The 72,089-nt window shown below is 33.8% G+C and overlaps 3 protein-coding genes across 7 annotated transcripts; 1 reads left to right on the top strand and 2 right to left on the bottom strand.

Moving 5' to 3' along the window:
• Window positions 1-42,613: 42,613 nt before the first annotated feature.
• On the bottom strand, window positions 42,614-49,006 carry LOC141664887 (F-box/FBD/LRR-repeat protein At1g13570-like). Its single transcript, XM_074470845.1, has 4 exons — window positions 48,299-49,006; window positions 48,002-48,157; window positions 43,456-43,542; window positions 42,614-42,874 (listed from the first exon to the last, which is right to left on the bottom strand). Exons 1-4 carry the CDS (start codon window positions 49,004-49,006, stop codon window positions 42,614-42,616), a joined length of 1,212 nt encoding a protein of 403 aa, XP_074326946.1.
• Window positions 49,007-50,312: 1,306 nt separating this feature from the next.
• Window positions 50,313-52,274, top strand: LOC141663845 (pentatricopeptide repeat-containing protein At2g33760). The gene has a single exon (XM_074469683.1). The coding sequence runs from the start codon at window positions 50,387-50,389 to the stop codon at window positions 52,136-52,138; it is 1,752 nt and encodes a 583-aa protein (XP_074325784.1). The 5' UTR covers window positions 50,313-50,386; the 3' UTR covers window positions 52,139-52,274.
• A 288-nt stretch (window positions 52,275-52,562) lies between these two features.
• On the bottom strand, window positions 52,563-57,599 carry LOC141663783 (F-box/FBD/LRR-repeat protein At1g13570-like). Of its 5 annotated transcripts, XM_074469600.1 has the most exons (8): window positions 57,448-57,599; window positions 57,143-57,322; window positions 56,568-56,726; window positions 55,544-55,663; window positions 55,281-55,400; window positions 53,572-54,290; window positions 53,257-53,412; window positions 52,563-53,136 (listed from the first exon to the last, which is right to left on the bottom strand). In XM_074469600.1, the coding sequence occupies exons 4-8, from the start codon at window positions 55,596-55,598 to the stop codon at window positions 52,837-52,839; spliced, it is 1,350 nt and encodes a 449-aa protein (XP_074325701.1). In that variant the 5' UTR covers window positions 55,599-55,663; window positions 56,568-56,726; window positions 57,143-57,322; window positions 57,448-57,599; the 3' UTR covers window positions 52,563-52,836. The 5 variants fall into 5 exon arrangements, with proteins under 5 accessions (XP_074325701.1, XP_074325700.1, XP_074325703.1 ...); XM_074469599.1 differs by having other exon boundaries at window positions 57,143-57,572; XM_074469602.1 differs by having other exon boundaries at window positions 55,281-55,445; window positions 55,525-55,663; window positions 57,143-57,569.
• Window positions 57,600-72,089: the final 14,490 nt, after the last annotated feature.

Genomic DNA, 72,089 nt, shown 5'->3' with positions numbered 1-72,089 from the left:
CCACTAGTAGAAATGTTATCATCAATAACTCTGCTTAAATGAAAAGAATCACCACTGCTAATGCCTATATAAAACATTAAAAGTAACAAACCACTAACACGATATTTGATATAGATGCAAATTACTAACACATCACCAAAGACTAAGAGTGATTAAATTAAATTTTAACTAGCTTAAAAAATATATAAATTGAAAACATCAATCAAATTTTACTAGATTCAAAAAGCATCACTAAAAAATCAAGTGTAGTTCAATATAAAAAATCTGAATAAAAACAATATGTTTACTCTAAAACAAAAAAAAAATGAATCTAAAGAACATTAATAAAAAAGACTGATTCTATTTAAATTTTACAAAAACCAACAAAAACACAAAAAGATTAACAAACTGAATTAAGCTTTAAAAAATAATTACTATAAACACGAATCAACATCTTTGATGATAACGCAAAAGTTGAAATTTACCCTTTTTAAGGCTCATTCGTAACAAACCCTCAGTAATCATGATGATTTTAACAACAAATTCCTGACAAATAGATTCGAAGATGAACAAATTATTCAAAAAAGTAGACAACAGTAATATATGAGAATGATCAGAGAGAGATGATTGATACAGAACGATAGAGACCGAGAGAGGGGGAGAGAGATGATGAGTAAGAGAGAGGGAGACAGGTAGATAGAGAGAGACAGAGATGCTGAGTAGTTACAGTTAAAATTAATTATACATATTTTTGTCCTAATCAGTATATTTATACAAGGAACAAAACCAGCGGTCCATAAAAAACTATAATATACAGAATGGATGGGTGTGATTAATTCTCATTTCTCATAATAAGGGGGTCTCATTTGAGCACTTACCTATATATATATATGAGAACTTACACATATATATATATATGAGTAAAGTTCTATGGAGTCCACCTTTTAATTAGAGTCCTCGGAGTCCATTTATGTTCTGCAAATAAAATATCTTCTAAAATGTGTTATCTTGCAAAACATGTTTCACAAATATCATTACTTCAATAAAATCATGCAAATCTCATATATTTGCAAGTATAATATGTATGTTTTGCAACATGAACATTTATGTTCTACAAACTAAGCATGTTTTGTAGAACAATATGTTTTGCAACGTTCTACTTGTAAAATCTATGCAATCTGCAAGATTTTCAATAAAGTTGTGATATTTTTAGAATATCATTCGAAAAATAATACGTTTTGCAACAATTTAAGCTATATTTTACTTGCAGAACATATACGGACTCCAAGGACTCCAATGAAAAGGGGACTCCATAGAACCTAACAGTTAGGTTCTATGAAGTCCCCTATTTTATTGGAGTCCTTAGAGTCCGTATATGTTCTGCAAGTAATATATAGCTTAAATTGTTGCAAAACGTATTATTTTTCGAATGATATTCTATAAATATCACAATTTTATTGAAAATCTTGCAGATTGCATAAATTTTACAAGTAGAACGTTGCAAAATATATTATTTTACAAAACATGCTTAGTTTGCAGAACATAAATGTTCATGTTGCAGAACATACATATTTTACTTGTAAATATATGAGATTTGTATGATTTTATTGAAGTAATGATATTTGTGAAATATGTTTTGCAAGATAATACGTTTTAGAAGATATTTTATTTGCACAACATAGATGGACTCTGAGGACTCTAATTAAAAAGTGGACTCCATAAAACTTTACTCTATATATATTTTTCTCCATATTTTTAATATATTTCGAACATGTGATTAATTTTTCGTTTTTCTTACACCCACCTCCTCGACTAATCAGGAAGAGAGCTAGTACCAAATCCCAGTCGTGACCATCTATTCAAATTTGTGCAATCACTTAAATCAAACCTAGGACATTGGATATGTTTGACTCCCTGAGGAGTTCCTGCATTGTCATTCCCATATATGTATATACTAAGGAGTACATGACGGGGGAATATTTTAAGGTCCTGATTGCATTCCGAGATTACATGGGATATTTACATCCTAAATTATGCCTAATTATATACAACGAATATATACAATATTACACTCTAACACATCCCTACAGTTGGAGTGGGAGGAGATGGGACGGTCAGACTGGAATGAAATTGAGCAAAGAGGGGTTGAGGAAGTCCTTTAGTAACAATATCAACGTATTGATAAGATGAAGGCACATGCGGAACATGAATGTGACCAAAAGCCCACTTTTTCACGTACAAATTGAATGTCCATTCCGACATATTTAGTGTGTTGATGTTGCAGGGGATTACATGATAAGTACATTGCGTTTATGTAATCACAGTATATGATAGCTGCTTGTCTCAAAGGAGAAGCAAGTTATGAAGCTAACATGACTCTGCTACAACATTAGCAACACCACAGTACTCAGCCTCAGCGCTGGATCGTGACAAAGTCAGTTGTTGCATAGAAGACCATGAGATAAGATTATCTCCAAGAAATACATAGTAGGCAGAGGTAAATTGATGAGTATCTGGGCAACCACCCCAATCAGCATCCCCATAAGACACAAGACTGCCCCGGAGAAGAAGATGATATATACATTCCAAGATCAAGAGTACCCTTCAAATATCTCAATATGCATTTTAAAGCATGTAGGGGATGTTCGCGAGGATCATACATAAGTAGGCATATTTCTTAAACCACATATGATATATCTGGTCGGGTGAATGTAAAATACTGAAGAGCCCCAACAAGCTGCCGATATAATGTAGGATCAACCAATTTGAAAAATATATCGCACTTAACTTAGATTGGGTATCTACTAGGGTACCTGATGAATTGCAGGATGTCTATTGGCACGTGCTAGTATCTCCCAAGCATATTTTGTTAATTCACGTGTTTATGATGATAAGAGTTCTTAGCAACAGAATGAAGACATCAGATTGGAATCATCCGAGATCACAGCAATGTTTATCAGAATGCATCTTGTTCAGTTTTTCTGGGAGTCTATCCCGCAGGTTTAGTATTAGGTTGTTAGGGTTTGTGTAAATCTTGTTTATCTGGATAAACCTTATCTCAAACAAACCCACCCTATCTTATAAATCAAGTTTAAATCTCTCAAGCCTTATCTTTACTTGATTTATCCTTTTTCAAATTACTAACAGATTAGTTTCAAAGTCTTATTCAAATATTTTCAAACAAACTTATCTTCAAATCTTATCTATCTTTTGTTTGAAAAAAAATAATTCTGTTAGAAATTTTCCTATAAATACAACTTATTATTTCAGATTTATGGCTAACGTTTTCACGTCAATCTTTCATTATCTGAAAACTCTTTCTTGTTCTATACCAGAAATACATATCCAGTAAACAAGAAACTTAGTTTGAGTTGTAAACTTTCATATTATATTCTTGTATCTGAAAGGCGTATTATATCACTTGTCCCGGGTTGTGGGAGTTTGATTACAACAGGAAGGCCAAGTAGCTTTGTGCTAGGTAGCTGTGTGCTAGGGAAAGGTTTCTTTCAAGTGGGCCAAGTTTGTAATCAAGAAAAGTTTGTAAGTACTTTGTTTTAAGTGGATATAATACATTCTCTATGCTAGTTGGCATGGGGACTTGGATGTAGGCCATAGACTAGGTGTAGGGGCCGAACCAAGTGAAAAACTTCTGGTGTTTTTACTTTTCAGTTTTCAGCATTCTGCATTTTAATTACTGTTATTTACATTCTACAGTTAATTGAGACTCTCTCATTCATTGTCTCATTTGTAAAGGGACTGTCCCATTTGCATAAGAGACTGTCCCATTTGCCTTGACAGTTAGGATATTATATTATCTATCGAGCCATCAAATTTCAATTGATATCAGAGCAGGTGCATTTAATTCTTTTTTTAGTGTTTATTTTTCTAGCGATCCATGGCTCAACCAGAAAGGTATTCAAATAATTATCCACCACTGCTTCATGGTGCTGAAAACTACAATGACTGGAAGTTTCGGATGAAAATCTTTCTCCAGCGTGATGCATTCGAATGGGATGCTGTAGCAAATGGTTTTACAATTCCTATGAAAGAAGGGAAGCCAAAATCTCTCAAGGATCGTTCTCCTGAAGAAGTGAATGCAATGAACTCCAATGCTAAAGCTATGAACTCACTTCTCAATGGCATGGTAGCTACAGAATTAAGAAAAGTATCAGCATGTACTACTGCCAAGAAGATCTGGGATACGATCAAAGTCAGCCATGAAGGCACGTCTAAGGTACGTGAAGTAAAATTAAGTATGCTAATGAGTGACTATGAAGGTTTCAGGTTGGAAAAAGATGAAAGCGTGCGAGATGCTCAAGGGAGGTTTCTGACATTGATGAACTCTATCTAACTTCTAGAAAGGATCATTCCTCAATCTGAGATCAATAGGAAAATCCTCAGAGCAATGCCAAAGAAGTTTGCTCCAAAGGTTACCATTCTGCAGGATTCAACACTGAAAGGAATATGTCCTAAGTCCAATCATGTATTAGGATTTAGGAATAACTTTTATGTAATCTATTTTGATTTCATTGATATTAATAAAGACTTATTTTGTTTTTATTACGGACTTTATCTATTTAAGTGTTTAAATAAGATATACCATAGTTTAGAGTAAAACTTTTTATGGATTATGATGAGATCATAATAGTGAGACCTAAAAAGATGATAACTCTAAACTTAAATAGTTCCTGGTCATATGATTACTAACTGGTAATTAATAATCTGCAAAGATCGGTACATACTATGCTTGCTTCATTATGAAGGATGTCTGTTCTCATAGACATTTGTGTGGTGACACTATAGCTAGTATGTAGGTGCTTATTATGGAATAAGTTCACTGAACATGACTCGCACAGCTGAACAACTGATGGAGTTCACTCACGTATCAGCAGTTGTTCACATAGTGTTAGTTGTACAAGTATCCTTAGACTTGAGGTCATCATAGTCATCTTGTGTACACTGAACTATGCTTTGGTTTAGTTCTTAGTCTCCAGGGACAATTATTAGGGCTCTTCTGGGTATAGGAATTTGTACACGAAGATAGTGTATGATCAATAAAGGATCTACCCCTTCCAGTGAAGGAAGCGAATGTTCAAGGCTGATCCACTTATGCTAGTTCAGGAATCTCTGGCCAGAGTGAATGAAATTAGAAAGGAGTTTCTAATTTGCATAGAACTACGCATAGTAAATGGTAAGCAAGTGATTGAATTAGATAGGCTTGACACGAGATCCATGCCTTGTATTTAATCGGAACATTGTAGGGTCGAAGGAGTTTATTGTACGGTAACTATTCACTGAATAGGTTCTTGTTATTCTAAGCAGTGAATTCATATTATCCGGATAGTCGCGATATGCTGAGAAGTATCCCTCACGATGTAGAATAAATGTGATTAATTAATTAATCATATTTAATAAATTAGAGAATTTATATAAATAATGATAAAATAGTTTTATTATTATTTATTTCTACTACCGGCTTAATATTGAACCTACAGGGTCACACCATAAAAAGAGAATGATTTAATGGTGGAGGAATTAATTAATAATGGCTAATAATTATTTATTTGTGAAATAAATAATTAATTGGCAAATTTAATAATTGATTAAATGAGATTTAATTGATTATAAATTAATTAAGAAAAGTTCTTAATATTATTAATTAAGGATTTAATTTTTGGAAATTAAATCAAGAGAGAGAATTATTTCTAAAGTGTTTAGAAAAAGGATTAATAATTAAAAGGTGTTTTAATTATTAATGAGAATAATAAATGGGATAATAATAATATTATTTATGGGAAAATTTCAGCTGAAAATTTTGCCTATAAATACACTATTATAGACCCTAATTTTATTCTAACCCACATCAAACACAAAACCCAAAAAGTTTGGAAAACCCAATTCTCTCCACCTCCTTCCTCCTCCTTAACATCGTTTTCTTGGTGGATACCGGTGGAGTGCTTCACACTTGAGGAGCAACTGCTAATGATCTCTGATCGTTGTCTCCGAATTATTTTAAAAGGTTAGATTCGATCCCTCGAATTTTAATTCACGATTTATATGCTTTTATTTGGATTTTGTATGTGTAAAAGTGTTTTACCATGACCCCGCTGCGTTAAAAATCCAACAATGGTATCAGAGCATAGGTTGTATGCATATAGATCTGTGGTAAAAGTTTCAGAATTTTATGTGCTTGTATGAATTAATTATGATTTTTACAAGTTATATCATGGATTAATTTTGTCTGATAAGAAATCGTTTCTCAGAATAATTTTGAATGTTGATCTAGGTTCTACAAGTGTTGTAGATCGTCTGGGTATTTTTTTCATAATTTTATGATTTATAGATTTTTTATTATAAATTTTTGAAGTTGTTTCAATTAAAATTCGTATTAAATAATCATATATATATATAATTGTAAGTATGTATATATATCTGTACTCCATCTGCTGTGTCTGTGTTGTACTGTTGTTGTTTGCTGCTGCACCGAGACAGACGAGACAAGGGACAGGGCTACAGGTCTGCGGCACGGAATTCCATAGGCGGCGGCGGCTGCTGCAGAAAAGAAAAAAAAATAGGGGTGTAACACATTCCGGGAATGCGTTACACACCTGTGGCGCATTCGCGGAATGCGTTACACCCTTTAATGGCTGAAAAGGGGTGTAACGCATCACCGAAATGCGTTACAGGTCCTGTAACGCGTTCCTGTAATGCGTTACAGCCCTTCTGTTGATTTTAAAATTGATTTTCTGGGAGTTTCGTAACTCCGTTTTAGGCGTGCAATATACCGTTGGATTCATTTTTCCGAGACGGGTCTAATGGAATGATCAATTTTAGTTTATATAAAAGTTTTGAACTGTTTATATTTCCATGAAGTGTTTTAAAGCTGTTTTTGACTGTTTTTAATTGCTTTTAAATGCTTCATGTGATACATAGAGATGTATAATGCTTAGACTAATGTGCTAGATGATATAATATGCCTACCTTGATGTTTATTCATGTTGATATTTGTGATATATGCTTAGTTTATCATGTGATGATAGATTTAGGTGAACTTAAATGAACATAAGGCGTTTGTTAGACAACCTAGTATAGTGAAATTGTTTCATAACCTTAATAACAATATTATGAATACAATCATGAGATTCTTGTGTTTGTGAAACATGTAATTGAATATGAATTTTCGATATGAGAGAAAGGATGATTCTGTCAATAACAGATTTCTATCTGTAAGAAAGGGTTATTAAGTGACGCCTCTTGACAATGCTCCACCCGATCTGGGAATCATCTGATTATTGATTATTGATTTGAAATATTTAATTTAAAAGGAAGAATTTCTTTATAATATGATTATGATTGTAACGTAATATAATCCCTCTAAAATTAAATAATATCAAGTAGTAATTGGCCAATGACACAACGGGCTTGTGTCGGTCATAGCCTTCCAACATGATAGAAAAGTAGTTATTATTTTTGAATCATTGTCGGTTCGTGCTACAGCCGAGGGCTTTGATTTCGAAATAAGAAATACTTGTCTATTACATAGAGATGTGTACATTGAATAAGAATCTAAAGGTCGGTACGTGCTACAGCCGTGGGCCTTTGGGGACTGATTCAACTGTACGGAATGTTGGGTTAGACTTGACTTAGAATATTGAGTTTGCCGTGCTACAGCCGAGACTCAATTATTCAAGAGGCTAAAGTTTGATTAGGGAATAACATGAGATGTAATTGACAAGAGTTGTCTGCCTATTGAACATTGCATGGCGGTTCGTGCTACAGCCGGGGTTGTGTAATGGAATGTAGGATCCCTATTCCCACTAGCATTATGAATGCTTAATTTTTCACGTAGGGGGTTGAATAAATTAGGAAAACTAGTGGGAGCCACTTATGAATAAAGACCCGATTCATATAGTGTTTTGAAATGAAATCGAATATTTGCTAAGTGTTGTTATGTGTTTATCATTTACAGATTTACTTTGTACGTTATGTCTTCTGCACTATCACTTAGGAACATACTAGATGCTCACAAATTGACTGGTCCTAATTATGCTGACTGGCTTCGAAACTTGAGAATTGTTCTCAGGATTGAGAAGTTGGAATACATGATTGACTCACCTAAGCCTACTGAACCTGCTAGTGATGCACATAATGATGAACATGTTGTGTATCGTAAGTGGATAGATGATGCAAATATTGCTCAATGCATCATGCTAGCTTCCATGAACATTGAGCTACAGAAGCAACATGAGCATATGGATGCTCACACTATCCTCATGCATCTACAAGAGTTGTATGATGTGGCAGGGAGAACAGCTCGATATGAGATATCGAAGGAGCTGTTCGGTTGTAGGATGTCTGAGGGATCATCTGTGAATGACCATGTACTTAAGATGATCAATTTGATTGAACGTCTTGGACAACTTGGTTTTGCCATGGATGGGGAGCTGAGCCAAGACTTGGTCTTGCAATCACTTCCGAGTTCGTTCTCGCAGTTTGTTGTGAACTTTCACATGAATAAGTTGGATGTCAGCCTGCCTGAACTCCACAACATGTTGAAGACTGCGGAATTGAATTTTCCCCCTAAGAAGAGTTCTGTTCTTCTAATTGGTGAAGGTTCCAATCCTAAGAAAAGGAAGAGGAACTCTTCCAAGAAGAAGAAAGTAGGTGAAGAAAAGCCGGTTCCACCAAAAGCTGAAGACCCCAAGAGCAAAGTTGTTTGCTTTCACTGTAACAAGGTGGGCACTGGAAGAGGAACTGCAAGGTTTACCTTGCAGAATTGAAGAAGAAGAAGGGTAGTGAGACTACCGCTTCTGATTCAGGTATGTTCATGATAGAAGTGAATATGTCATTAAATCAAATTTCTACTTGGGTATTAGATACCGCCTGTGGTTCTCAAATCTGCAATTTGTTGCAGGGACCAAGGAGAAGTAGGACTCTTGAGGAAGAGGAGGTGATTCTACTGATGGAAATGGAGCAAGAGTTGCTGCTGAAGATGTAGAATCATTTCACTTACATATGCCTACGGGCAAGACTATTGTTTTAAATAATTGTTATTTTGTTCGCTCGATTGTGAGGAATATTATTCCCATGTTAGACTTGGCTGGATTTTCATTTATTATTGAGAATAATGAATGTTCTATTCTTAGAGATAATATTCTTTATGGACGTGATGCTTTAAATAATGGTCTGTATATATATGTGACATAATTTGCTTCAGATTGAACAAACTAATAAAAGAAAAGGGATGATGAAAATCTCACTTTATAGTGGCACTGCAGTCTCCATTTAGTAGACATTGAGAGAGGGTTGCAAATTTGCTAGGAATGGTACACATAGATGTATGTGGACTGATGTCTACGCAAGCCATGGGTGGATTTTCATACTTCATTACTTTCATAGATGATAGATCTAGATTCGGATATGTGTTTGATGAAACACAAGTCTAAAGCCTTTGAAAAGTTCAAAGAGTATAAGTATGAAGTGGAGAAACAACCAAACATAGTATTATAATTCTTCGATTAGATCGAGGTGGTGAATACTTGAATGGAGAGTTTCTGGATTATCTCAAAGTAAATGGTATAGTCTCCCAGTGGACTCCTCCAGATTAGTATCTGAAAGGAGATATCGAACTTTGTTAAACATAGTTCGGTCCATGATGAGCTATGCAAATCTTCCAGTATTCCTATGGGGTTATTCATTGGAAATCTCAGCATATTTACTGAATAAGGTGCCTTCCAAATCTGTTCCTCAAACTTCGTATGAGATATGGAAAAAAAGGAAACCGAGTCTTAAACACGTTAAGATTTGGGGATGTCCAGCTCATGTCAAGTAAGTTGACCCAGATAAGCTGGAATATCGATCCGTAAAATGTAGTTTTGTGGGATATCCTAAAGAGACTTTAGGGTATTACTTTTACACCGATCATCGGGTGTTTGTCTCCAGACATGCTAACTTCTTGGAAAAGGAGTTTATCCTAGAAGGAAACAATGGGAGCAAAATTGAACTTGATGAAGTTCAAGAAGCACAAACTACTACGGATCAAGTGGAAACACCTGTTCTGACTGAACAACCTTTTGTGGAACAGCCCATTCATAGATCAGGGAGAGTGTCTCGCCAACCTGAGAGGTATTATGGCCTTGTCATTGAGAATGACAATGAGTTGTCGATCATTGATGATGACGACCCTGTGACCTATAATGAGGCTATGAGTAGTGTTGACTCAGAGAAATGACATAGTGCCATGAAATCCGGAAAGAAATCTATGTATACGGGATACAAAAGAATGATTAGAGCAGATGGCCAGGTGGAGACCTTTAAGGCCAGGCTTGTGGCAAAAGAATTCAAACAAAGGCAATGGATTGACTTTGATGAAACCTTTTACCTGTAGCCCTGTTAAAATCAGTTCAGATTTTGCTTGCGAATGCTGCTTACTACGACTATGAGATCTGGCAATTAGCCAGATGGTTTTCTTTCCAAGAGAAATGAAAACCTAGTGTGTAAGCTGCTGCGAACTATATGTGGTTTAAAGCAAGCTTCTCGAAAGATGGAACATTTGTTTTGATGAGACAATCAAAGAGTTTGATTTTATCATAAACGAAGATGAACCATGCATCTACAAAAGGGTTAGTGGGAGCGTGATAACATTTCTTGTATTGTATTGAAATAGAGTTGACACACATAACAACATAGCAGCCCCACTCACAAAGCTACTTTATGAAAGTCACTTTGATCGTCATAAAGACAAGATGGGTATTAGATACCAGAGTGATTAGCTTTAGTACAAGTAGGAGATTGAAAGGAATATGTCCTAAGTCCAATCATGTATTAGGATTTAGGAATAACTTTTATGTAATCTGTTTTGATTTCATTGATATTAATAAAGACTTGTTTTGTTTTTATCACGGGCTTTATCTATTTAACTGTTTAAATAAGATATACCATAGTTTAGAGTAAAGCTTTTTATGGATTATGATGAGATCATAATAGTGAGACCTAAAAAGATGATAACTCTAAACTTAAATAGTTCCTGGTCATAGGATTACTAACTGGTAATTAATAATCCGCAAAGATCGGTACATACTATGCTTGCTTCATTATGAAGGATGTCTGTTCTCATAGACATTTGTGTGGTGACACTATAGCTAGTATGTAGGTGCTTATTATGGAATAAGTTCACTGAACATGACTCGCACAGCTGAACAACTGATGGAGTTCACTCACGTGTCAGCAGTTGTTCACATAGTGTTAGTTGTACAAGTATCCTTAGACTTGAGGTCATCATAGTCATCTTATGTACACTGAACTATGCTTTGGTTTAGTTCTTAGTCTCCAGGGACAATTATTAGGGCTCTTCTGGGTATAGGAATTTGTACACGAAGATAGTGTATGATCAATAAAGGATCTACCCCTTCCAGTGAAGGAAGCGAATGTTCAAGGCTGATCCACTTATGCTAGTTCAGGAATCTCTGGCCAGAGTGAATGAAATTAGAAAGGAGTTTCTAATTTACATAGAACTACGCATAGTAAATGGTAAGCAAGTGATTGAATTAGATAGGCTTGACACGAGATCCATGCCTTGTATTTAATCGGGACATTGTAGGATAGAAGGAGTTTATTGTACGGTAACTATTCACTGAATAGGTTCTTGATATTCTAAGCAGTGAATTCATATTATCCGGATAGTCGCGATATGCTGAGAAGTATCCCTCACGATGTAGAATAAATGTGATTAATTAATTAATCATATTTAATAAATTAGAGAATTTATATAAATAATGATAAAATAGTTTTATTATTATTTATTTCTACTACCGGCTTAATATTGAACCTACAGGGTCACACCATAAAAAGAGAATGATTTAATGGTGGAGGAATTAATTAATAATGGCTAATAATTATTTATTTGTGAAATAAATAATTAATTGGCAAATTTAATAATTGATTAAATGAGATTTAATTGATTATAAATTAATTAAGAAAAGTTCTTAATATTATTAATTAAGGATTTAATTTTTGGAAATTAAATCAAGAGAGAGAATTATTTCTAAAGTGTTTAGAAAAAGAATTAATAATTAAAAGGTGTTTTAATTATTAATGAGAATAATAAATGGGATAATAATAATATTATTTATGGGAAAATTTCAGCTGAAAATTTTGCCTATAAATACACTATTATAGACCCTAATTTTATTCTAACCCACATCAAACACAAAACCCAAAAAGTTTGGAAAACCCAATTCTCTCCACCTCCTTCCTCCTCCTTAACATCGTTTTCTTGGTGGATACCGGTGGAGTGCTTCACACTTGAGGAGCAACTGCTAAGAATCTCTGATCGTTGTCTCCGAATTATTTTAAAAGGTTAGATTCGATCCCTCGAATTTTTATTCACAATTTATATGCTTTTATTTGGATTTTGTATGTGTTAAAGTGTTTTACCATGACCCCGCTGCGTTAAAAATCCAACAAACACTACTTTCGACTATGGGCACTCTAACACTGTTCAGTGAATTGGAAGAATTCAAAAATCAGCTACGCAGATATGATGAAGAAGATGAAGCTCCTCGTAAGAAAACTCTTGCACTTAATGCAGATGCAGACGAGTCTCCTGATGATTCTGATGAAGAGATTGCTCTTCTAACAAAGAAGTTTCATAAATTTCTTGCCAAACGGAATGCTTCCAAACGACCTATGAAGTCACAGTTTCCAAAGAAGGACTTCAAATCTAATCCGAGCAAGGAGAGTAAAACAAATCAAAGTAAGGATACCTGTTTTGAGTGTGGAGAGAAAGGGCACTTCAAAAAGGACTGCTACAAGCTGAAGAACAAAAAGAAGGCATTAATTACTTGGAGTGATGATGAATCTGACATGGAGATCGATTCAGACGATGAAGTTGCTCAACTTTGCTTTGCTGGACTAGAGGACAACTCCAGTGACAATGATGAGGTATAGAATATTAAGTATAATTCAAATATATCTTCATCTATTTTAAATTTGCAGGTCCAGGTTAAGAAGTTAAAAGAAAAGAATGCTTATTTAAAGCAAGCATTAAGTGAAGTTCTTAGTGAAATGGATGACCCCATGAAGGAAGAAGCCCTGGTTGCAGAGAACAAATCCTTGCTTGAAAGGGTTTCAAAACTTACTGAAGAAAATCAATATCTCAAAAATGAGATTGAGATGAAGGTTGTATGCCTTGAAGCCTTGAAGAAAGAGTCGATATCTGTTGATCTAGAAACCGTTAAAGAAGACAGTGCTCCTGATCCCCTGGTTCCTGAATTAAAGCAGACAGTCGAACAGCTTGAAAAGGATTTAGCTAAATGTTTCCATGGAGAAGGAACTTTGAATGCTCTTCTTGGAGAACAAAAATATTCTCTTGATAAAGGAGGTTTAGGATGTGAATCAATCAAGAAACGTGCATTTCAAGGAGGGTATAAGTGAGCTCCTATGAGATATAAGATGCCTTATGAGAAATGTCGAGATTGTGGCAAAGCTGGTCACCCTACAGCTGAATCTAGATTATGTGGTATCAAGGGCCACTCCTTTAACTCATCTTATAAATCGTCTACTAGATATAAATCTGCTAATACTTCTGTTAATATTGTTCAGATGTGGATTAAGAAATCAGATAGACATTTATATAAGATTTGTGATACTAACCAACCAGGACCCAAGGTTAAGTGGGTACCTAAGAGATAAAGCAATTCTTGCAGGTCTGTTTGAAGGTCCATATTCCGCGAAATAAATGGATCATCGACAGTGGTTGTTCACATCACATGACAGGTGATAAATCCAAGTTTCTATCTCTAGTTGCCAAGGAAGGTGGCTTAGTTACTCTTGGAGATTCAAACACCGTCAGAATTATTGGAAAATGCACCATTGGTAATGACAGGTTTGCTATTTCTAATGTTCGTTTAGTTGATGGTTTGAAATATAATCTTATTAGTGTACGTCAACTTACTGATGCTGGTCATAAGGTTAAGTTCAATAAGGATGTATGTTATATTGGTACTAAGACTAACGAGTTTACTTTAGTTGCCAAAAGAAAAGGAAATATTTTCATGTTAGATTTTGATGAACAGCAGGAGGAAGTTTGTCTTGCTACTGTTCAAGATCAGCAGTATCTTTGGCATCGACGTCTAGGCCATGTTCACATGGATCTTCTTCGGAAGATATCTTCTCATGATCTGGTTCGAGGTCTACCAAAGCTGGAGTACAAGAAAATAGAACCTTGTTCAGCTTGCCAACTTGGAAAACAGGTGAAAACTTCCTTTACTGCTAAGAATAAAGTATCAACTTCTGTTCCTTTGCAGCTCCTTCATCTAGATCTTTTTGGTCCAGAAAGGTATGTAAGTTTGGGAGGTAAGAATTATGCTTTTGTTATAGTTGATGAATAGGACTTTACAAGAAACTGCCAGAACTCTACTGCATGAGAGTAAGCTTTCAAGAAAATTTTGGGCTGAAGCGGTACACACTTCCTGTTATGTTTTAAATAGAGTACTTATTCGTCCTATTTTGCTTAAAACTCCGTATGAATTGCTTAAGAAAAGGACTCCTAACATTAGTTATTTTTGAGTATTTGGTTCCAAGTGTTTTATTTTAGATACTCAAAATAATCGAGGCAAGTTCGATGCGAAATCTACGGAAGGAATTTTCTTGGGATATTCTACCACAAGCAAAGCTTATCGTGTTTATAATTCTGTCAAGAACAAAGTAGAAGAATCCATCAATATTGCGTTCAATGAATCCTCAAGGAATATATCTCAAGTTGATGAAAACACTGCGGATCTATCGTCTCATTCCCAAATGAGACAGTCTCATTCTGAAAATAGTCAATCTCATTCTGACAAGTCGAACAGTCAAGACTCTCCAGGTCCTTCGCGGTCTTCCGACAATTCTTCAGGATCTACTCAAGCTTCAGATGAATCTTCTGGCTCTCCAAAGACTCCTGATAGTATTTCAAATGTGAATTCTGTTACTCCTCCGGATAAATCTTCACAAGCGGAAATGAGGCAGTCTCTTTTGAATGAGACAACTCCTATTCATTTCCAGGCAGATAATTCTAATGAGGAAGAGATGAGTAATATTCAACTTCCTAAGTCTTCTAGGACTGTGAAGAATCATCCACCAGATAATCTTCTCACTGATTTAGATCAAGGGATTTCTACTCGAAGCAGATTTCACAATTTATGTGCATTATGTGCTTTTGTTGCTGAATTCGAACCAAAGAATGCTCAAAAGCTGTTGCAGACGAACACTGGTCTGTTGCCATGCAAGAGGAATTGAACCAGTTCGCGCGTTGTGATGTTTGGGAACTCGTCCCACCTCCTCAGGATGCCAAGATCATTGGTACTCGTTGGGTTTTCAAGAATAAGAAAGATGAAGATGGAAATATCATTCGAAATAAAGCTCGTTTGGTAGCTCAGGGATACAACCAGCAGGAAGGAATTGATTACGACGATACATATGCTCCAGTAGCTCGTTTAGAAGCTATTCGAATCTTAATGGCTTTTGTAGCTCACAAGAAGTTCAAACTCTATCAGATGGACGTCAAAAGCGCATTTCTAAATGGCTACCTCAAGGAAGAAGTCTACGTAAAGCAGCCTCCAGGTTTTATTCATGAGAAGTACCCTAACTATGTTTACAAGCTCAAGAAATATGTCTATGGATTGAGACAGTCCCCTCGTTATTGGTACGAGCGTCTCAGTCAGTTTCTTGTGAACAATGGTTTCATTCGTGGTACACTCGATCCAACTCTCTTTATTTTTCATAAACGTGATAACTTTCTTTTAGTACAAGTTTATGTTGATGATATAGTATTTGGATCTTCTAATGAATCTTTATGTCAGTGGTTTTCTGATTGCATGCATAAGGAATTCGATATGAGTTTGATGGGTGAATTACAATACTTCCTAGGTTTGCAAATTAATCAGTCTAATGCAGGAATATTTATTCATCAAGGCAAGTACATAAAGGATTTACTCAAAAGGTTTGCACTTGATCATGTCACACCTAAATCAACTCCGATGAGTACTTCAGTTAAGCTTACAAAGGATGAACAAGGTACACCTGTAGATGTCACTAAATTTCGAGGTATGATTGGTTCATTGTTATATTTAACTGCCTCACGACCTGACATTATGTATATGTATGCTTGTGTGCTCGTTTTCAATCTCAACCTAAAGAATCTCATTTGAATGCCGTTAAACGTATTTTTAAATATTTGAAAGGTACGAGTGACTTGGGATTATTTTATCCAAGCTCCTCTTCCTTTGACTTAATCGGTTTTTCAGATGCTGACTATGCAGGGTCATAGGTTGATAGAAAAAGCACAAGTGGTGCTTGTGAATTTTTAGGAGATTGTTTAGTTGCATGGCATAGTAAAAAGCAAACTTCAGTAGCTCTTTCTACCGCTGAAGGAGAGTACATTGCAGCTGGAAGTTGCTGTGCTCAAATTTTGTGGATACAACAAATATTGCAGGATTTTGGTATTTCTTACTCAAATATTCCTATTTTTTGTGATAATACTTCTGCAATTAATATATCTAAAAATCCTGTCATGCATTCTCGTACTAAGCATATTGATGTTCGTCACCATTTTCTACGAGATAATGTTTCTAAAGGTAATATTGAACTTATTTATATTTCTACTGAGAAACAGCGTGCAGATATCTTCACTAAGCCTTTAGCTGAAGATAGATTTTGTACAATGCGTCGTGAATTAGGTATGTGTTCTCTGTAATCTATTGCGTGATTTTATGTAATTTATGTGATTAACTGTGAATTATGTCATAATACTTAAATATATGTTGTGTATTCATTATTTGAGTAATTAGGTTCCATGTTAATTATACCTTGTACTCCTGTTTATGAATTTGTGTTTCATATTTTTTATTATTTTATTTGTCCGCGTGTTTATGCGTGTAAATAGTATTATATTTTGTGTATCTTTGATTAGACTTCTCATATCCTTGGAACTCGTGCATGTATTACTCTTTCAGTACATCACTTCTGTCTTGCATCTGTTCGACTTCTTTTCCATCTCTAACTCTTCAATTCTCACTTTTATTTAAACCCATCTTCTTAACCCTTTCAGTTTCTTATTCACCTACTTTCTCTTAAACATAATCAAACACCTTGTTCATCTCTTTTCTACTTTCTCATCTATATCCATGGCACGCAAATCGACACCTTTCACCCGTTCTCGATCCGCCGCCCAACGAACCCCAACCGATGCAGATTCAGGCTCTAAGAGTCAATAACGGGTCGGTAATTTCGAAACGGAAGTATCTAGCGGAACGACCGATAGTTCTTTTGAGCGACATGCAAAGGACACTACTTCGACGAAAGTGATGTCAAAGTTGATTTCGAATGAACGCCTTTGTGATCTGGATCTTCTCAAGAAAGTCGGTATTGTGGACCTATTTGATTCAGTCGGTTGTTCGTCATTGTTGTCGCCCTTAGAGATTATATATCCAGAGTAAGTGAAAGAATTTTACGCCAAGCTTCGTATTTTGGACGGAAATATTGTGTTCTCAGAAGTCCAAGGGAATCCTATTTGTTTTAAGGCTGATCTTCTGGCACGGCTTACTGGTGTTTCTGACAAGGGAGTTTGTCCGTCGACAACTCATCAAGCGTTTCAAGATATTCCTGGTCTTCAGTACGAGGAACAACTCAAGGTCATTCTTGGTGACAATTTTGTTTCGGTTTCAGTCAAACCTTCGATAAATGATTTAACCCCAGTTTTTCTTGTCTTGTTTCGTTTATTTCATACGAATGTTCTGCCTCGTAAATCTGGTCGTGATAGAGTCACTTTCCAAGATTGTGTTCTTATGTCTGTTTTTGTTAAAAAGATTCAGTGCAATGTTGCTTCCTTGATTATATCTAATATGAGTCACTGTGCCAAGCATGGTTCTATGCACTTACCATACCCTGGTCTTTTGTCTCGAGTATTTGAATATTTTTGTGCTTTGACCCCTGCTTCTGTGTCTGACAAAATTTCAGTTGTATTTGATTTGTCAGTATCAACCTTAAATGGTTTAATTGTTTCTGAGTCAAATGAGTTAGTTTTTGATGATTCTTCTAGGAATGTTGGTGGTATTCCTAAGTCTCCAAACTATGCATCAGACCCCTTTGATCAGCCTACCAATACTCTTCTTAATTCTTTGTTGATTAAATTAAATGAAAATTTTGCTGCTATGGCTAATCTTAATCAACATTTTGCTTCTGTCAAAACTCTTGGGTCACTAACTTCTGAAGTTAGTATTTTAAATGCTTCTTTTGAGATGTTTAGGAAGTATGTTTGTTCATCTTTGGATGCTATCAATGCAAAAATTTATGTGTTGCATACTTCTGATGTTAAGTTAGCCAAGACAATAGATTTTGAGTTTGGGACTCTACAAGAAGGAATGGTTTCCTCTGCTAAGGCATGGGAAAAGGAGTTTGTTAAGTTGTTTTTCAAGCTTGGGTCCGAGACGAAGTTTGTGTCACAGCAACTGTCCGCTATGCAGGATAAGAGCAAGATGTACTGGCACAAGAAAAGAGACTGGATTGGCGATTGTACTTTAAAAGAAATCACTGATCCTCTGCCACTTCCTGCTATCCCTCCACCTTCGGTCTTCGGCATGACGAGAGAAGAATACAAAGCGAAGATTTTTGATTGGCTAAGGGAACGGGACGGAAAGGCACCAGCTCAAGATGCTTTTGACAAGCTCTTTTCAGAGTGTGGCTCAGCTCCGGTGTTTCCTTCATCCCAGAACAAGGCTTCTGGTTCAGGCAAGGGCAAAGCTCCAGTTAACATTGATGATGATTCCGATTGAGGACCCTTTTATGATGAAGGGGGAGAAATTTTATGTGTTTTTAAGACGATGTTTCTTTTGGGTTTTTAAGACTATGTTTATGTTGTTGGTGTGTTGGTTTTTGAACTTTGTTTCTGGATGTGCTTTATGTGTTTAACCGATATTTTGGATTCGTTTATGTGATTAGATAACAACTGGACATCCTGTTTTATGGATGGGTTGTTATGTTTTGAGTGTTTAATGTTTGAGACTGTCTCTTTTATGCATTGATCTAGTGTCTCATTCATTCTTTAGTTGTCTCATTCTCATATTGATTGCATATAAAATAAACTGCAATATATTCTGTTATATTTAACTCTATTTTACAGGCCTTTAGTGTTTTTGATAGGGGGAGCATTTATGCTTTCTTTGTCATCATCATAAAAGGGGGAGAATGTTAATTCACGTGTTTATGATGATAAGAGTTCTTAGCAACAGAATGAAGACATCAGATTGGACTCATCCGAGATCACAGCAATATTTATCAGAATGCAGCTTGTTCAGTTTTTCTGGGAGTCTATCCCGCAGGTTTAGTATTAGGTTGTTAGGGTTTGTGTAAATCTTGTTTATCTGGATAAACCTTATCTCAAACAAACCCACCCTATCTTATAAATCAAGTTTAAATCTCTCAAGCCTTATCTTTACTTGATTTATCCTTTTTCAAATTACTAACAGATTAGTTTCAAAGTCTTATTCAAATATTTTCAAACAAACTTATCTTCAAATCTTATCTATCTTTTGTTTAAAAAAAAATAATTCTGTTACAACTTTGCCTATAAATACAACTTATTATTTCAGATTTATGGCTAACGTTTTCACGTCAATCTTTCATTATCTGAAAACTCTTTATTGTTCTATACCAGAAATACATATCCAGTAAACAAGAAACTTAGTTTGAGTTGTAAACTTTCATATTATATTCTTGTATCTGAAAGGCGTATTATATCACTTGTCCCGGGTTGTGGGAGTTTGATTACAACAGGAAGGCCAAGTAGCTTTGTGCTAGGTAGTTGTGTGCTAGGGAAAGGTTTATTTCAAGTGGGCCAAGTTTGTAATCAAGGAAAGTTTGTAAGTACTTTGTTTTAAGTGGATATAATATATTCTCTATGCTAGTTGGCATGGGGACTTGGATGTAGGCCATAGACTAGGTGTAGGGGTCGAACCAAGTGAAAAACTTCTGGTGTTTTTACTTTTCAGTTTTCAGCATTCTGCATTTTAATTACTGTTATTTACATTCTGCAGTTAATTGAGACTCTCCCATTCATTGTCTCATTTGTAAATGGACTGTCCTGTTTGCATAAGAGACTGTCCCATTTGCCTTGACAGTTAGGATATTATATTATCTATCGAGCCATCGAATTTCATATTTTGTTTGGTTCAAGAAGAGCTTCCCATCTTTGCGAGTGACAGAAGTACCCAAAAAATATGATTAAGGACCAAGATCAGTCATAGCAAACTCAGACCTTAAGAGAGAAATTATTTGTTCCCGTAGGCTATCACTAGAGGCTGTCAAAATAATAAATCCATGTATAGCAAAATAATGCCATATATTTACCTTTTCGATAAATGAAAATGGACTGATCACTCACACTTTTTCACAAAACCAAGAGACCGAATATATGTGGCAAATTGTTAATACCATGCGCGAGGGGCTTGTTTGAGCTCGTATAATGCTTTGCGAAGAAGAAAAACATGATGGGGAGCTGATGGATTTACAAATCCAGGTGGCTGATGCATGTAGACCGTTTCTGTAAGATTCCTGTGAAGATATGCGTTCTTCACATCAAGCTAGTGAATAGACCATTTTTGAGACATAGAAAAGTAAAGAACAGTCCGTATTGTTGATGGTTTAACAACAGGACAAAATGTCTTACCACAATCAGTGGCGGATGCAGGATTTTAAATCTGGTGTGTCACTCACTTGTCTAATATAACTAACAATTTTTAAAATATAATTTATAAAAAATCATTATGACATTTGCGCAAACACTGAGTAATCTATGTGTGTTTTTTGGCAAGTTATCACTTCTGAGAAATGTAATAAATGCTAATGACATGGAGAATTTTGGAATATAATTTTGAAGGGGAGAATTGGATGGTTTAGAGTAAAAAAATACAAAAGGCAACGGAGAAGTCACTGGAGGTAGTCAGGCAGAGCACAGCGGAAAATTGGAAACAAAAGCTTGTTAATACATACGCAGAGACATAACACACAAAGCAGTATTAGTTTGTAAATACATAAAAAAAAATTAAAAATATAAAATAATGGTGTGTCACTTGACACACCATGCTCAAGCATAAATCCGCCACTGACCACAATCAACTCCGACTTGTTGAGACCTGCCATTTCACTATAATCTGACTTTGTGTCGTTCAAGAGGTTATATTTTAATTTATGTTTATAATGCCACATACGGCGATTAATATTAACACCATAGGGTTCGTGGCAAGTCCCGAGTTCTATTTTTAATTAAGGCGTTATAGTCATCATTCAAGGCTGATTTCCAAATCTCGATTTCCAAATCTCTTCTATATATAATAGAAGAACAATGGTATAATAATTTTATGAGATTAAAAAGTATGAGATTAAAAAATCTCATTAAAATAACTAAATTACCCATGTTTTATAATGCCACATACGACGATTAATATTAACACCATAGGGGTCGTGGCACCAAGTCACGAGTTTTATTTTTAATTAAGGCGTTATACTCATCATTCAAGGCTGATTTCCAAATCTCTTCTATATATAATAGGAGAATAAGGGTATAATAATTTTATGAGATTAAAAAGTATGAGATTAAAAAGACTAAATTACCCATGTTTTTAAAATTTATATAAAAGATGTGCTTTGTGGGAGTCGAACTCAAGTTATTCCATTCAACTATACAACCTCTTACAACTACACCATATTTTCACATGTATTTTTTATGATACACATAATCTGTAACTGTACTAAATGAATATTTTATTTAACTTTAAAGATATTTACTTGAATTCCGCAAAAAAAAAGATAGTTAGTTGAATATTTGTACAGTTAATTATAAAGAATTGAATTCCAGATATAAAATTAGGCATAATACATAAATGGATTATTATCTTATTTATTAATCATATTTTAGTTTGAAAATATATCTCATATATTTTTAACATATTTTTTATTATAAAAAGTAATTAAAATGTACATATATAATTTTTAAAAAAAATATTGAAAATAGAATCGCTTATATATAAATAATCTATATTGGTATTACATATTTAGATAATATTTAGATAGTCAATGCATTTTAGAACTTGGCCCATTGTTCAAAAAATACTCGAAATTTGATTACATGACCCGGCCGAAAAATATCGTCACATTCTACATTTAGTAAATTTAAATTACAAACTTGGCAAGAATATCTTACCAATAATGTGAAATTTTTTAATATCTTATGTTAATATAAATTAACTTGTTTGAGATCTTTATAGAATCAAGTCAATTGATTATTTATATTAAAATTACAAACTTCACTAGCAATGCATTATTATTTTTGGGATTTGTTCCAAATTTAAGAATATTTGAAATTTGAAATGAGATCTCACTAGATTTGTTAAAACTACGATGATATATTAAATCGATTTATTTTTCATTTTTCACTTTAAAAAAACTAACTTTTTAAAAAGAATTCTTTTAGATCAGCAATATTCATTGATCAAGATAATATTGTACAAATATTTTGAATTATTCAAATAAAAGTTATATCTATACTATATTGTAGCATTTGATTCAATAAATTTTATATTATTTAAGGAAAAAACATATACTGTTCAATAATTTGAAGGAATTAACCAGTTCAACTGATATTTATTAAACTTTATCGAACTGAGAATTTTTAATATTAGAATAATAGTATAAAATGTTATCAAATTATTATATGAAGAAATAGCCATAATGAAAGAAACTTAAAAACGGTTTAAATAACGATACAAATACAATTTTTCTTTCGAATTCTTGAAAAAAATCATGAATATCAATTAAGTCTTAAAAATATATAATTCATTTTTCTGTTACAACCATGATTGATACCCGGTTGCGTAAAAAATAGATATGGATTGTTTATCAGTGATAATGTGAATACCATATATAAATTATAGAAATTTATTTATTACATAATTTTAATTTTTGAATAATTATAAATGCATGTTATTTAAGTAATCAATTATCTCACTAGATGTTAATAATGATTATACATGTACATAAATCAGATATTTAACATATAAATAATTGAAACCATCATAATTTAGATGTAACATACAATAATTTACATGCTAATACACACACATACATATAACTTAATTTTACTTTATTAACAGTGGTGTAAATAAAAAAACTAACATTTTCTCATACATGCATACATTGAATTTTAAAAACTAATATTTTTCATTAAAACCGACTTTAATATTAATAATAATATAAATTTTATATTATTGTATATTATGATTGCAAGTCATTCTGATTTCAGTTATGCATTTTTATCTTTTTAAATTGAGTAAGTTAATTGTAAGTTAGTAGTGAACTCAGTAATAATATAGTGCAGTACATATAGTTTATTAAAATAAAATTCAAGATTTTGATCAACTCTGTATTCAACATATATGTTAATTTGTAGCTTTTATTTGTAAACATACTAACGGCATTCTACAGATTAAGTTTAATCGTTTCGTTTTAAACTTACACTTACTACCCTGTTTATATTCATTCATTAAATATAAAATAACAAGTAAGAAGAATATAATATAATAATAGTTGTGGGGATATTCACTCCTAAAAGTGAGGAAGCATTCGAAACTTGTAATGTTATGGAGGGGACATGGAGGTTGTTGGAGATAAATTTTATCTCCATTTCTTCAAAATTTGACTCAACGGCCTATATAAGGATATTGTTGGAGTTGCTCTACAAATATTATAATTGCATGATGTATAAAAAAAACTCTAGAAAATGACCCGTGCCATGCACGGGTTATTATGCTAGTTTTATCCAGAAGGGCAGCATGAGGAGAGCGAAGCAAGGGAGATATAGTGGATGGATCTTTTGTTATGTTAAAAGAAAATGGGACCTTTTATTTAAAAATATCATCCATGCTACGGGTCCTCATAGTGTGAGTAGGTACTGGATGACGATAGGTGGTGATTGTAGGTGATGTATGGGATGGTGCATCTGCTATATGTTCTGGTATAGAGGAGGGATTCCAGAAGGTGTATGCCGGTCCCCGCCTACCCCGGATTATCCCCAAAATTTTAATCTAAAATTTTAAATTAAAATTTTAAAATTTACTAAGAGTTTTTCTTTCGGTCCCCCAACAAAAAATTGAAACCCGAGAATTAGCTAAACAAATTTTATTAATTTTATTAAATATTTTATCTGAAACAATATGGGTTAGATGAAAATTAGTGATGCTTTAAGTGCTATTAAAATATTGATGATGTCTTATGAATTTGTATTTATTTTACACGTGGTCAAGAAGATAATGGTTATTACTGATCTACTTTGTCGAGCATTACAACAATAGTCTCAGGATATTTTAAATGTTATGCATCTGGTTTCCACTACAAAGTTGATGATTCAAAATTGATGTGCTTAAATCTATTCGCCGACAAGGAAAATAAAAGCAAATGGTGACAACGGAACATCATTACAAAGTAGAAATCTTTATAGCTGCCATATATCAACAATTGCAAGAGTTAAACGATAGGTTCAACAACCGAGCTTCTTATTTTAAGTGTATCACTAAATCCTATGAGTGGTTACAAGTCTTTCAATATAGAGAACATTTGCAAGCCAGCTGAATTTTTTTATCCAATAGAGTTTTGGGGAGATGAAAAAATCCATTTAAGGTGTGAACTACAACATTATAGCTTAGATGTTCTTGTTCATCCAGATTTGAAGAATTTATCTACTCTTGGTTTATTATGCCATGAATTGGTAAACACGGAAAAAACTGACATGTACCCATTAGTTGATAGACTATTAAGGCCTGTCTTGACTCTTCTTACATCTACTGCAACATCTGAACGAGCTTTTTCAGCTATGAAAATTGTGAAAAGATACCTTCAAAATTGAATGGAAGATGAGTTTCTCAGAGATTATTTGTTATTATATATTGAAAAGAAGATTGCGGAGACAATTTCTATTGACGAGATCATTGGTTATTTTATTTAATCAAAAAAGGCGCGTGCATCTCAAATAAACTGGTATATTTTCTACTTTTATCAATTTGGTTCTCTCATGTTAAATTCTTGATTCCTCCCCCGATAGACGAGTTATGTATATGTTGTGCGAGAATGTGAGGAAATTCACCGCTGCATAAAAAACCATAGTGCGAAAAGGGACTGATGTTTGACTAGTGGAGAAGGGAAAAATACTCTCATCGAAGGGTAACATGGCGAGACACGATAACTTTTCGAGTTGATAAGTCCATACACCTATATCCCCTATGATTAGAAGAAAATCCCAAAAGTATACAAGGTGTGTAGAACAGAAACTTGATTTATTTTTAGAAGTAGAAGATAGATTAGGATAACACAAACATCCAAATACCCTTATAGTATGATCATATATTGGAACCCTATTGTGCAAAATATGAGTATGTGTTTTATTCTGAAGAAGCTGTGAAGGGGCTCCGTTTGATTTCTGGGCCAGTTGAACACAAGTTTTGTGAAACTAGCCCAGCTGAACATAAACTTGCAAAAATAGGCCACTACGCCACTTCAAGTGGCATTGGACCAAACTATGCCACTTGAAGTGGCGTAGTCTCTTTTTTATTTTGTTTTTCCTTTTTCCTTATTTCCCTATTGGCCAATTAATAACATTCAACAAGATTTTTGGGAGCATTAGAAAGCATGACATAGTCTTATAATTTTAATTTTTTTTGCTTAATGTTGTAGTAAAAGTATACTACTTTTATTTGATAAAAAAAAATAGGAAAAAAAATTAAAAAAGCTATATTTATATATACCCGAACATGCTTCCTTAGAAGGAAATGTGAACTATTATAAGGAAGAATGATTTTTATATTTTTAGTAAATATAGTTATTTACTCCCAATTTAAATTTTATAACTTTATATAGTAATATTTGTACCCTACTTTGACAAAAAAAATTGAAACTAAGAAAAAAAAATTTGAATAAAAGGTTTTTAACCACCCGAAAATGGTACGAAAGCATAAGGAAAATATTTGGATGGAGTGGGTAATTTATAATATAATTGAAAAAATATAAATATATGAATTTCCTACAAATTGGTTGATGAGACATACATATGTAATTCAAACGATTGTGTTTCCGAAAGGCATTTTCATGGATGTATAAGTATTTTCACAATTAATACATGGTAATTCAAGAAGACTTGCAAATCTGAATACTATATCAGATTTCATGAAGGGTAGCTTAATAACATTATCATAATTAGTACAAAAGTTTTTGTAATATTGTAGACAAATAAATGTGATGATGAGTGCATTTTTCATTAAAATGTGGAACAAAGTACAATTCTAGGGAACATCAAATAAGTAAACATAGAATGAGAAAAATATATTGCAACTGAAAATAAGAAAATGAGAGAAACTCTCAAATGTTTTAGTCATCCGCAAGATTAACTACGTATTGATCAAACTCTGTGTCCTCATTTTTGTTAGTAATCTCATCATCTACATCCTCATCTTCTTGTATCTGAGGGGAGGTATGTATATAACCTCCCTCCCCATGTCCGTGGGTTGAGGTGTACGTACTCGCTCGTGTATGACGCGATGGCCAGGGGTCGGGGCCCTTTGTGCTATGACAGATGGTTGTAGCCATACCGGTATCATCGTGGCCTTGAGAAAAATCCCCAAGTTTGACAATATATTTCGCATATTTTATATCCCACTGCTAGTCCTCTTCACATATTCTTTCAGACCTACAGCTTGCGATTGCATCCTCGTACTCCCTTTTCCTTATCTCAAGCTCGTCCTCCATGAAGTGGTAGTGTTTGCATATTTGCTTTAACTCATAGTCATGTTCCTCCTTTGAAATATGTCCAATGTTGAAACTCTTGTTTATGTTTTCTTCATACTCGATGGAGGATCTCATAAACTTCAAGTGCATTTCCCCATAGCCAACAAACTCTTTATTATCACGGACGATATACCCTTGTGCGGCCCGTATACCTCGCATTCTTCCCCGTTTTAGAATCTTTCCTTCTCTTCCCACGTTCAACGGATTCAGCAAAACTTAGCTGACGCATACCTCTCTTATCATGTGTAGGTGTTGCTTGCCTTTTACCCTTATCTATTTTATTTTTAATATGATGTAAACACTTTGCACATATGGTTTCAACTTAGAAAGGATGAGGTATTTATAGGGCAAAATGGCCCATATTATCAACATGTTATCATTTTCACGTTGATTTGAATAAACTGCTTCCACTATTTATAGGTCATTGTGCATTCTTACAATAAAGTAAAAGGTTGAGTAGTCGAATCAGTTTGAACGAACTATACACAGAAGGTAATACATAATTTGACCACGACAACATAACAATATTTACCTTTGACAATATTACGCTGATCACATTATTTGCGAATAATGAAACTAAACACAAACTTTACAACCTGAAACACTAAACTCATTGTTGAAGGAAATTTTATTAACTTATGGTTGTATTTCTCTTACTCATCGTCGGACAATGAACAATCAGAAACAGAATCAGGACCTACAGCAAAATGATGATACATCATTGCAGTATGTAGGTCGCCGTCTTCAGCATACTCCTTACTTCTTGTTTGTAGCTCTTTACGATTTAAGCGCATCCTCATTCGATTTTCTTCCTCTCTAGCATGGAACAACGCTATTTCCAACTTCTGAGGGGTGTCTCGCTGCATGTGTATGGCGCGTTGTTTTGGTATTCTTACTCCTTCCTCAACACATTTCCCTATACAACTTTGGAGGCATCCAACACGCCATTCCCACTCCTTATGCATCGTGCTTAATGAACTTCTTGCGTAACGTTCACTCGGATCCATTGAGTACCTAAAGTCGTCATCACAAAACCATTTCCTACCAATTGCTCGGTTAATATCACCAGGTGTGTAACTCATTATTCTTCAATTAGTACATTATGCCAATGATGATAACACGCTATATTTATAACATAAAAAAACTTGATAATTACTTTATTTGACAATATTTTAAATTATCAAATAACCATTACTTTCTGAATCATACATTGCTGACTTGCACGTTATTTGTTCGGCACGATTATATTACATGTAAACATTATGTCATCTATAAAAGTTCACATGATATGACAATAATGACATAAATGCTGAATATGACAAAAATATGACATGTCCAATCATACGGTAATGTAGGTCATTTATTGCATATCTTTATTTCATGTCAACTGCATTTTCCACCATTTTCTTGCAGGTTATCCACTTGATCTTATCTTCAAAATTTTCGCATAGTTCTCAACACTATTACGCTTACAAAATTCACCCCATAAAGTTTCCTATATAATATATTAATCCATATGCTACAACGGCTCATAACATTACTACAATGTCATATAACATAAATCACAACTTCTTACTAATAGAAAGAGATGGTGATTATGTTGATCTTAGGGTTAGTGATCCAAGGGAGTACTTCAATTGTGTACGTCGCGAATGGACTTATCGACGTAGAGAATCCGACCAGCTGAGAGATGACCTAATTACTATGGGTCTAAAGGTTCTGGTTTGTCAATCCCTTACAATGTATTCTAAAGCCGGGGAAAGTCCTACTTTGTCAAAATTTAGGAGAAAAGTGATTAACGTTGTGGCACGTATAAGGAAGGAAAATAATCGAATGTTGTTGCGTAGGAGTCGTCACTGAAAGAGATATGTCCTAAGTCCAATCATGTATGAGGATTTAGGAATAACTTTTATGTAATCTGTTTTGATTTCATTGATATTAATAAAAGGCTTGTTTTGTTTTTATTGCGAGCTCTATCTATTTAAATGTTTAAATAAGATATACCACAATTTAGAGTAAAGCTTTTTATGGATTGTGATGAGATCATAATAATGAGACCTAAAAGATGATAACTCTAAACTTAAATAGTTCCTGGTCGTAGGATTACTAACTGGTAATTAATAATCCGCAAAGATCAGTACATACTATGCTTGCTTCATTATGAAGGATGTCTGTTCTCATAGACATTTGTGTGGTGACACTATAGCTAGTATGTAGGTGCTTATTATAGAATAAGTTCACTGAACATGACTCACACAGCTGAACAACTGATGGAGTTCACTCACGTGTCAGCAGTTGTTCACATAGTGATAGTTGTACAAGTATCCTTAGACTTGAGGTCATTATAGTCATCTTGTGTACACTGAACTATGCTTTGGTTTAGTTCTTAGTCTCAAGGGAAAATTATAAGTGCTCTACTGGGTATAGGAATTTATACACGAAGATAGTGTATGATCAATAAAGGATCTACCCCTTCCAGTGTAGGAAGAGAATGTTCAATGCTGATCCACTTATGTTAGTTCATGAATCTCTGGCCAGAGTGAATGATATTAGAAATGAGTTTCTAATTTACATTAAATAGAACTAAGCATAGTGAATGGGAAAGCAAGTGATTAAATAAGATAGGCTTGACACAAGTTCCATGCCTTGTATTTAATCGTGACATTGCAGGGTAGAAGGAATTAATTGTACGGTAACTACTCACTGAATAGGTTCTTGGTATTCTAAGCAGTGAATTCGTATTATCCGGATAGTCGCGATATGCTGAGAAGTATCCCTCACGATGTAGAATAAATATGATTAATTAATTAATCATATTTAATGAATTAGAAAATTTATATAAATAATGATAAAATAGTTTTATTATTATTTATTTCTACTACCGGCTTAATATTGAACCTACAGGGTCACACCATAAAAGAGAATGATTTAATGGTGGAGGAATTAATTAATAATGGCTGATAATTATTTATTTATGAAATAAATAATTAATTGGCAAAATTAATAATTGATTAAATGAGATTTAATTGATTATAAATTAATTAAGAAAAGGTTCTTAATAATATTAATTAAGAATTTATTTTTTGGAAATTAAATCAAGTGAGAGAATTATTTCTAAAGAGTTTAAAAAAAAGATTAATAATTAAAAGGTGTTTTAATTATTAGTGAGAATAATAAAGGGTTAATAATAATAATATTTTATGGCAAAATTTTCAGCTGAAAATTTTGCCTATAAATATACTATTATACACCCTATTTTTCCCTCAACCAAAAGGATTTACAAAACCCTAATTCTCTCCATCACCTCCTCCTTCATTACATCATTTTCTTTGTGGATACGGGTGGAGTGCTTCACACTTGAGGAACAGCTGCTAAGGATCTCCGTTCATCGTTCTTGGATCGCTATTAAATACCTCCATTTTTCCATTAACGTAAAGCTTCTTAAGGTAAACACTTGAGCAGCGGCGTTTTCGCTGCGTTTTTACCTTAAGATTAAATAGTATGTTTACCTTAAGAAGCTTTACGTTAATGGAAAGATGGAGGTCTTTAATGGCGATCCAAAAATGATGAACGGAGATCCTTAGCAGCTGCTCCTCAAGTGTGAAGCACTCCACCGGTATCCACCGAGAAAACGATGTAATGAAGGAGGAGGAGATGGAGAGAATTAGGGTTTTGTAAATCCTTTTGGTTGAGGCAAAAATAGGGTTTATAATAGTATATTTATAGGCAAAATTTTCAGCTGAAAATTTTCCCATAAAATATTATTATTATTAACCCTTTATTATTCTCACTAATAATTAAAACACCTTTTAATTATTAATCCTTTTTCTAAACTCTTTAGAAATAATTCTCTCACTTGATTTAATTTCTAAAAATTAAATTCTTAATTAATAATATTAAGAACCTTTTCTTAATTAATTTATAATCAATTAAATCTTATTTAATCAATTATTAAATTTTCCAATTAATTATTTATTTCATAAATAAATAATTATCAGGCATTATTAATTAATTCCTCCACCATTAAATCATTCTCTTTTATGGTGTGACCCTGTAGGTTCAATATTAAGCCGGTAGTAGAAATAAATAATAATAAAACTATTTTATCATTATTTATATAAATTTTCTAATTCATTAAATATGATTAATTACTTAATCATATTCATTCTACATCGTGAGGGATACTTCTCAGCATATTGCGACTATCCGGATAATACGAATTCACTGCTTAGAATCACAAGAACCTATTCAGTGAGTAGTTACCGTACAATTAATTCCTTCTACCCTGCAATGTCACGATTAAATACAAGGCATGGAACTTGTGTCAAGCCTATCTTATTTAATCAATTGCTTTCCCATTCACTATGCTTAGTTCTATTTAATGTAAATTAGAAACTCATTTCTAATTTCACTCACTCTAGCCAGAGATTCCTGAACTAACATAAGTGGATCAGCATTGAACATTCTCTTCCTACACTGGAAGGGGTAGATCCTTTATTGATCATACACTATCTTATAATTGTCCCTTGAGACTAAGAATTAAACCAAAGCATAGTTCAGTGTACATAAGATGACCTCAAGTCTAAGGATACTTGTACAACTATCACTATGTGAACAACTGCTAACACGTGAGTGAACTCCATCAGTTGTTCAGCTGTGTGAGTCATGTTCAGTGAACTTATTCTATAATAAGCACCTACATACTAGCTATAGTGTCACCACACAAATGTCTATGAGAACAGACATCCTTCATAATGAAGCAAGCATAGTATGTACCGATCTTTGCGGATTATTAATTACCAGTTAGTAATCCTACAACCAGGAACTATTTAAGTTTAGAGTTATCATCTTTTAGGTCTCATTATTATGATCTCATCACAATCCATAAAAAGCTTTACTCTAAACTATGGTATATCTTATTTAAACATTTAAATAGATAGAGCCCGCAATAAAAACAAAACAAGTCTTTTGTTAATATCAATGAAATCAAAAACAGATTACATAAAAGTTATTCCTAAATCTTCATACATGATTGGACTTAGGACATATCTCTTTCAATCTCCCACTTGTACTAAAGCCAATCACTCTGGTATCTAATACCCATCTTATCTTTATGACGATCAAAGTGACTCTGAGAAAGTGGCTTTGTGAGTGGGTCTGCTATGTTGTTAGACTGTTTGGAACTCTTCCAACTAATTGCACCACCATTCAGAGTAAACACGTACCCTGACATGGATTTGCTATCACTTTCTGATTGAAAACTAGAGTCAGTATAACCCTCTATTTCAACTCAGATTCACCACCAAAAACAAGAAAAATGTCCTGAGTCCTTCGCAAGTACTTAAAGATGTTTTTCACTGCTTTCTAGTGGTCTTCACCTGGATTGGACTGATATCTGCTCGTCACACTAATTGAATAAGCAACATCAGGCCTTGTACATAACATAGCATACATGATAGATCCTATTGCTGAAGTATAAGGAATCTTACTCATACGCTCTCTTTCCTCAGGTGTCTTAGGAGATATTTTTTCGGAAAGGGACACTCCATGGCTCATCGGTATGAGACCTCTTTTGGAGTTTTCCATGCTAAACCTTTTAAGCACTTTCTGGATGTATGTACCCTGGGTAAGACCTATCATTCTTCTAGATCTATCTCTATAGATCTTCATACCGAGAATGTATGATGCTTCTCCCAAATCCTTTATGGTGAAGTTCTTTGATAGCCATACTTTGACTGATTGTAGCATCGATATATCATTTCCTATAAGAAGTATGTCATCCACATACAATACAAGAAATGTTACCGCGCTCCCACTAACCTTCTTGTAGACACATGGTTCATCTATGTTTTTTATAAAACCAAACTCTTTGATTGTCTCATCAAAACGGATGTTCCATCTACGAGAAGCTTGCCTTAAACCATATATGGTTCGCAGCAGCTTACATACTAGGTGTTCATTTCCCTTGAAAAGAAAACCCTTTGGCTGTGTCATATACACTTCTTCCTCAAGTTCCCCATTGAGGAAGGCCGTTTTCACGTCCATTTTCCAGATCTCATAGTCGTAGTAAGCAGCAATCGCAAGCAAAATCCGAATTGATTTTAACAGGGCTACAGGCGAAAAAGTTTCATCAAAGTCAATCCCTTGCCTTTGTTTGAATCCTTTTGCCACGAGCCTGGCCTTATAGGTCTCCACCTGGCCATCTGCTCCAATCTTTCTTTTGTATAGCCACTTGCACCCAATAGGCTTAACACCTTCAGGCGCCTCAACCAGAGTCCATACTTGGTTGGTATACATAGATTCCATTTCGGATTTTATGGCACTATACCATTTCTCTGAGTCAACAATACTCATAGCCTCATTATAGGTCACAGGGTCGTCATCATCAATGATTGACAACTCATTGTCATTCTTAATGACAAGGCCATAATACCTCTCAGGTTGGCGAGACACTCTCCCTGTCCTACGAATGGGCTGTTCCACAGAAGGTTGTTCAGTCTGAACAGGTGTTTCCACTTGATCCGTAGTAGTTTGTGCTTCTTGAACTTCATCAAGTTTAATTTTGCTCCCACTTTTTTCTTCAAGGATAAACTCCTTTTCCAAGAAGGTAGCATGTCTGGAGACAAACACCCGATGATCGGTGTAAAAGTAATACCCCAAAGTCTCTTTAGGATATCCCACAAAATTACATTTTACGGATCGAGATTCCAGCTTATCTGGGTCAACTTTCTTGACATAAGCTGGACATCCCCAAATCTTAACGTGTTTAAGACTCGGTTTCCTTTCTTTCCATATCTCATATGGTGTTTGAGGAACAGATTTGGAAGGCACCTTATTCAGTAAATATGCTGAGGTTTCCAATGCATAACCCCATAAGAATACTGGAAGATTCGCATAGCTCATCATGGACCGAACCATGTCTAAAAAAGTTTGATTTCTCCTTTCAGATACCCCATTTAACTGTGGAGTATATGGAGGAGTCCACTGGGAGACTATACCATTTTCTTTGAGATAATCTAGAAACTCTCCATTCAAGTATTCACCACCTCGATCTGATCGAAGAGTTATAATATTGTGTTTAGTTTGTTTCTCCACTTCATGTTTATATTCTTTGAACTTTTCAAAGGCTTCAGACTTGTGTTTCATCAAATACACATATCTGAATCTAGGTCTATCATCTATGAAAGTAATGAAGTACGAAAATGCACCCATGGCTTGCGTAGACATTGGTCCACATACATCTGTGTGTACCAATCCTAGCAAATCTGCAGCCCTCTCTCCATGTCCACTAAATGGAGATTTGGTCATTTTACCCAATAGACAAGACTCGCATGTAGGATATGATTCAAAATCAAAGGGGTCAAGTAACCCTTCCTTATGTAATATCCGCAGTCTATTTTCACTAATATGACCTAGCCTACAGTGCCATAAATAGGTCAGATTTTCATCATCTCGTTTTCTTTTATTAGTTTATTCAATCTGAAGTAAATCATGCTCTACGTCACATACATACAGACCATTATTTAAAATGCCACGTCCAAAAAGAACATTATCTCTAAGGATAGAACATTCATTATTCTTAATAATAAATGAAAAACCATCCACATCCAACATAGGAATATAAACAATATTCCTCACAATAGAGGGAACGTAATAATAATTATTCAAAATAATAGTCTTTCCCGTAGGCATATGTAAACTAAATGATCCTACAGATATGGCCGCAACCCTTGCTCCATTGCCCATACGTAGAATCACCTCATCTTTTTCAAGAGTCCTACTTCCCTTTAGTCCTTGCAACGAATTGCAAATATAAGAACCACAGGCGGTATCTAATACCCAAGTAGAAATTTGACCTAGTGACATATTAACTTCTATCATGAACATGCCTGAATCAGAAGCGGTAGTCTTACTACCCTTCTTCTTCTTCTTCTTCAATTCTGCAAGGTAAACCTTGCAGTTCCTCTTCTAGTGCCCCAACTTGTTACAGTAAAAACAAACAGCTAAATTAGGACCAGTCAACTTGTGAGCATCTAGTATGCTCCGGAGTGATAGTGCAGAAGACATGACGAATATAGTAAATCTGTAAATGATAAACACATAAGAACACTTAGCAAATATTCAATTTCATTTCAAAATACTATATGAATCGGGTCTTTATTCATAAGTGTCTCCCACTGGTTTATCTAATTTTTTCAACCCCCTAAGTGAAAATTAAGCATTCATAATGCTAGCGGGAATAGGGATCCTACATTCCATCACACAACCTCGGTTGTGGCATGAAACGTCATGTGATGTTCAATAGGCAGACAACTCTTGTCAATTACATCTTATGTTATTCCCTAATATAAGTTTAGCCTCTTGAATAATTGAGTCACGGCTGTGGCACGACAAACTCAATATTCTAAGTCAAGTCTAACCCAACATTTCGTACAATTAAATCAGTCTCCAACGGCCCACGGCTATAGCACGTACCGACCTTTAGATTCTAATTCAATGTACACATCTCTATGTAATAGACAAGTATTTCTTATTTCGAAATCAAAGCCCTCGGCTGTAGCACGAAACGACAATGATTTAAAAATAAGAACCACTTTTTACCATGTTGGAAGGCTATGACCGACACAAGCTCGTTGTGTCATTGGCCAATTACTACTTGATATTATTTAATTTTAGAGGGATTATATTACGTTACAATCATAATCATATTATAAAGAGATTCTTCCTTTTAAATTAAATATTTCAAATCAATAATCGATAATCAGATGATTCCCAGATCGGGTGGAGCATTGTCAAGAGGCGTCACTTAATAACCCTTTCTTACAGATAGAAATCTGTTGTTGACAGAATCATCCTTTCTCTCAATATTGAAAATTCATATTCAATTACGTGTTTCATAAACACAAGAATCTCATGATCGTATTCATAATATTTATTGTTAAGGCAAGAAACGATTCCTATTCTAGATTTTCTAGAGCACGCCTTATATTGATTTAAGTTCACCTAAATCTATCATCGCATGGTAAACATAGGCGTATATCTCATATATAAAATTAAATAAACAAGTAAATGTAAGGTGCAATAAAGTAAATGTGTTTGGTTATGGCCCCATCCTATGTGATCTTTATCAAGCTCATGATAAAGATCAATGTCAATCTAATATGGTGATGGAAATAAATATAACTACTTATTACATAAGTCTTCTTCTTTGTATAGACTTCTTGTATGCCTCGTCTTCTTCTTTGTATCACCTCCATTGGATAGCCTTCTTGAGTCTTGAATTACATCACATGATTGAAAGTAAAACTAATCTAATGAACTTACAAGAATAGCTCGAGTTACATTCGAGATTTATGATTACAAAGATTGACGACATGCAAGTCGTATTTAAAACCAAAACCAAAACCATTACACAAAGGTCAAAGGCCATAACCATCCACCATGCTCATACAACACATTAAAACATGTTAAAACACATAATATGATCTTAATATATCATATTATCCATGATCTAATCATAAAAAGAAAATATGACAAAAATCAGAAAAATCATAATCAAATCAGAATAACAAGAATCACTGTTTACGGGAAGTAAACGACGTCAAACGCCTTACAGATGAGTCGTTGATAGCTTTAGCTATCAGTTTTGTTCAGACGCTCGTTTACCTATGGAATAGGGTATTCGTTTGCGTAAATCGGACACCAGACCCAGATTTCAGCAAATCTGCAGCAGCCAATTCAGAATCCGTATCTAATATGGTTCTCATAATTAGAACAAACATAAATCATGTATATATCAATATATATAAAGATTACATAATCATCTTATGATTATACAACTCACATGAATATCATATATTCAAAACCATACATATATAAGCATATTATATCAACATCAAATCATGGCGAATCACGTACATGCTCATATATCGAAAACAGTTAAACACATAAACGAATTAAAAACTTTTCGCAAGTAGCTCTGATGCCATTGAAGAGTTTTTAGCACATAAACGCAGCGAAAACGTAAATTTAATCTTAAAAAAACCGAAACCCTCCGCAGGATTCATGCGAAAAATAATATTTAATTCGTAGTTCAGTATGTTTACCTTAAGAAGCTTTACGTTAATGGAAAGATGGAGGTCTTTAATGGCGATCCAAAAATGATGAACGGAGATCCTTAGCAGCTGCTCCTCAAGTGTGAAGCACTCCACAGGTATCCACCAAGAAAACGATGTAATGAAGGAGGAGGAGATGGAGAGAATTAGGGTTTTGTAAATCTTTTTGGTTGAGGCAAAAATAGGGTTTATAATAGTATATTTATAGGCAAAATTTTCAGCTGAAAATTTTCCCATAAAATATTATTATTATTAACCCTTTATTATTCTCACTAATAATTAAAACACCTTTTAATTATTAATCATTTTTCTAAACACTTTAGAAATAATTCTCTCACTTGATTTAATTTCCAAAAATTAAATTCTTAATTAATAATATTAAGAACTTTTTCTTAATTAATTTATAAATAATTAAATCTCATTTAATCAATTATTAAATTTGCCAATTAATTATTTATTTCATAAATAAATAATTATTAGCCATTATTAATTAATTCCACCACCATTAAATCATTCTCTTTTATGGTGTGACCCTGTAGGTTCAATATTAAGCCGGTAGTAGAAATAAATAATAATAAAATTAATTTATCATTATTTATATAAATTCTCTAATTCATTAAATATGATTAATTAATTAATCATATTTATTCTACATCGTGAGGGATACTTCTCAGCATATCGCGACTATCCGGATAATACGAATTCACTGCTTAGAATACCAAGAACCTATTCAGTGAGTAGTTACCGTATAATTAATTCCTTCTACCCTGCAATGTCATGATTAAATACAAGGCATGGAACTTGTGTCAAGCCTATCTTATTTAATCACTTGTTTTCCCATTCACTATGCTTAGTTCTATTTAATGTAAATTAGAAACTCCTTTCTAATTTCATTCACTCTGGCCAGAGATTCCTGAACTAAATAAGTGGATCAGCATTGAACATTCTCTTCCTACACTGAAAGGGGTAGATCCTTTATTGATCATACACTATCTTCGTGTATAAATTCCTATACCTAGTAGAGCCCTTATAATTGTCCCTTGAGACTAAGAACTAAACCAAAGCATAGTTCAGTGTACACAAGATGACTATGATGACCTCAAGTCTAAGGATACTTGTACAACTATCACTATGTGAACAACTGCTGATACGTGAGTGAACTCCATCAGTTGTTCAGCTGTGTGAGTCATGTTCAGTGAACTTATTCTATAATAAGCACCTTCATACTAGCTATAGTGTCACCACACAAATGTCTATGAGAACAGATATCCTTCATAATGAAGCAAGCATAGTATGTACCGATCTTTGCGGATTATTAATTACGAGTTAGTAATCCTACGACCAGGAACTATTTAAGTTTAGAGTTATCATCTTTTAGGTCTCATTATTATGATCTCATCACAATCCATAAAAAGGTTTACTCTAAACTGTGGTATATCTTATTTAAACATTTAAATATATAGAGCCCGCAATAAAAACAAAACAAGTCTTTTATTAATATCAATAAAATCAAAAAAATAGATTACATAAAAGTTATTCCTAAATCCTCATACATGATTGGACTTAGGACATATCTCTTTCAGGAACAACGCTATTTCCAACTTCTAAGGGGTGTCTCGCTGCATGTGTATGGCGCGTTGTTTTGGTATTCTTACTCCTTCCTCAACACATTGCCTTATACAACTTTAGAGGCATCCAACACGCCATTCCCACTCCCTATGCATCATGCTTAACGAACTTCTTGCGTAACGTTCACTCGGATCCATTGAGTACCTAAAGTTGTCATCACAAAACCATTTCCTACCAATTGCTCGGTTAATATCACCAGGTGTGTAACTCATTATTCTTTAATTAGTACATTGTGCCAATGATGAGAACACATTATATTTATAACATAAAAAAACTTGATAATTACTTTATTTGACAATATTTTAAATTATCAAATAACCATTACTTTCCGAATCATATATTGCTGACTTGCACGTTATTTGTTCGGCACGATTATATTACATGTAAACATTATGTCATCTATAAAAGTTCACATGCTATGACAATAATGACATAAATATTGAACATGACAAAAATATGACATGTCCAATCATACAGTAATGTAGGTCATTTATTGCATATCTTTATTTCATGTCAACTGCATTTTCCACCATTTTCTTGCAGGTTATCCACTTGATCTTATCTTCAAAATTTTTGCATAGTTCTCAATACTATTACTCTAACAATTATTCACCCCACAAAGTTTCCTATATAATATATTAATCCATATGCTACAACGGCTCATAACATTACTACAATGTCATATAACATAAATCACAACTGCTTGCTAGTAGAAAGAGATGGTGATTATGTTGGTCTTAGGGTTAGTGATCCAAGGGAGTACTTCGCCGGTGTACGTCGCGAATGGGCTTATCGACGCGGAGAATCCGACCAGCTGAGAGATGACCTAATTGCTATGGGTTTAAAGGTTCTAGTTTGTCAGTCCCTTACAATGTATTCTAAAGCCGGGGAAAGTCCTACTTTATCACAATTTAGGAGAAAAGTGATTAACGATGTGGCTCGTATAAGAAAGGAAAATAATCGAATGTCGTTGCGTAGGAGTCGTCACTATATGTTTCAACTTGCGCAAGATTCACTATGCGCTATTGGAAGAGAGCTTACAGAAGCTCAGCAAAACAACCTATTACAAAATCAGAACTACCTTTCCGACGATTATATGTCTGATGATTCCCTTTGAATTATGTGTTCTTCTATTTCGTACCTTACTATATTTCTGTACTTCTTTTTTTATTAATGCAAACTTAATTTCAAACAAAAATGCGATCGCATAAAACCCAAAAAATATTAATTTTGGTAATAATTGGAGTGAAATTGGGGCAATTTCAAATTGCTTGTTCAATTTTCATTTACGAGCTACAGTGACTATACAATAACTTGCAAATTCTGTCACAACTGTGAAGCTACTTTCAATGACCGTTCACGGGAAACAACATCCTACAAATCACTGATAAAAATAATTCATTCACGCAACAGACTATTGACGACCTTATATATAATTCAGACACGCAACCTATTACAATACACACACTGAGTAGTCATTTCAATTTAATTGAAGAAGGAAGCATGTGACATTTGCTGACTATTCATGGTACATTTTTTAAATAGTTAATCCAAAATAATGTAACAAAACAAATCTGTGATAAAGTATGGCAAAAGATTCCGACTTGGATGTGACTTATCGTTTACTACAACTGCTAAAAGTAACCACTACGAAATCACTGCTACATATTTTCATTTATATCTTGTCAACAATAGGGAGCAATTTCAAATTGCTTGTTCAATCTTCATTCACATGCTAAAGTGACTTTACAATTACAATAATTTCTTGCAAACTTCAATATACACAGTGAGTAGTCAATTCAAATTAATACAATCAGAATGCATGTGACTTCTACTTTAACATGTTGACAATTGACACAAAGGGATAATATGTCAAATAAAAGTGATGACCACAAAATCTGCTGGGATAAGATGTGAATCCAAAAGGATAAGGTTGCGTTAAATTTTTGCCTATAAATACCAATTTCCAATTGTCATCTGTAATATAACTTTATAATCTCATCCATATTTATCTTAACCATTATTGTGATGGAGAGGCAAGAAATGTGTTTCTGTGGCGTGGAACCCGAGATATCTAATATGTGGACCGGTGAATGTGTCAGTAGGCGTTGGGAGCGGTGTGCTAGCCGGAAGTGTGCTTACTTTGTTTGGCTCGATGAGCCTCTTACAGGCTGTGTTTTGGAAGCTATTCACCAGCTTTACAAGGAGATGGACAGGAAACACTATGACATGAAGATGGAATTATGGGCATATTATCAAGAGAAGTTGGTTGCGATTCGTGCTCAGGTGGTTGACAAGGTGCGGGAAGTGGAAACCACCATCAACGACGCTCGAATTTAATAAATTCGAATATGGGATTGTCCCCACTTATTTTCAATCTAGTTGTATTTTCAAGTATTGTTGCTTTGATGATGTTGTAGTTTTAAGCTTGAAGTTGTATTCGAGATAACAAAAAATTTCTACATAATATGAACACTTAACTATTTTATATTTGTTACTTTCTATTCATTTTATAACAGAAAATAAAAATGGAGCAAAATAATCTATACTACGTCATTCTATAAAATTGTAATTTCAAATTTAGTATGCTAATTCGATGAAAAATATATTTTGCCAATTTACTGTATTATTTCTAACTTTTTTCTTACTTTCTTAACATTTTCGGGTGGCTAAAAATCATTTATCTAATTATTTTTCTTAAATTCAATTTTTTTAGTCAAAGTAGTCTAGAAATATTACTATATAAAGTTATAAAATTTAAATTTTGGAGTAAATAACTATATTTTCAAAAAAAAGAAAAATCACTCTTCGTTACATTAGTTCACATTTCTATCCAGGGTACCATGTTCGGGTACATATAAATACAGTTTCTTTAATTTTTTTCCCTGATTTTTTTAAATTAAATAAAAGTAGTGTACTTTTACTACAACATTAAACAAAAACAAATTAAAATTATAAGACTATGTCATGCTTTCTAATACTCCCAAAAACCTTGTTGAATGTAATCGGCCAATAGGAAAAGAAGGAAAAAGGAAAAACAAAATAAAAAAGAGACTACCCCACTTCAAGTGGCATTGTTTGGTCCAATACCACTTGAAGTGGCGTAGAGGCCTATTTTTGCAAGTTTATGTTCAACTAGGCTAATTTTGCAAAATTCAACCGTCGAAATCAAACGGAGCCATGTGAAGGAGTACATTTTGCAAGTGGTCATATGATGCTTCAACCCAGAAAGAAGAAGGGAGAGCGGTATTGTCCGAACACAAATATTAATTGTTTTAGTTTTCCACTGATCTTTACCATTTTATGGAGATGTATTTTAACAAGAAAAAGCGAAATGACATGTCTTTATCTTTGCATAATTGAGAAAAAGATTATTGTATCCTGTATCATTGTCACCCTTGAAAGTTTTAATATTGACACCAAATAGAGTGTAAACGTAAGTGTGAAATTGCACAAAAATATCAAATACTAGGTTTTTGTGTTTGAGAGGAAAAACCCAAAGATAATGAGTTATATTTTGATTAAACGTTATCTTCTTTTTTTAATTATTAAAAATAAAAATAAATAGTGTTGTTATATACATGTTATATTATTAAACCTATACTACTAAACTACCACACAGCTTCTTCCTAATTTTTTATTATAAATCAACAATAATTATTTATTTATACAAGAATATTAAAAATATTATATAACAGAATGAACAAAATTTTTAAATAATTTTAATATTAACAAATCGGTGCATGGCATGGATTTAATCTAGTTTAAATAATTATCAAAAAGTTATAAGTAAGCACATACCGGATGGACTTAAAACAGGGGATGTCCAAATATCACTATGCACAATGTCAAATGGTGTACAAGTAAAATACTAAAATTATTTGAAGCATAAAGGGGAAGACGACAGTGTTTACCTAATTGACAAGAATGGCAAATACTGAAGGTACTCTCCTTATTACAAGAAATAAACTGCATATTTTTCAAAGCACTAAAGACTGCTGGACCGGGATGACCCACCCAATCGATTATGCCAAAGAGACGGAGAGTGTACCTGGATTGTTCATAAGGTGAAATGATGCTCCAAAATCCATGTACCAATTCTCATCAAGTTGTTGGAGAGTCATAGCACTAAAGAAACCGGGCAGATTAGTTGTTGGAGCTACAAATGCCTGCTGACTTTGAATCTGAGGCTGTCTCGGTGCTGGGCCTAATATGCCAGTAAAGCGGGGCTGAGGTGCAACTGGCATTGATTGTGGAGACCGAGGTGCCCATTGATATTGTTGTTGCTGCTTATAGTTATAGGTCTTACCACCCTCATGTTTACGAAATCCGTGATTGATACGACCTTTACTGCGATTATTACGTCCATCGCATCATCCACGATTGTGATTCTGCAGGTTGTGGTAGTTCGGATATGAAATGGATTCTGTAGCACTATCAACCGCAGGAGCAAGAAGAATGGTTGGAGATGTAACCATCTTCAACTTGGGCCCTTTTATTGCGGCATGTTTCCTCTGGAGCGAGCATTGACCTGACCTTTGTGAATGATGGAAGAGGAGAGGATTGTTGAATAATACTGCCAACCATATCATAATCATTATTTAAACCACTAACCAGTTGAAGGACCAAGCGTTAATCAGATACCGTATTGCCAATACTACTGAGCTCATCCGCAATTGATTTGACGGCTTGACAGTATGCTCATGTACATTAAAAATTATCCAGAGTGGTACCAGTGAATTGATTTTCAAGGTGGACTGCCCGTGTGCTTTTGTTATCTTGGAGCAAATTTTTAGAGAAGTCTAAGCTATCATAGCAGTTGAATCCTCAACAAGAATGTTATAGAGAAGATCAGTCGACACGGTACCATATATATCCATTGTAAGACAATCGCATCGAGACGAGACCATAATGCATCATCACCATCAGTGGGACGAGTTGCATTTGCCTCAATCTGATCCAAGACATTGTATGCTATTGCAGTATTACAAAAAAGGGAAGCCCGAGAATTGTACTGGACCTTTTTCATGTCAAAGACGAGGGGAATGAGATTACGGATGTTTGTAACAGACAGAGCTGGGTGAAAAGAAAAACTGTTGTTTTTGTCGACATTATTGGGTGCCATGAAGATTAGGGGAGAAAGGAAGCTGAAGAGAGAAAGCAAAAAAAACGTTTAGAGAGAAAAGAACTTGGCTATGACCAATGAAATTTAGAGTAGTGGCATAATTTTGTATAAAATATTTGTACATAAAGATGATATATGATATGGGGTTTGTTTATGTAAATACTGGGGTCATTTCAATTATCATTATCTGCAAAATTTTGTACACCATCCATTCTGTATACCAAATATTTTCCTAAAATTTAATAACAGATAATATGTCAGCAATCTATATATTATTAATTACTGGATAACCCTTTTCTAAAGTTTGATATCTATATTTTGGTTCGGATATAATTTTTAACTATAATTTGACCTAGTGGACTATCCATTTTTAGGTTTGGTATCCATATTAGTTTTATAAAAGATTCATATATTTATTATGACCCATTTTAATTATAGAAACTTTGTAATACAATTTTAAATATGAATTATATTACTTATGATAAGTTTTTAATACAAATTTGAAGTAAATTTTAAATTTTGACAGATCTATTTATAGACATAATTTCATAAAAAATATAATATAAAAATAACTTATGTAACGAAAATAGTTCTTAAATAAATTTATCATAATATGCAGATGCAATACACTTATTATATAGATGACTTAATCTTTCAAAATTATATTATTCAATTTTAATTATAAATTTATTTATTTATGTTATTAAATAATTTTTGAAATACCTGTGTGCAAAGCACGGGTTATAAACTAGTTACTAACAAATTCATGACCAAAATCAAAATTTATAAAGGTCAACATAACAATAAAGGAAGCCCAACATAATACTGACTGATATTTTATTAATGGATGTTTTAATTGGGAATATAGGCACTAAAAATGCCCCCAAATCTACCAATAAAATGCTAATGAATTTGTATCATATTTTTATCTACGAACTAATAACGGAATAGTAACCGGTTAGTAACGGAAACCGTAAAGTATGTTCAGTTAGTATACTAACAGAATTCATAAACTATGTTCAGTTAGTATATCATGGGCTGAGTTCTATGGAGTCCACCTTTTTATCGGAGTCCTCGGAGTCCATCTACGTTCTGCAAATAAAATATATTGTAAAACGTGTTATTTTGCAAAACATGTTACACAAATAGCATAACTTCAACAAAATCATGCAAATCTCATATATTTACGGTACAATATGTATGTTCTGCAACATGAACATTTATGTTCTGCAAACTAAACATGTTTTGTAGAATATATATTTTTGCAATGTTCTGCTTGTAAAATGTATGCAATCTACAAGATTTTTGATAGAATAGTGATGTTTGTCGAAAAATAATATGTTTTGCAATATTTTAAGCTATATTTTACTTGCAGAACATATATGGACTCCGAGAACTCCAATTAAAGGTGGACTCCATAGAACTTTACTCAGTATATAATTACTATTTTCGGTTAAAATTTATATCTGTTGTATTTCAATTTAATGTTATTAATCTACTTTCTCAAACTACCTTCTTTACTGCCCAAAATTTGTTTTCAAAGTTGATTCTGCTCATTTCTTTTTCTTTTTTTCACATCTCAGATCTGAACTATATGATGAACGGTTTCTTCCCGATTTTCATCAACATTAACTATCAAATATTAAAGAATCACACAGAAGATTTATTTGCAATATATTAAGGTAATTATTTTTTCCTAATCTTCGCTAATTATTAATTTCTTTTAGTGATTGTCATTCCCTTTTATGTATACACCAAGGAGTTACATTCCCAGATTACATGGGATATTTACATCCTAAATTCAACCGATTAAATTTAACCGGCCGTAAAATCAACTGGATCCAGTTGAATACGCAGTCAAGATGATATGAGCTTTGACCCAAACTTAATTTCAATCGGACAAATTCAACTGACACTAAATTCAACCGAATAAAATCAACCGATGTCAAATTCAACTGTATCCGGTTGATTTTGGACAAACAATTATTTCAGAAAGCGGGAAACTTCCCTCCGAAAAGATAAAATCAACCGTTTAAATTCAACCGAAATAAATTCAACAGTTTCTAGTTGAATTTGTATAAAGCTCTTTTCGTTTAAGCGGGAAACTTCCCTCCAAAAAATAATTTCAACCGATTAAATTCAACTGAAATAAATTCAACCGTTTCTGGTTGAATTTGTATAAGTCTCTTTTCATTTAAGCGGAAAATTTCCCACCAAATTGTAAATTCAACCAATACTAAATCCGGTTGAATTTATATTTGCGAGAGTCTTCCCTGTACTTTATTTTTGGGTTATAAAAACAACAGAATGTGGTTGTTTTTAATAAAAATGCTGATTTTTATAAGAAATGACAAATAACTATATATTAAATTCTAAAAGCAATGTATGATAAAAAAGACATCTAAATGTACAGTTTAAAATTATATGAGCCAATACTAACAATAAAACTAGTAACCTTTAGAATTATGAATTTGTATTCAACTACTTAGTCAACTCCTTTAATAAAAAAATAACAAGTATTTAATAATTTTTATAAATTCATAAAAAATTAGTATGGAGTTAATTATGCATATGTCCCCTAAATAGTAACAAAGACTTGATTTTATAAAAAAGTAAAATTTTTTAAGGTCCGTGTTACTATTTAAATATAAAAAATTATTCCATTTATTTTTAAAGTCATCAAGAAACCAAGAAATATATTTTAAACTTTATTCTAACTAATAATAGCAAAAGGCTCAATGAATCGGTGACGCATTTATTTACAAGCCACCTAAGCCTTATTTTCAACCATTTTTAAAACATTTTCTTTTGTTTAAAAAATTTTAGTACTTATTTTAATCTAGACATGGAAGGTATCGAGCTAATCCAACATTATGTATGATTTGGTAATATGTATGGATTTAATTTTGGACCTATTTCTTGATGATTTTTGTTGCGGTAATAATCATGTCTTATGTATATATTAGAATTGTACAGACATCAACTGCAAAAAAATTATATGATGTAGTATATGGTTAAGCAACTTCAACATGATCTAGTTGAATTTAACACACGGGGCCTAAAAATTATCAATTACATTTGGTTGTTTTTGGGAGGACTAAATCTAACAAGATTTGGTTGAATATAATATACAGACACATGGTAAGATAATATAATCAACGAAAAGTGGTTGATTTTAAAAAATTAAAATTCAACGATTTTCAATTGATTTTACCATCATTGGCGGGAATTTTTTTTCAGGGTGAAATTTAAATTTTGAAGTTCAAATTTTTTGAAATTACTAAATTTATTTTCAACTAGAGATGGTTGAAATAAGTCTCACTAAAATCAACGGGAAACGGTTGAATATAAACTTAAATTCAACCGGATTGCTAATTTCAACGGCCTTATGTTCAACGGAAAGGTTCCGGTTGAATTTATATTAAAATCAACCGCTTCCGATTGAAATTATTCTAAATTCAACCGGATTTTTCCAGTTGATTTTAGCCGCTTTTACTGTAGTGAAATATTTGATAACCAACACAAAATAATAATTCAAAAAAAAAACCAACACAAAATAAGCTAATAGAGAGAAATACTCCTTTGGTTGTAATTGAGGAATGGACCTCAGTTGTGAAATGAACAAAAGTGTACATCTCCAAAATCTGATTGTTTTATTCCGTAGATTTTTTATTCAAATACACCTCAAAGCTGACCAAATAAACAGATTAAAATGAAGGGAAAAGGGTAAGGCACTAGACATTATTTAAGATGAAGACTTAAAGAATTTTATATCAACTTTCGAAGAAGCTGGTTGAAACTTCCGAACTTCATTTTCTATATTCAGCTTTTTTCTTCTGTAATCTTTGTTTCTAACATTATATGAAATCCTCATCATCTCAAGAATCGGAGAACGTCCCAACATAAATTTGATGAATTGCAAGTCTTTCTTGTTAGAAACACCCGATAACTTTACTAATTTAAGGTGTTTCAAAATAAAATCAGCAGGGCATTTTTTCTCCCAAAAGTCCAAATCAGCAGCTTTAAAGTATGCATATTCGAATGGTATAGACTGTGTCAATAAATGAGAATTAGCATCACTGGATAAATCAATAATTAAACAAACAATTGGACTGTTTGTAGTCTATGTGGTTATAAGGGATTATAAATTCATAGGATAATCAACCAAAAAAAGGATTATAGGATATGCAGTGACTCCAGGCGAGCTGCTATAAGAACAATAAACAAATACAGAACATAATGACGGACAGGTAAAGGCGCAAAGATTATTATAGGACAAGTGACTTACTGAGATTTGAAGTTCTTGTAGATTAGGGGACTGCAAAATCAAGTGAAGAACATATAGCGCTTCATTCCTCTCTTTAAAATTTACGAGTTTTAGTTCAATAAACTTGAGGCAGTGATATGTAACTGGAACCGTCACAAGGTTGTTACCTTCCGAAGACTGAGGCACAACACACAAAATGTATAAAAATAGTGCAAGCCTTTGTAAACTTAATGAAACCGAAAGTTAGAGAACATAAATTAAAAACACCTATTTTATGTCTATTAATTATTAAGTCTGGAAACACATTCACCATATTACCTCTGTATCGATTTCTATAATTATAGCAACCAGAAGTGGAGCATGGTCAAGATATATGTGTTCAAAGTTCCCATCCAGAAAAAGATGCTTCAGATTTGGGGCATGGACTTTTAAAGCTATATGTTCAAAATTTGCAAATATAAACTTCTCAAGAAGAGGACAGCCTGAAATAAGGTTTTCAACAACCTCACGAGTAATAATGTCATATTCTAGGCTAAGGTACTTCAAAAATGGAAATCCTCGAAATGTTAAAGGAGTTTTCACCTCAAAACCGCGAAGGGTCAAGCTAGTTAGTTGCTGACAAGAAAATATAGCAGAAGGTGTACGCAGGAATGGCTCGAGGACACGTCTATTAAGAACTAACTCTTTAACGTCTTTCCTTGACAGGAATAGTAGGAATTGATCCAGCTCGGGATTTATATCCAAGTACCAAGAAGATATCACGAACTTATTAATATGCCCATCATGAAGAAAAAGACACCGCAAAATAAAGTTACATAGTTTTTCCTCATTCAAAGTACTTCCATTAGAAGCACACACACAACTGTCATCAAACACGAGTTGTGTCATGGTAGCCCATCGATACCTCCACTTGGTTGACAGAACACAGGTTCTTACAGCATCCCCTATTGGGAGTTTTGTTAGGATGATTTCAATGATATCATGAGGCAGATTACTTATAAAATCTATCCTTGTGCATTCGTCCATATTATATCCCTGGGAAAACATATAAATGTTTAGTTTGGAGTCCAAACCAATTATAACATGTTGTCAGTAGTAGAATGTTACAAAATGTTTGAAAATACAGTTTGTCGAATAAATGATGGCCAAAATGAGGCATGGTCGGCCTACTGTTAGTTAATACTAAGAAAAAAATATATGCATCAAAACTGTAAAAGAAATACTGAAGTTGAAAATTATGAAGTAATATGTAGTTACATATCTTCGTATCCGATTCGGAAGACACAAAATTTTTTCATATAAAGCTGATCTAATTTAACATTCAAATGAGAAGATCAGTATACATAATCCAAATTGCCCTTTGGCTCAATTCAAACAAAAAGAAGGTCATGAGGAACATTATTTACGATTATGTTTATTACCTATTAGAAAACGCCCTCGACTGGTGGTTAAGAGAGCTCTCCCAACATTGAGGTCATGTGCATATCTTTGAATTTTTAATATTTAAATACATGAATACGAATGTGTTCATGTACCGGCCAAATTTCAATTAATGCATGAATATCACGTGTTACATGCGACATATTTTTTCTTTTAAAAAAATGTAAACACATGTGTTTTAGTCCCAAAAAGAATTACTTTCTTAATTTTGGATATTTTTTGTTATGATTGCATTAAAAAGAGTTATGACAATAGTTTTTCGTATATCTTTCTTTTTTAAGATTTAAAATAATAACATCTAAAAGTTTTAATTGAGTTTGTAATTAGGAGTTTTGAGCCAACAATTTGTTTGTTGATCAAGACTTAGAATAGTTATCCTTATGGTACCCTTGTTCTACGAGGCCAGAAACTCTAGAAATGAAAGAGAAAAATCGATATGAAAAAAAGAAGAAAAATTTAGGGTGATCTGATTCATGTTATGTAAGAAGCTAAAAAATTCAAAAGTAATTACTTGATTCAACTCGGTAAATTACATCATATCATTAGAAGTTTCATTCTTTTTATTTCCAATTCAATTGTTACTGAAATAACCTTTTGAAACACTCCTCTAGTGCTCATCAACTTCCAAATAACAATCCTTTCGGACAAGCCACTTTTTCCTGACTTCTAAACTAAAATTCAGCAAGGGAAAAAAACTTAGCCGGACTGCATCTTGAATCCACTTGAACGGTGATTCAATCTACACACTGTTGAAGAAAGGCATGAAACTGATAATATGATGATGGTCAGAGAAGCTCGCTAATAATACATCACACTTTATTTGACATCAAATAAATAACCTGTTCATGATCAGTGGATGGTCTGATACAAATGATTTTTGCAACATACTATACTACGATGTAACGCAACTCTCTTGACCTGAACATTTGCTAATAAAAGTGTGGCAAAAGCCTAAAATCATATTTCATGGCAACCAAACATTTCCTGAACAAATATTACAACTACCAATCACTTCTCGAATTATCAAAAGGTCGTTTAAAACCTCTAAAACAAATTCACACTCATCTTATAGTCTCAGGCTCACACCACTCTCTTTATCTTTTAACTAAACTACTTACATTATATTGCACCACTGGCTCAATTAAACAAACTCACCAGATCTTTTTATCAATTTCTAATCCCGACTCTTTTCTTTTCAGCACCCTCATTAATTCCTCCACTAAATATCATTTTCCTCTTCATTCTATTCATTTTTATCATCGTATGATTAGTTCTTGTGTATGGCCTTCAAGCTATGCTTTCACTGCTGTGATCAAGGCCTGTGCTGAGCTATCTGCTCTGGGGTTTGGTAGAGTTGTTCATTGTCATGTTTTGGCATTTGGGTATGGTTTAAATCTGTTTGTTCAGGCTAGTTTGGTTAGTTTTTACGCGAAATGTGGCGAGCTTAGTGTTGCTAAGAAGGTGTTTGATGGAATGCCTGAAAAAAGTGTGGTTGCTTGGAATTCGATGATTTCGGGGTACGAGCAATTTGGGTATGCTAGTGAGGCTGTTGGGTTGTTTTGTAGGATGAGAGATTTGGGTGTTGAATTTGATTCCGCGACTTTTGTGAGTGTGTTGTCTGCTTGTTCGCAGTTGGGGGCTATTTATTTGGGTTGCTGGGTGCATGAATATGTAAGGAAACTTGGGTTTAACTTGAATGTGGTTCTTGGTACAGCTTTGATTAATATGTATGCTAGGTGTGGAGATGTCACCAAAGCTAGGGAGGTATTTGATTCAATGAAGGAGCATAATGTTGGGTCGTGGACAGCTATTATTTCTGGTTATGGAATGCATGGTTATGGTAAGGAAGCAATGGAGTTGTTTGAACTAATGAAATCTCGAGGCCCCCCTGCTAATAGTGTGACGTTTATTGCTGTGTTATCAGCATGTGCTCATGCAGGGTTAGTCCAAGAAGGACGTGAAGCTTTTGCTACTATGACAACTGATAATGGCTTAGTGCCTAAAATGGAACATCATGTTGCTATGGTCGATATGCTTGGGCGTGCTGGACTTTTAGAAGAAGCTTTTGAATACATAAAGAAAATAGACGCTGTTAGACCAGCACCAGCCATGTGGACTGCAATGCTTGGGGCATGCAAAATGCACAAGAACATGAAACTTGGTGTACAAGTTGCCGAACATCTTTTAGCTGCGGAACCTGAAATTCCTGGTCACTATGTTTTGCTTTCAAATATATATGCAATGGCAGGTCGGACTGACAAAGTGGAATTGGTCAGAAACATGATGATTCAAAAAGGCCTTAAGAAGCAAGTGGGATATAGCTTAGTTGAGATCGATCAGAAGACATATTTGTTTAGCATGGGTGACAAGTCCCATCCAGAGGCAACTGCTATTTATCAGTTCTTAGATAAGTTGATGCAGCGTAGTCGAGCTGAGGGTTATGTGCCTGTATGTGAGTCTGTGATGCATGAACTGGAAGAAGAGGAAAGAGAGTTTGCCCTTAGATATCATAGCGAGAAGCTTGCAGTAGCATTTGGTCTTCTGAAGACGAGGCCAGGGATGACCATAACAATTGTGAAGAACCTTCGTATGTGCGAGGATTGTCATACAGCTCTAAAGTTCATTTCAGTTATTTGCAGCAGAGAGATTGTTGTTCGAGATAAGCTTCGATTTCACCATTTTAGAAATGGATCATGTTCTTGTATGGATTATTGGTGACAGCCACAAGATGAGATTAACTTAGATATCACATTGCTGGGTCTGATCTCACTTCATTATTATAAATTTATTTTTTTTGTGCATTTGCAAGCTTAATTATGAATTAGGAAAACATTTGCAAACTTAGTTGAATGCGACGTTTTTCTGTGAACAAATTCAAATAGTTTCTGTAAAAAAAATTATTTCAAATTAATTAGTTACAATTTGCATTCACAATTAACACTTATTTTGATCACATTTAAAATTTTGTGTATAGATTTATTTATTTTGTATATTAATTATAAACGTTTTACATCAAAACAATTTTTAGTTACACAATGTAGAGAAACATATCGTTAAAAATATTAAATAAAAAATATTAATCTATATTAGATTGTATATAACATAAATAATAATATGTGAGGCACTAAATGGATTTTGCATCTGAACTTATAATTTTTTGAGGGACTGCATTACTTGATGAGAAGTTTGGGAAAAGTAAAAAACTGCTCCCTCCTTATAAATGAGGAGTACAACTATCAAGCAAAAGAAGATTAAATTGAGTGAAACTAAACTATAAAAGAGGACTGGTTATATAGTAATACATCCTCATCAAAGTCTTGTAGATTCCACAGTTTGCGATAGCTCATTGTTTTATGTTCAAGGCAGCTAAGAACGAAGGGAGAAGGAAAGGCATGTGACACGCATGCTTCGTACAACTAGTCGCAAATTATTACATCAACTTCTGGAGAAGCTCGAACACAATGCAGCACTTTATCGGCCATATTCATTTTTTCATTGTTATCCTCATTATTGTAACCCTCATCGGGAAAAATTAACATCTCCCCAAGAACCGGAGAACGTTCAAGCACAAATTCGAGAAATTTGACGTCATATTTGTTAGACACGTCTGACATCATAACTTCTTTGAGGTGCTTAAAGGTAAAATCAGCAGGACACTCTCTTTTCCAAAAATCCAAATCACCAGCCTTATGATGAACAAGCCCGACTGCTCTGGCCTATATGATCAAAGGTAATAAAAAATGGTGATAAAAGAATAATAAACATGAACCGAAGCATATAATATCGAACAGGCAGATGTAAGCACAAATTAACATTTAACAGAACATCTGCCTTACATCAATTTCAAGTTCTTGCAGATTAGGGGACTGCAAAAGCAATTGGTGAACAAACAAAACTTGATTCATCTCTTGAAAATTTAGGCCTTTGAGTGAAATAGACTCTAGACAGTCATATGTTGCTGGAACTTTCGAAAGGACATTACCTTCCCAATCCTGTGCAGAATGTACAAATTGTTCAGATGTTCAGTATAAAAAAGAGGGCACAATTGTGAACAGTCAACACAGCGAGGTTAGAGAACAGGAAAAACCATAACACCTGTTCCCTATCTATTAAGCTTATAAAGCCGACTGTAAATGTTTTAAGCAGTTCACCTGTGAAAAGGATATCAATGCGGTAACCAGAAGTGGAGTATGCTCAAGATATACGTCTTTAAAACTTCCATACAAAGTAAGATGTTTCAGTTTTGAGGCATGAACAGTCAAAGCATAGGCAGACATAGTATCTAAATCAAACTCCTCTAGCAGAGGGCAATTTGATATAAGGTTTTCAATAACCTCAACAGTAACCTCGCAAATATTCAGGCTAAGGTACTTCAAACATGGAAATCCTTGAAATCCTGAAGGAGGTTTTACTTCAAACCTAAGAAGCTTCAATTTGATCAGTTTCTGACAAGAAAAAATACAAGAAGGTATGCTGTAGAAACAGTGTAGAGGACACCTGAACATCTTAAGGACCAACCGTTTTATATCTTTTCTTGATAGGAAAAGAAGCCACTGATCTAGATCATCGAACCTTATAAGCTGACAAGTAGATAAGTTGAACTTGTGAATAGGGCCCTCATGAAGTAAAAGAAATCGTGCAATAAAGTTAGCAAGTTCTTTCTGAGCAACTTGTGTGTCATCAGAAAGAGACATGCATTCACTGTCAAATACGAGCTGTGTCATGGTTGCCCACTGATATCTCCACTTTTTAGCCAAAATGCTTGTTCTTACAGCATCTCTTATTGGGAGTTTTGTCAGGATAATTTCAATAATGCTTTGAGGCAGACCGCTAATAAAATCTTTCTTTGAGGACTTGCCCATATATATCCCTAGAAAATTGAAGAAATTATGAGTCAAATAATTTCCATAACCACCAATTTCAAAACAATGCAGTATGTTATATTACAGAGACTTGATTTGTATATGTAAAAATTCCCATTATTATGGACAACAAAATCTTCACTTTAGGAAAGCAAAACGTATACATGTATGTATACATATTCTTGTTTTTCAAACCAACCCAAATGTGTACTGTATATCCTGTTTGTAGAACATGTGTGATAGGATAACATATACTTGACCTTACCTCTACTCCCAGGAGTAGGTAGGCTGTTTTCCAAGATCCCCCCCCCCCCCAAAAAAAAAGACGCCTATTATTTCTATCCTACTTTCTTCGAAGAGCTCATAGTTACTAATAGATTGATCAAATCACAGGGTAGAGTGGTTACCTGACAATATAACACTTAAGGTTAATGACTAATTTTTGAGTTGCAAACTGGTTGCCGAAAACCATGTTCGCCTTCAAATTGGCAGGTGCCATCAATTTTTAGTAAACTCATTTAAAAATAAGCACGGATCATATAACAAAATAAGGGGATAGTTTTTTTAAATTGTGAATAATGGAGCATGAACACAGTCACACACAGATCTGAACCGAATTTGGAAGAACAATGAAGGAGATAAGTTAACTGTGTTACAGATCTGTTTATGGATCGGATATTTAAGTCTGTGAATTGAGTGCTTTCTAGTAGATTTACTGAACTGTCATGATCTAATTCTGTTAACGAATTTAATTAACATTTTGGTTACCAAATGAAAGAGAGACACAGTTTCTAGTTACCAATTTTGCAAAAAGGTGGAATTGGCCTTCAAAATGCTGAAAAGAGTGTTTTTCCGGGCACCTCCGTGCAATATATTCAAAATCAATTACAAACTTACAACTTCACAACCAGTCGCTGAGAGAATGATTGTGTATCCATAACTAGTCTACCAAGCAAAACAATTACCTACTAAATTATAAAGAAGGGTTAAACGCTTACCTGAAAGTACTAATCTTCGTATGCTTTCCAAAAGACGAGAAACCCGAATAAGAGGTGGGCTGAACAAATGTTTATTTATATATATATAGGGTCCATCATCGAAAGACACTTCGACGCCAACTACAACCGTTCGATCAGAAAAAACGGAAGGCTCTGATCAGCCCACTTAAAATAAAACAATGGTATTTTTGTAAGAGACATAATACACTTTAATCGAAATTAGTAATAAGAAATGACAGTTCACCTCTCCCAGATCATCACACCTTTGTCTTCGGCAACGACTTGCTGACCAGTCTCACAATCCCTTTGCGAAAGCATCTCGCTTAACAACACAGTTCCTCTATAAACCACACTCTGCCTCCGCCAACGTGAACTTCATTCACCTATTATACCAATCATTTTAAAATCCATACCCAATTAGTTACTTTCCTGTTTAATTCAGCGCAACAACGACGATGTTGCTTTCTACTTTCTACCAGGTTGATTATTCTAGTAATAATTATGAGAATAAATTTAAGCATAAAGAGAAGACAGAGAGAGGATGTGATGTCAGAGACGAGGAGGATAGACTTAAGAGTTTGATAAGTGAAAAGGTTTTTTTGCCAATTCTAATAAGCGGGCAACTACGAGATGGTGAGAGCCAAAGGAGATTACAGACAGTGGCAGTTGCCATCAGACTCCTCATGACAGGGCTCGGTTGAGCACAAGGGAAACCTATAAATTATTGCAGACTAGGTCTATAGTTCAGTGCTTCACTAGACACGGTTATTTCTTTTAAAGGAGACAATGGAAGCTCTTGCAATCAGAACAAATTAGCTATGCTAAGTTATTTCCAGTGCACACACACATATGGAGTTGGTTGTAACCTGGGCACAAACTACAAAGAGACAACTTGGCACGTAAAAGTGTAGGTTCAGAGTAGGAGAAGGAAAAGTAGAATACATACTGTACATATATGCATTTGGTTAAATGAAAACCAAAAAATTTTCATATGGCTGGTGATATGTAATGTTACAACTAGTGATTTGTAGCACTAAACTGTCTATAAATGGGGATTTGTACCACTCTAACTGCTGATTTGTGTAGAGTTTACAGGATGGCATGGTTTTTATTATCCCGGTATCTATAATCTGACAAGTAATATACATTAAATTATGCACATATATGTAAACACTATATATAAGCAGTATATAATCAAAAATAATAAAAACGATAAACAGATTATAATAACATGAAGAATACATTTATATATGTATACACAAATACACAGAAATGAAATTGAAATACCTAGATTTGTGATGACTAAGAAGATGAAGATGCAATCTGTGTCCGATCAGTCGTCTCCTTAATCAATTTATGCCCCCTTAACCATGCTCAAGGCTGTGGACATTCGTCTCCCAGGACAAAACAAAACGGATCCATCCTTTGGAAACAAAATGCTAAAATCTGCAATGGCTCCGCGAACAAAATTTCAAATGCTATACTCCTTCTATTCAGACATGTTTTTTTAACTCTTCTCAACACTATTCAACAATCGTGTTATAGACAAGTCTTGTCCATATAGCTAAATTAAGTAGTCACGACAGTACAAAAGAAATTACTTAAAGTTTCCATTCAACTCGATTGATAAAAAATCATATTTTTCCTACAATTTATAGTGGAGCAAGACCCTACAGATATAGTTGCATTTTAATTGTAACTCATAAAAAAATGAACTATTTGTCAAATAGTTGATAAGCACAGAATTACTTATCTACTTACGGTTACCAAAACAAAACAGTCCACAAGGGTAAAGCATGATAAATACATAAGATAAATAGTCAGAGAGTTGTCGATTTATCGAGAAGCTCTTCGAAAAGCACCTTATAATCCATATTCTCTTGTCCACTGTAATCATATGCAGGTGTAAGAGTGTGACGCTCATCACCTCAAGCACCGGAGAACGTCTAAGCACGAATATGAAAACTGTGACATTTCTGTTAGACACGTCCAGCATCTTACTAGTGTTACCATAGCTAGAATGTGAAATCAGCAGTATGGTACTGTACAATAAGAAATTTTCAGGACAATTTGATAATATATGTTACTGTCCTAGGTTTAAGATATTAAATTTTTGAAGAGACAATGCGACGAACACTTGATAGGCATAACCGCATAACATATTTACCTATTCAGCTGAACCAATCACCACCGTACAGTAAGGTAAAAATCCCAGGTAAGGTTTGTTCTGAGATTTTAAAGTTCGGATACAAAGAATGGGTAGCACAATCTAACAATTATTATTACATAGAGTTGGGTAATTTTTAATAATTAGATTTTTTTGTGCAGTACAGGAAAACCAATAAAAAAAGTGGGGTAAATGGGTAAATTTGTCCGGCTCACCAACAGGAAAAAACTTCCAGGCACATAACAGTTTTATATAATATTGTCAATCATAACACTTGATTTCAAACTATTTTCACGTCCTTTAAATCGCCATTGACTTTAACAGTGTGTCGTTAACTTTAACCATGCATACCGGTGCCACTTCAGTGCCACATCTATGCCAGATGTCATAACCCGAACCGTTCCTAATTAACCACCCACATCAAACTAACCCGATTTACTAAAGAAAACCAAGGGTTTATTATTACTTACATCTAAACCAACACATACGACCAGAGAAAGGGGGCGATAGATCGATCGAAGCGGACGACATATGTGATTGAAGGCAACCTAGTAATCATGTAAGCTTCAATCTTATTGAGATATATATATATATATATATATGTGATTTATATATGTAAATTTCGATCTTATTGTGATATATAGGTTAAACCCTAATTGATAGTTGTTACAATTCTGAAACCCTAATTTGTACTCGTTACCTAATTAGTAGTATAACTGTGAACCCTAAATCGAAATGCATGTGTTTTATAGGCCTCAAGATCTATTAATATATTATGGTGGTCATTTTATGACTTGCCTGAAATATCAATATGTTGGACCTAAGTTAAAGTGTTTTAAACGAATTGAAGTTATAGAATTGTCTGTGAAGAAAATTATGGAGATGGTGAATGATGTAGTAAAGATGATGATAAGCTATATTATGCCAAAGATGGGGTTATTCCTGACCTTGGTTTTAAAATGTTGTTGCATGATAGTGATGTATTAGAGTTGATAAATATAGGTATGTCAAATGGTACTGGAGTGTGTAAAATACATGTGTTTCATTCATGGTCCAAGCCTACACCACCAGTTGTGGAAGATGAGGATAGTAACATGGAAGATGGCTGGAATGTGGATGAGGAGAATGAAGGTGATGCAAGCAGTGGAGTGAATGCAGAGAATGAAGCTGAGAAAAGTAGTGGAGTGAATGCATGAAATGAAGGTGAGGAAAATAGTGGAGTTAATGCTGAAAATGAAGTTGAGGAAGACATTGGAGTTCCTAAGAGGAAGACTAAAGTGACTGCTAGAAAGAGAGTATTTAGAGGTAAAGAAAAAGCTGTTGAAGTGGACTTTAATAAACCGGGTAGTGACTGGAGTGAAGAGAATGAGTGTGCAGATGAGAGTGAAGAATTTGAAGGGGACTTTAATAAACTGGATAGTGACTGGAGTGATGAAGAATTTGCTAATTTTAGAAAAATAAGAGAAGAAGTTAGAATGGAACATGAGATGCTTGAAAGAGAACAAAGCCAATTTATTAAAGACAATTTGGAGGGCTATAGAGTTACTAATGAGGAGTTGTTGAGAGAGATAGATAATAACTCAATGTCAAGTGGGTCAGTTTATGATATTGGCATTGACGAAGAATCTGAGAATGAGGACTTTGTTTATGCATAGCCTAACATGTCCACTAAAAAGAAAAGGGTAAATGAGCCTTTTAACCCCTCTACAGCTGGAAAGGACATAAAGTGGAGGCCTAGACTCATTTTTGGTAGTAAAAAACAATTTAAAAATGCAGTGAGGGAGTATTTTATTGCTACTGGGAGACCATTGAAATACCGTGTAGATGACTTGCACAAGATGCATATAGTGTGTGCTGAGGGGCGCCCTTTTAGGTTGTGGCTATCATATATGGTGGAGTATGAGGGATGACAAATAAAGACAGTACATGATGAGCATAACTACATTTATCACTACAAGAACAACCTTGTTACGACAAATTATCTTGCAGATCTGTATGGGGCTAGAATACGGAGGAATCCAAACTGAAAGCTATCTGAAATACAAGAGGAGTTCACGAGAGTTTTGAAGGTGGAAGTATTTGATGCCAAATGTTGCAGGGTTAGAAAAAGAGCTTTAAGTGAGATTGCATAAGAGATGGTAAAACACTATACTGGTTTGAGGATGTTTGGTGGTGAGATTTTGAGGAGTAATAAGGAGAATACAGTTAAAATATCCACAATCAGGATGAATGAACAAGATTCTCCTTGTTTTCAGAGATTTTATGTATGTTATGCAGAGTTGAGAAATGGACGGAAGGAAGGTTGCAGACCTATCCTTGGTTTAGATGGATGCTTCCTGAAGATAGTATGTGGGGGACAACTTTTATCTGCTGTAGGGAGGGATGGAAATAACTCCATTTTCCCTGTTGCAATGGCTGTGGTTGAGACTGAATCATATGATAGCTGGAAGTGGTTCTTAATGCTTGTTGCTGAAGATCTTGGATTAGGGAATGGTTATGGATATACCTTCATTTCTGACCAACAAAAGGTACATCAGCCCCTTAATTATTTTATTATGTTGGCCTTTCATTTATGTAGTACATAGATCTTAATTTTGTTGGTAAATTTTTTGACAGGGGCTAATAAAGGATGTGAAAGAACTGCTACCACATATAGAGCACATGAATTGCACAAGGCATATATATTCCAACCTTGGAAAGAAACATGAAAGTGAGGCTGTGAGGAATGCTTTTTATAATGCAAGTGATGCCACACATCCTGAACCTTTTAAAGTTGCAATGAGGGATCTTGAGAAGGCATCAAAGAGGGCTTGGGTGACAATGAATAGGTTTGAATCACATATATGGTCTAAAGCTTTCTTTGGAATACATTGCAAGACAGATAACACCAAGAATAACATCTCGGAGTGTTTTAATTCATGGATTTTGAAATCAAGATTCATGCCATTAATTGACATGTTGACTGATATCCCTGATAAGATTATGAAAAGATTACATCAGAAAGGAGATGCAATGCAAAATGTAGATTGTATTATTCTTTCTAGAACTCAGAAAATTTTAAATGATGCGGTTGTAGCAAGTTCTGAGTGTAGTGTGCTTTGAGATGGGAGGCATAATTTTTAAGTAAAGTGGAGGGGGATTGGATTTTGTGTTAGATAAACAGAACATACATGCTCATGTAGGGTCTAGGAGTTAACAAGGGTACCATGTTGTCACGTTGTTGCTGCTATACAGAAAAGTAGGCTTAATTCAACTGAAATTGTGTCCCATTATTTTAAGAATGAAACTTACATAAAGGCTTACTCTCACTGTTTGGAAGTGATAAGGGATGAATCTTTTTGGGAAGAGGTTGATGGAGATACTATTATGCCACCTCCAAGAATGAAGACATTGAGAGGAATGCCTAAAAGGCAGAGAAGGAGAAAATGTTGGGAAGGATCAGTTAACAGGGGTGGGAATAGTAAGTTAAGTAAGCTAAGTAGACAAGGCAGGGTGATGCACTGTAGTAATTGTAAGAAACCAGGATATAACATCATCAAATGCCCTGAAGAAACTCAAAGGACCCCTTCAACAAAGAAACAAAGAGGCAAAAAGAAGAAGAAAACTCATGAAGAAGAAGAAATTGCAAGTGAGATGGAGAGGCATGACATTGAAAAAGAAACAGGGGAAGATGATCTTATGGAGGAGGCAACGAGAAATGAGGAAATATTTTCTAGTCAACAACCTAACACACCAAGGAGAAGCCAGAGGCTTGCACAGACCACTCAAAGCACACTTGAAGATGCCACTCCAAGGGCTAAAGTCAACCGGCTTATTTTTGTAAGATCTTAAAACTTTCTATCAAGTTTTGTAATTTTTTAGTGCATTACTAATGTTTACTATCTTATTCTTGCAGATGCCTACACCTGGTTTGGTTTACAATGGTGGAACTGGTGGCACTCCAGATGCAAACATGCCAGGAATATCAAGAGTGAGAAAGGGGAAGAAAAGTAAGGGTCCAGTCAAATCATTCAAAGCCCCAAGGAAGAAGTAGTATTTGTTTTTATCAAAGCCATGTCTAAGTTTAAGTTTAAAATAAGTGACAGTCATGCTTAGTTTAAGTGCTTTTGTAAGCTTCTATTAACTTAGCTTATGTCTTTTGTATGGTCAAGGAACCTATTTTATGGCTTTAGTATGGTCAAGGAACCTGTTTTATTATTTTTTAAGCTCCAAGTGGGGAACCATAGCTGTTTTTTGGTGTTGGATTTATGATCTTGTAAGGAATCTTTCGGTGTTATGCAATGACAGACTTCACCCTTTCTTTCTTTTATCTTTCACAAGTGTATCGTACTTCTGCATTATTTCTGGTCAGGGCTCACTAAACAATTAAAATACCCTTGCACTTAATATCACCATTACAACCAACAAACCGCTACTTCAACAATCAACTACTCCCATTACACTAATAAAACTACAACTACAATCATCCTATATCACCAACCAAAACATAAATACAAATATTAATGCAACTGCCAACAACTTCTTCAAAATATAATTTGCTCTCATCAATTTCTTTAATACAGTGACAAATTTGCCCATTTACCCATAAAAAGTGTTGTAGAGGCATCTGATAGCATCTCATCCGATTTTTACCGTACGAGAGAGTGTCCGACACACATTTTAAGATAAGTATAAAATATAGTTTTATAATTTTTTTGATAAAAATCTTTTTTGACAAAATATATAATATTTAAATTTTTATTTCGAAATTTTTTTTAAAAAGTTACGAAATTATACTTTCTATTCATCTTAAAATGCGTGTCGGACATTTTTTTAGAAACGATAATAATTAGAAGGAACAGAGGTAATATCTTTTATCGTTCCAGATTTTAGATTCGATTCTCATTTTCGATATTACAATACTTATGTAAGTCTTATAAGTTTATTTAGTTAAAAAATAAATTTGGGAGTCTAAAATAAAAAAATATTCAATATACATTACTTTTTGAGTTTTTAGTATCCAAAATGGTCTCGGAGATACAGACCGTCCAAAATATCCACTACCTACGCATGTGGATCATGCGTATTCAAATTTTAAATTTTTTGTAAAGAATACACGTTTCAACATGCATATTCACCATTTACAACAACATGCATACGTATTTGTGTTATTGTGAACAGTGAAAACGCAATCCAAGTTGCGTATTTTTTACAGAATTAAAAAAAATAAAATACACATATTCAAAGGAGATTTTAAGTGAATAGTCCCGTCAATTGATATTTTGGACCGTTGGCCCATTTTTTTGTGACTATTTGATTTTTCACCCGTTTAAAATCATATCTCCCACTTATTTTCTATACATTTTGAACTCTCCTTAGCTTTTCCGCATTTTACATTATTATGTTACTTTTAATTTTAACCTATTTTTCTTTTCATTCTCTTATCGTGATTATTGTTTTTATTAACTAATTTATTTTTTATATTTAATAAGAATATAAATCAAATTATTGTTTATGATACATAGCTGAATAAAAGTTTTAATAAATTTTTGTCACTTTTTTTAAATAGGATAGTTTGTTCATTATATTTAATTTTTTCTTTCTCGAACTTAAATCAAATCTTTATAAAAAAATAAAAGATTTTTTTACATATATTTTTTCATTAAGAAACTTGCATATTAAAGTAAAGTTTTGAAAAAAATTATGTAAGTAAATTTAATAATTTGCCGCTTCATAATTTTTTAAATATTGTTGACACATTTTATAATATATTATATCTTTTTTATTATATCTTTTTATATTTATATCAAGTTTGTTAGTTTAATTTTGTATTTAACCATAAATGATAGAGATGACAGAAGAGAAACAAGAATCATAAATACGACATACTATTAAAAAAGAAAATTAAATAAAAGAAAAACATCTTATCCTAAAATATAGGTAGTGGGGGAATAAAATAATTAGAAAAATATAAATACTATTTTGAAAATAGTATTGTGTCTTTTGTGAACGAGGGTTTTATTGGTTTATTATAATATGTAAATGTAATTTCTTTACTAATAAATGTTAAATACTTTTAATATATACATATCTATTTATTTTGAATTTTATTAACGGTTAACTTTTAAATCAGTTAAGCATATGCATTAGGGGTTAAGCGTTATAAAGTGATTTCAACATTTAGTTCTGATTTGAGGTTTTAAAACAATGCTTTTAGGTGATTAAAATTTTGGAATTACTTTTTCCCATAAAATTATTATATTTGAAACTTTTTTTTTCCGAAATAAAGAGAATCCTCTGATAAACTTTAATGTTATAGCTACATGTATAAATGTATGGGGATATTTTCAATATATATTATCATTTTTTAATTCTATAAATTTTACATAAAATAAAATTTTAAACTTAAATTTAATTTTAATCATGTAAATTATTTTTATAATAAACTAATATTAATAACCTAAATTTGTTAAAATTGTATTTTTGATAGACTATAATCTACTCCCTCAGTTTCTTCCAATTGTTTACATTTTGGGGAAAGTGTTCGACACGCATTTTAAGGTGCATAAAAAGTATAGTTATGTAACTTATTTTTACAATTTTTTTTCTCTGAATAAAAGTTGAATGTTTTCATTTTTATTCAGAAAAATAAAATTATAAAAAAAATTACAGAACTATACTTTATATGCACCTTAAAATGTGTGTCGGACACTTTATAAAAAATATAAACAATTGAAAGGTACAGTAACAATATTTATTTAATTAATTGCATGTATTCTTTAAACTAATATTTATTGTTGTCAAAATTATTCAAATCTCTCCCAATTAAATAGCATAAATAAAGAATATATATAATTATATTATAACCTATATATAATTGGTGTAAAACACTTTTTTTTGAAAAAATCCTACTGTATTAATTCATATCAGAACCAAGATTACATAATATAGAATCCCGAGCATTTGACACCCACCCTGTAAGACTTCACATAATATATGCTGGTGCCAATGTGTGGGTAATAATATTCTCAGACCTATGTGTAAACAATCACTACAAAAAAAATGGCTAAATACGACCGGCAGAAAAACGGTCGCATTTAGTTCCCGGTCGTATTTAACTAAATACGACCGTTTTTTGCACCGGTCGCATTCGGTCCCGTCATATTTAGTAACCGGTCGAATTTAGTGCGCTTAATTCGACCAGCGGTGGTTGAATTTGAATTTGCCAATTTTTCACTTAAACTTTGAAATTTTCGTTTGAAATTTGAAGATCCCGCCCAAAAAATTCAAATTTTCGTATAAATTCAAAATTCCCGCAAAAAATACTAAATTCGACCTTATTTACTCATTTATCAAATTCGACCGCTTTTGGTTAAAATTTAATTTCGACTGCTTTTGGTAAAAATTCAATTTCGACTGCTTTTGGTCGATTATTATTTTCAACCGGATTCGGACGAATTAAGTTAACAAAATCCCCAAAAAAAAATCCTGTTTCGAGGAACCTCTAATGAATAGCCAAATTATTTTCCTTCAGGCGTACCCAAAGCATCACAAAATAATGAATAAAAATATATAAACCAAACAGATTTAAACATAAAACTGATAATTGGCCTAAAGCCATAATACTAATTACTTAAGTACAATTAGTTCCTTGAGTGCTAGAAAAGTTCAAACCAGTATATGCCCCATTAAGTACTTTAACAAAAGTGGTAGTTTAACAAAAGAGGGAGGGAATATACTAAATCCCAACTGGTTCATTAGTTCACAAAACTGAGCAAGATTACCAGGCTAATATACGGCCTATATCAACTGATAGTTGTGTGCCTCGTGGTCTTCATCTTCATTATTGCCGCTATTTACCACAACCTGATCAGCAGGAACAGATCCCTGCAGAAACATATTAGACTTTTAATAACTAGAACTTGAACACATTATAGCAAGATTTCATCGTTCATCAGGACCACCTTCATAGCTCCATCATTATAGCAAGATTTTATCTAACAGTTCAATCTTTCTCTGTGAGATTGCATTTACGATATTTCTAAGAGTTCAATATATAAGCTGTAACATGAAAATCAAGAATATCAAACCATGTATATTAGTGTATCTCCTAATCTCGATAGATGCATATGTACATAATCTATACACAATAAACATTGTAAAACATAGTAATTGTGCAGCTAGCATTACGATCACCACAGCTTTAGGTAGTGATGATAAAATTATAAAAAGAAAAAATGATCATTTGTTGAAATGTATCCCTAAACATCTATTGGGATACGGAATGGTAACAGTAATTAGCCATCTGTAACTAATGTGTAACTGAAACATTTTCCCTGTATCAAAAAAAAGATTGCTTAATGTCTGATGATAGCAGATAGTAACTAGTTAAATCCAAGACTCTCAGTGCTGGTTCCTCTACTGGTCATGTACACTGGTCATGTATGCAAGCAACCTATAGCTCGAACTCTAATCAGAATGCAATTTAAACATGCAGTTATACTCAAATAACAACAATTCAACCCAAATTTAATTAGTCGACATCAAATTACTCATTTCGTTGGAGTATGACTCATCAGATGGCTCAAATCATGCCAGTCTAAAGTGCATGCATAATAGGTAAATATCCTAAAATGTTAGGCAAGGGAAGAACTGATCAAGTATCACAGATGTCTAAATTTTCTTGTATCGAGAGTTCTTTAAATCTCCAGAAGCAGGTTTTGCAGCCAGAAAATCCCTACATGTCTGTTAGGTCCCAATTTGTTTGTAGAAGGGGGGTTGAATGCAAACAATACCGTTTAATCGAATAAAATGCGGAATAAAAAGGTGAAACAAAATTCAAGTTAAATAAAACTTTTATTAAACTTGAAAGGTGTTACAACAACGGTATCTGTTACAAGGGATTAATCTCAAATCAATTATTACAAATCTAGAATAAATTCGACATGAACTTTTTCTATTTTTGCAATGAAAAGATCAAATGCTAAATGCGATTTGAGATTAAGTTCTAGGGATTTTGATCCGCTAGATTGTTACACAAGAACAAGATAAATAATTCTAGTGGTTTGGATTTAACTTTACAATCTAGAATTTTGATCTTGAATAGAGCAGATGAAAAATGAAATGATTTGCTTTTGTTTCTGCTGTGTTCTTGACTTGTGTGTTCTGTTTGATTGATTGATTGAATGTCTTCTGCTTTCTGTTGTTTAAGTAAACAAAACAATCCAGTTGAATCAGCAAGACTTTCGCCAAGATAATCAAATGAACTGACATGACAATCCATTTGAACTGGTAGGACTTTCGGTGAGACTATCCTTTTGAACTAGCAAGACAATCCCAATAGCTAGCAAGACAATCAGAATGAACTAGCAAGACTTTCGGCAAGACAATCAAATGAACTGACATGACAATCCATTTGAACTATCCTTTTGAACTAGCAAGACAATCCCAATAGCTAGCAAGACAATCAGAATGAACTAGCAAGACTTTCGGTATGACTATCAATTGTCATACCGATTGTCATAGTAGTTCAAATCATATTGTCTTACTGAATTATTAATAGATTTTAATCTAATAAAAATTAAGAAAATCCTTAATATTAATTCTGAATTAATTAATCAATTAATTCAATTAATCAATAAATTAATCTTTGCAGATATAATTTATTTTCTTAATTAAATTATATGACTTAATTAATTAATAGAGAATTAATACTAATCTTGAGCAGCAACCATTCTTCTGAAAATCTTCTGAAAATCACTGTCAATTATGAATCAATTCCACCACTTCAATGTTGACACTCGATGTACTGTCTTGTTCATGAGTGACTAACTTCCGTGGCGTTTCTTCAAGCCTTGACCTTGATACTCTTGATTTTCTTCAGACTAAATCCTTGTAATTAATTGATACCCTGACGAGATCTCTGTCACTTGATTAAATCCACAATCTTGATTTATATCACTGAGGCTTGATCAATTTCTTGAGCTTCTTCCAGTGAATTAAGTAATCAAGTCTGTAGATGAATAATGATTCTTAATCCTTTGACATATGTTACTCTGTGAGATCTTTCTGACGATAGATCCACTATTTACTTATTACATTCTTATTTGAGTTGAGTTAAATCCTCGAATAAACAAATAGGCTATGACATATGCCTTTCAATCTCCCCCTATTTGCTTGTTAGACAATAACAACAAATACCTAGAGGATAACTCAACTAACAAATAAGAAAATTATATAAACAGTAATGCAAAGTAAATAGCAGAAAAGTTCTGGATTATATTTAATATTTTCCAGATTCCAAAAGAAATTTACAAGAGAATAAAAGATAGATGTTCCTCTAGCCTGAACATATAACTACATTAGTCTATCTTGATTCATAAAGCTCTAATCATATTACATTTAGTTGTCTTCTCTTCTGACTTCACCTTCTTCTAAATCTTGAAGCAACTCCTTGTCAAAGACACGATCCTTTTCTGAAGTGAAGCTTGCTGGTCTGACTGGTTGAACTCCAACTGACTTCAGCTTATTCTTGAACTGATTGTACCTTTTAATATTCTTTTCACAATAAGCTTGAATCAAATCAGCAGCTTGAGTCTTCAACATGGATGAGTATCCAGCAATTTTTAAATGATGTTCCATCCAGACCAGATGCTTAGCTGAGTAGTCTTTAAGAGATTGTGCATCTAGCTGACAGATTTGAAGACAATCAGACTTAAAGAATCTCACCTGATGAGGATTGTTGACCACTTGAGGACTAGCCCTGCTGGCAAACTCTTTAAGTCTTTCTCGAAGAACTTCATTCAATTCTGAGCTTCTTTTTACTTTGTTGAGAAGAACCCAAATCTCTGACAAAGAACGATTCTCAAACAGATGAAGTGACACCTTGAAAGATCCTTCACTCTGACAATATACAAAAATGTTCATCTCATTTACGGATCTGTCAAAAGCAGCTGTGATCCTTGAGACTTCAGTCTTGATAGCATTCATGTACATGTCATTGTTAGGATTTGAGATTTCCAGCTTGTCAAGAAGATGTAGGAATTGCCTATCATTGTTAGTGCTCAGCTGAGGCATATCAAGTACTCTCCTAGCTTCATCCCATTTTCACCAATCTTCAGTCTGACATCTCTTCTCCTTTCTTGAGCCTTAATGTCATGAAGACGTTGCTTTTGAAGAGTTTCTGTTCTTTATATGTTTTTCCTCATGCCAATGATCTGGGAGACCTTTTTGAGTTCAGCTTCTTTTCTTTTCATCTCTGACTGCTGCTTCTGAAACTCTTTCTCAAAGATAGGATCCACTGTAGCTTCCTCTTCCCATTCTCCAAAATCACTTTCCTCTTCAGCTTCAAAGAAACCATCTTTATCTTCCAAGACTGGTTCAGTAGGAATGTCAAAAATATCAAAGTCATCCTGTTCTCCACTGTAGTAGACATCATCAGTCTTTCCTTTGTCTCCAGTAGAGGTATCTTTTTCTTTTCCCTTTCCACTACTCCCTTTCTTCTCCCCCTTAGTTGAGGGATCCTCTACTGACTTTCCTTTAGAACCTCCATCACCTTCATCACCTCCAGAGCCTGAGCCTCCACCAGATGGCCCTTCAAAGTAAGTTCTTTGTTCTTCATTAGGGTAGTGAGAATTCTTGATCATGAAATACAAGTGTTTCATTCCTTCATTAAGATGTTCCATGCCCGTTTCTATCTTTAGAAATCTGGTGGAGTCCAGTGCATGATTCATTTCAACCAGATCTTCAAGAGAAGTCATTCTTGTATGTAGAGAGCAGAAGTTAGAAATGTCATCAGCTGATAAAGTTGGAGTTTCCTGAATGGAATTGAGCTTTGGTATGACAGTGGTCTTGAGATCTGAGATATCATTCCTGATGAGTGCCAGCTGATTGTTGACAGAGGTGGAAGAAGAAGACCATTCAACCACTTGTGCTTTGAATGATTTAGCTTCAGCTTGGCTTTTAGCAAGTTCTTCTTTTAAAGCAGCAATTTGAGATAACAGGTTTTCAGTGTCTGTGTCTGTGTGTGCTCTCACCTGAATTTCACTCGTGTTTGGTTCACTCACCTCACGTGCTTGTGTTTCTCTCAATATAATTGCTCGTGAGGAGTCTTCCTTTTGCTGTTCTTCTGTACCTGCAATTAAAATCACCTTAGCCTCTTCAAGAGAGGTCAGTGGTGGTGCAATGGGAATTCGCGAGTCCCTATCCTCAGTCAATACTATCAGTTCATTTGAAATAGATGTCTGAATTGCTTCAGGGATAGATTGACTGAGTTGCCCTCCACTTTCTCCAGATAAATCTGCGAGTGGAGAATCCCGTGAGGGAGCCAGAGGTGTTGGATCTGGGAAGGGAGAAAATGACTCTATTAAAGGTGGATGAGAGTCAGATTTTCCCTCAGAAGCATGTGACTGCTCTTCTGCCGTAACTATGGCAGGCACTGTAACAGACTCTATGTGCACTCCTCGCTTAATGTCCTGAGTATCATCTACGGGTATGTATGGTTCCATTGTGAGTAATGGAATTGTGCTTGACTCAGTACAAGATGCCATGGCCCTATGGCGAATTTCAATAGATTCATCCTGTTGAGAGAATGTCTCTAATAACTGTTCATTGGCCATTTCAAAGTCCATGTCCTGTTGGGAGGACAAGGATGGGCTTTCAGATGCCTCAGTATATGTTCTTCTTTTCTTGGGAGGATGCAGAGCTGAGGGTTCACTCACATTTAACAATACACTACTTCCTATTAATCTTCTGGGTAACATTTTAGACAGTGGGGGAGAGGTTGAGATAGGTTGTGACTCTGTGTTTGGCTCTATGACCTGAGATTGAAGCTGTGGTTCTACAACTTCATGGTCAGCCCTATCAACCACTGGGGGTCTTTCAACAGAAATAGGAATGGAGTGAGAGTGAGGAATTACTACCTGTAATGGAAGAGCATCTGATGTTGGAGGAGCCTGGGTGGTTTGAACCACTGGAGGTTGAGCTTGCTGTTCATGACCAGGAAGATTGAAAATAGGTAAGGGAATATAAGTGGCCATGAAAGCAGATACAAGTACTGGAACTTGCATGAATTTGAAGGTTGTGTCTTGGCGGGTGTAAATTTTTTTGCTTACAGGAGGGGGTTCGGTTACTGCGGAGTTAGCAAAAAGGGCTTTGTGCTCAGGTGTGAGAAGATGATCTGCTATAAGCATGAGAAAACGAGCATAGTAACACGAGACCCTACGATTTGTAGAATGATCATGTAAAGCAGTAGTGAGACGTCTCAAGAGAATGGGTAAAAGTAGTTTGCCAAAATTGATCATTTGATTGAAAATAACCGCAAGACCAATATACTGCAGAGTGGAAGTGATGTTGTGAAAGTTGAATTTAGTGTAGTTGGCAAACACTTTAGAAAGTGTATCGAAGAAAATGTCCCATTCAGACACCAAATTAGATTTTGATAACTTGGTTAAATTAATTACCCCCTGATAGTGAATAGCATGGAAAAAGTTTGAAATATCATTTTCAGAGGGCAAATTACAGAAATTGTCCATAGGAAAATTTAAAGCTCGATTGACGACTGTTTCATCAACCACATACTGTGTATTTGCCACGGTGAATGAAAAAGATTTAAAATCATCGGCCACAGTAGAGGTTGTGCAAATCAGTCTTAGCAGATCAACATTTAAAATCACATTTGATTTAATAGCAGAGCTAACAATCGAATGGTCATTTAAAAATCTAATCCACGGCTTAAATTTTTCTACATCACATTTATCTCGATTCAAATAACCAACAAGATTATGCGAAATAATTTGGAAATTGAGGGCCATTTAAAAATAATAATAAGACACACACTTTCAGAATTTTAAGAATAATATTAAGAAAATTCGAATTAATTAAATTAATTTAATAATTCGAATTAAATTAATTATAATCGAAAAATTTAGACAGAAATGTATCTCGTTAAAATTCTTAATTCACACACGCAGATTTGAAAAGCCAAAAGACACAAAAGAGAAATTAAAATTAAAAATACCCAAAATCAACAAAACTCGATTTTTAGGGGAACAAAACGAAGTGCAAAAGATTTTTAAAAAAAATTGGCAGCACTCCTGTATGTATATACGTGTGTGTATATATCAGGAGTGATATTTTAGATTGCTGAGTAAAAACTCGAGCAAGGAAGATAATGGCGATGGAATTGGTGTTTGGTCGAAGAGAGAGAGAGAGAGAGAGAGAGAGAGAGAGAGAGAGAGAGAGAGAACTGATGGAATTTTTGAAAAACAAAAAAAACTGACTGAATGACTTAACAAAACAACAAAAAAAACTTATAAGTAGACAACCGGTATGACAATTCGGGATAGTCTTACCGATTGTCATACCGATAGTCTTACAAGGCAAAATCACATTAGAAAATAGAAGAAATAAAAGTAATAAAAATAATAAATACTAAATATATATAACTGGTATGACAATCTGATAGTCATACCGATTGTCATACCAGTATAAAATAAAAGAAAAATATATATATAAGGTTTATAACTGGCAAGACAATTGATAGTCATACCGATTGTCTTGCCATTATAAAACTATACTGATAACCAAAATAACACAATTATATACTGAAATGACTTTCAGCAAGACAATTTCATTTGTCTTGCCGATTATCATTCTGGAAATAA

Source organism: Apium graveolens, chromosome 6 (assembly GCF_009905375.1).
Source record: "Apium graveolens cultivar Ventura chromosome 6, ASM990537v1, whole genome shotgun sequence".
Taxonomy (NCBI): domain Eukaryota; kingdom Viridiplantae; phylum Streptophyta; class Magnoliopsida; order Apiales; family Apiaceae; genus Apium; species Apium graveolens.
The sequence above is the reverse complement of the archived record's forward strand: the minus strand, read 5'-3'. Positions and strand labels throughout refer to the sequence as shown.

Bases quoted from the DNA above. Each gene is read 5' to 3' on its own strand.
- LOC141664887 (XM_074470845.1), bottom strand. From the start codon at position 49,006: ATGGACGAATGCACAAGGATAGATTTTATAAGTAATCTGCCTCATGAT. The intron at 43,543-48,001 runs GTAAGTCACTTG...GTCTTGGATCAG, and splicing joins TACAAGAACTTCAAATCTCA to ATTGAGGCAAATGCAACTCG. The intron at 42,875-43,455 runs GTACCGTGTCGA...AACTATAAGCAG, and splicing joins TCTTACAATGGATATATATG to CAACAACAATATCAATGGGC.
- LOC141663845 (XM_074469683.1), top strand. From the start codon at position 50,387: ATGGCAACCAAACATTTCCTGAACAAATATTACAACTACCAATCACTT.
- LOC141663783 (XM_074469600.1), bottom strand. From the start codon at position 55,598: ATGCTTTCGCAAAGGGATTGTGAGACTGGTCAGCAAGTCGTTGCCGAA. The intron at 55,401-55,543 runs GTGTGATGATCT...GAACGGTTGTAG, and splicing joins AGTCGTTGCCGAAGACAAAG to TTGGCGTCGAAGTGTCTTTC. The intron at 53,137-53,256 runs GTAAGGCAGATG...TTGATCATATAG, and splicing joins TGCAAGAACTTGAAATTGAT to GCCAGAGCAGTCGGGCTTGT.